Raw genomic sequence first — 71,123 nt, 5'->3', positions numbered from 1 at the left:
CTTCCCTTTCTCAAAAACTTCTTCTGCCGTGTTGCCCCATACAATGATGTCATCAATGTATTGCAGGTGTTCTGGAGCTTCACCTTTTTCCAGTGCAGCCTGGATCAGTCCATGGCAAATAGTGGGGCTGTGTTTCCACCCCTGGGGCAGTCGATTCCAGGTGTACTGGACGCCCCTCCAAGTGAAAGCAAACTGTGGCCTGCACTCCGCTGCCAAAGGAATGGAGAAAAATGCATTAGCAATGTCAATTGTGGCATACCACTTGGCTGCCTTTGATTCCAGTTCATATTGAAGCTCTAACATATCTGGCACAGCAGCGCTCAGCGGTGGCGTGACTTCATTCAGCCCACGATAATCTACTGTTAGTCTCCATTCCCCATTAGATTTCCGCACGGGCCATATGGGACTATTAAAGGGTGAGTGAGTCTTGCTGATCACTCCTTGGCTCTCCAATTGGCAAATCAGCTTATGGATGGGGATCAGGGAGTCTCGGTTGGTGCGATATTGCCGCCGGTGCACTGTCGTGGTAGCAATTGGCACGTGTTGTTCTTCAACCCTCAGCAACCCCACAACCGAAGGGTCTTGAGAGAGACCAGGCAGGGTAGACAGCTGTTCAATCTCCTCCGTCTCCAAGGCAGCTATACCAAAGGCCCAACGGTACCCTTTTGGGTCCTTGAAATACCCCCTCCTGAGATAATCTATGCCAAGGATGCACGGGGCCTCTGGGCCAGTTGCAATGGGGTGTTTATGCCACTCATTCCCGGTTAGACTCATTTCAGCTTCCAATACGGTTAGCTCTTGGGATCCCCCTGTCACACCAGAGATACAGATGGGTTCTGCCCCTTTATAACTTGATGGCATTAGGGTGCATTGTGCACCAGTGTCTACTAGAGCCTTATATTCCTGTGGGTCTGACGTGCCAGGCCATCGAATCCACACTGTCCAGTAGACTCGGTTGTCCCTCTCCTCCACCTGGCTGGAGGCAGGGCCCCTCTAATCCTGGTTAGAATATCCGTTACTCACTTTTCGCACACGTGAATCAGAAGTCCCTTCAAGAGGATCAGAAATGGGATCAGCCCATCTACTGCGTCTGGGGGACTGCTCACGGGAAACTGGAGCAGCAGCTTTCCAAGAAGAATCCTCTTTTCTGGTTGCTTTTTCTCGCAACTCCTGTACCCGTGCATCCAGGACTGAGGTAGGTTTTCCATCCCACTTCCTCATGTCCTCTCCATGGTCACGCAGGTAAAACCACAGGTTAGCCCGTCGTGTGTACTTTCTCTCTCCTCTCTCTTGGGCAGAGGAGTGCTTACTCCCAATAGCTGCGATGCGGGCCTGTACAGGTGGGGAGGAGGACATATCCACTTTGAATTGCTGGAACTCTCGGGACAATTCCTCTACAGACGAGACACAGGCCCGTAGGGAGGAAGAGAGACTTCCTTCGTATTGCCGGAGTTGGACAGCCAATTCATCCACCGTTTGTCCATTGCCTTCTTTCCAGGACATTACTGCCAATGAGTTGGCGTAGGTTGGTGGTGCACTTCGTAGAAACTTCCGCCACATGGGTTGTGTGCATTGGACTTCATCTGGATCTGTGGGTGACTGCGCATTTTCTGGATCATTATAAATCACCTCCAGCACGGCTAATTCCCTCAGGTACTGGATACCTCTCTCCATGGTGGTCCACTTGCCTTGGTGACATGTAACTTCATCCTTGAAGGGGTATCTTTCCTTTACACCTAACAGAAGTCGCCTCCAGAGGCTGAGGACTTGTGTTTTTCTCCCAATTGCCTTGTCGATGCCCCCTTCCCTAGACAGAGATCCCAACTGCTTGGCTTCCTTACCCTCTAATTCCACACTACTAGCCCCATTATCCCAGCATCGGAGCAGCCAGGTAACAATGTGCTCACCTGGGTGGCGGCTAAAATCTTTTCGCATGTCACGCAACTCACTCAGGGATAGAGATCGGGTAATTATTTCAGGTTCTGCCTCTTCCTCCTGTTCTCGCGATGACCCTGGTTCATCTTCATCTCTCACTAAGCGAACTGATTTCTTTGTGTGTTTCTTTTTCTGTACAGGGGCGACTGATACTGGCACAGGTTGGTTCTCTGGTTTAGCTGCAGTATCTGTCTCCGGGGTTGGGGTAGCCACGGTGCCTGTTGTCAGGGTAGGGGTAGCCACGGTGTCTGTTGTCGGGGTTTGGGTTGCCACGGTGCCTGTTGTCCTGTTTTCCATCTTTTCCCCCTTTTCCCCCTGAGGGTGCTGCCTAATATCAAGTAGTGTTTGGTAGATACTGGCCAAGGCCCAGCACAGTGCAGTGACTTGTACGTCTTTGGAATAGCCACAGCATTTTTCTTTCAAATATTCTACCACTTCATGAGGGTTCTGTAGTTGTTCAGGAGTGAACTTCCAAGCCACTGGAGGTGAGAAGTTCTCTAGATACCTGCCCATATCCTCCCACATGCCGTGCCACCCATGAATATCCAGCTTTGGGGCAGATCTCTGGGTGGTACTCTTAAAGAGCCTTTTTGTAGCCCTAAACAAGACCTGAAACATATTCAGGAGGCATAGCACTAACAGCACACTGGCTTGCGCATCCCAAGGATATTCAAAATTCTCAAAGGCTGTTGTAATTAGTCAGAAGGAGAGAAGGGAGGCAAACGGACGGGGGGAAGCATCCCCCCCTAACTTCCCCATGGACTGAGTGTAATTACCAATAAAATCTGATAGAAGGTGCCCGAAGTATGGAAATGATATCACTGCCTCATACAGATACCAGCTTAACCTCATGACCAGTGATGTAATCATTTCACAAGTCGACATTGCCCAGTACAGCAAAATGATAATCCCAACCACTCTCCCAGAGGTGAGAAACGTAACTACAGGCAATACATAGAGCACATAAGAACTTACAAAACGCCACCATGTAAACAAATGAATCAACATTGTGACTAACATCTATTTATCTAATATAAGAAATGCGTATAACAAATTTGTTTCAACACGCTCTGGCCAGATCTGTCGTTATCTCAACCCTTCCTGCCCCACGTTGGGCGCCAAAAAGGACTGTCGTGGTTTCAGCCCAGCCGGTAACAAAGGACCACGCAGCCGCTCGCTCACTCCTCCCGCCCCCCTCCGGTGGGATAGGGAGGAGACAGAGGAGAGAAAAGAAAAAAAACTGGAACCTCGAGGGTTGAGATAAGGGCAGTTTACTGGGACAACACAAAAAAAAAGGTTACAACAACAACAACGGTACTAATGAAAGAATATACAAAAAAAAAAAAAAGTGATGCACAGTGCAACTGCTCACCACCCGGAACCCGACGCTCCACCACCGAAAGTCGGGAGACCTCCCCCTGGCCCGCTCCCCATTTATATACTGAGCATGATGTCACATGGTATGGAATAGCTCCTTGGCTAGTTCAGGTCGGCTGCCCCGGCTATGCCCCCCCCACCTCCCAGGTTCCTGTAAAAATTAACTCTATCCCAGCTGAACCCAGGACACATATGTGGTTGCCACCCATGGAATTTCAGGGCATGGTGTAGTACCATTCCAGCTCCACCCCGTGGTCTCATGAGTTGGTTGGAGGATATAATTACATCTGGTGTTCCATACCAAACTAGCATTTACTGCACCTGGTGACCAACTATAAACAACATAAGTATAACCTCTTCCCCCGTCCTCTGAAACTCCAGCTATAATTGTTACATTGCTCCCATGTGAGCTCAAGGGCTCACGATATATTGATGTCATGCACAAAAATCGGTAAGGGGTCTTCAGCTGATTTGGGGATAGGCAAGCAAACCATTACAGAGGTCAGGTTCATCATTCGGGTGAATCCCACCATCATTTTGCCACAACACTGTCATCCAGATCTTCACCATCCACGCCTGCAACCATCATCACTACCAGTAGAAGCACTGGAATGGCTCGTTTCTTCATTGTCCTGTAAGAAAGCACAAAACTAGGCCTCGGTCTTAAAACCGGGTCACAGGGTTAGAAGTCCAGGATTATCCACTGGGCACTGATATGGTGAGTCTTTCCGCTCCCGTCTAAGGCTTTCCAGGCATATAAGCCTCTGGGTTTTGCTAAGGTCATAGGAATAATGCCAATGGAGGGCAGTTTCACCATGACAGGTTGGCCCATGTATGTCCTCAGTGGGAACTGGCGTCTCTGATCATCTGGTATAGAGTCATTGCCTGTTAATGGTCCTGTAGGACAAAATGCTTGAATTTTTGGACTTCCGTAATTTCCCCATCAGTTATTAACAGTAAAAATTGCCTGTGGTAATCGCATGTCCCAGTTATGTCATGAGACGTCAGCATGTCTTTTGATCAAGCCATTGGTTCGATCAACTATACCATTAGCTTGGGGGTAATATGGTGTGTGAAACACCCATTTGAGGCCTTCCCCTCGTGCCCAGTCTTGTACCACTGTGGCTGTGAAATGCGACCCATTATCACTTTGAATACATTCAGGAATAGGTAGAATACTAAACCATTCTTGCAAAGCCTGGACTGTCTGGTCTCCAGTAGCTGTGCCAACAGCCGTTGCCATAGACAATCCTGATACTACCTCCACTCCTACCCAAATATATTTCCTCCCGTGGGATGGTCTCAGAGGACCAATGTAATCAACCAGCCACGTACTCCAAAGAGCCTTGCCTTGTCTGATATGCTGGGCCAGGGCTTGATTTGGGTGATTAGCCTTAAGCCTTATTCGGCATTGCGGGCAAGCTGTGAGAATTGCTTCACAGGTTTTCATAGACACTGGCCAACCCCAAGATCGGCATTCATAATAGAGATCTGCTTTCCCTGAGTGACCTTGCTTGATATGCAACCATTTTGCTAGTCTATCCCAATCTTCCTTCTCACTGGTGACCATCCTGATTTGGGCCAGGTGATCCACCTGTTGATTCCATTTCACAGCTGGGGTTCTATCCTGAGCATGTCCCTTCACCCATCCCACCTTTAAAGGTTGGGACCTCCCTATTGCCAGGAGACATTGCCAGTCCTCTGTCCTCCACAATTTCACATGACCTACTTCCCACTTACTAGGCTCCTACTGACATATCCACTCTGTAGCGCCCTTAAAGGTTGCGCAAGAGTCAGTATAGATGATGGTAGCACCATTCTCTACAGCCAGTAATAAAGTCCGTAGTTCTCCTACTTGTGCACTACCTTCACCCTCTTCCTCAACTGTCTTCCCAGTACCAATTTCCAATGCCACTGCTTTATATTGCCATTTTGATCCCACTCAACGGGCAGATGCATCAGTGAACCACACTCCCTGCACATCTGAGCCTGCCACAAATTTGGGTGCCTCCTCAATCAGAGAAGGTTTCTAAGATTGACCCAACAAGGTTGGATCGGGGTTCACAGGTTGCTGTAGTTTGAAAACCTTAACCGGACCCTCCTTTAGTGGGAGCAGTTGGTTTATCCCTTCTAGGTATGCATACCATTTCCTAACTGTGGCCTTTTGGGCTACTCCCTCGGGAGGAGGCGACCCATTGAGGACTGAGTTTAAGAGAGGGAAAGGGCCCTGTACTATAACATCTTGTGATGTGCGCAGCTTTTCAGCCTCCTTAACCGCTCTAGTGAGGGAAAGGACCCCCTTTTTCCCAATCTGAGTATCGTTGTTCAGTCTCCTTAAATGAAGCGGAAGAGAATAATAAAGGCCTAGCTGGTCCTTGCGGTCCCTTTTGAAACACGCCACAGTATGAAGCATGTGCGGCAAATCTCCATTCCACCCTTAACGGGTCTCACGGGTGCAACGGGCCTAGTCTCTAATAAGCCTTAAGCTCATCTTTCAAAGTGTTAAGGGCTTCCGTATGTTGCAAAGTCCAATCCCATTTCCTATTCTTTTGGAGCAAGTCATAGAGAGGCCGGGCAATCACTGAGAACCCTGGTATATGTTTTCTCCAGTAGCCCAAAGTACCTAGCAGCTGCTGTAATTCCGTTTTATTGCCCGGAGTCTGTCCCTTTTCAATAGCTGATAGAGTGTCGTCGGGTACCGCAACAGCTCCAGCTATCCACCATGCCCCCCAGGAATTTAATTTCTTGTCCAGGACCTTGACATTTAGAAGATGGAATGTCTAGCCCATTCTTGACTAACAGATTCCAGATGGCCTCAGCCACCTGCCCTACCTGTTCCTTGTTATCCCCACCGACTAGGATATCATCTATATATTGATATATGTGAACACCTGATGGCACTTCCACAGCATCAAGAAGCTTGGCTAAAGCATTGAGGGCAATAGTGGGGGAATGCCTCTATCCCTGGGGAGGCCGATTAAAAGTGTATTGTGTCCCCTCCCAAGTGAAGGCGAGCTGGGGTTTGTCCTCTTCCCTTAGGGGAATCATAAAAAACATATCCTTGACATCTAAAGCAGCCATCCATGGGTGGGCCGCGGCCTGTATTGCCGTTACTATTGAGGTTATGCTCGGAACAGCAGCAGTTAATGGTGGGGTATTACTGTTCAATCTCCTATAATCAACTGTTAGTCGCCACCTCCCATCTGGTTTACGGACTGGCCAAACAGGAGAATTATAAGGGGAATGTATGCGACCTGTGTCCTGGTTTCGGCTGGGATGGAGTTGATTGTCTTCCTAGTAGCTGGTGCAGTGCTATGTTTTGAGTTCAGTATGAGAAGAATGTTGATAACACTGATGTTTTCAGTTGTTGCTAAGTAATGTTTAGTCTAAAGTCAAGGATTTTTCAGCTTCTCATGCCCAGCCAGCGAGAAGGCTGGAGGGGCACAAGAAGTTGGGAGAGGACACAGCCAGGGCAGCTGACCCAAAGTGGCCAACGGGGTATTCCATACCATGGGACGTCACATCTAGTATATAAACTGGGGGGGGTGGGGGCGGGGGATCGCCGCTCAGGGATTAACTGGGCGTCGATCGGCGGGTGGTGAGCAATTGCACTGTGCTTCATTTGTATATTCCAATCCTTTTATTATTACTGCTGTCATTGTATTAGTGTTATCATTATCGTTATTAGTTTCTTCTTTTCTGTTCTATTAAACCGTTCTTATCTCAACCCATGAGTTTTACTTCTTTTCCTGATTCTCTCCCCCATCCCACTGGGTGTGTGGGGGGGGAGTGAATGAGCGGCTGCGTGGTCCTTAGTTGCTGGCTGGAGTTAAACCACGACAACTTGTGATCTGTCTCTTCTCAAGATCGTTAATTACTTCCGAAATGCCCCGCTTGGCAGCGGCTGGCAGTGGGTATTGAGACACACGGGTTACCTTAGATTGCGGTAGTGCAGGAGCAACCTGCAACGTTTTCACATGGGTTGCCTCTGCCCCCAAAGCTCCACACCCTGCCATTGGGTAGGTACCACTGTTTGCCCGCCAGCACATCGAATCCCAGTATATTTCCCTCATAGGGGCTCAAAGCCACTTCCACAGCAGTCATTCTCTTTTCCCCAGGTAGCCAAAGTTGAGTTCGAGCTATGGGACATTTTTCTGCTGCTCCTGTCACTCCCATTATGTTTATAGTCTTTCTCGATGGTTTAATCCCTAGCTCATTAGCTTGTCGTTTGTTTAAAACACTAATTTGGGCTCCCGTATCAATTAAAAATTCTAAACTTATCCGTCTTGGACCCACAGGAATGTGTATACAAGGCTCCTTATCAGCAGACCGTTGGCAAGAATTCACCACGCGCATTGGGCGGCCTGAACCCCAGACCGCAACTTCTAGTTTTTAGCCCTTCCAACTCCCCTCGCAGTGCCGCGAAAGGGTTCAGTTTCTCTTCCCGAGGGGGCGGGGTTGCTGGCGCTTCCCTTTGGTCTCTAGTTTTCCCCTCCAGCAATTCCACCAGCTTCCGGATGTCGTCAGCGGCCTGCCCGTGCAGCACGGCTCGGGGTGCCCCCAGTGCCAATGCCTTCCGCCAGAGATCATTCCTTCCGGGATCGTCGTTCCGACCCGGCCGACCCCGGGAAGGAGGCTCAGGCTCCCGGGGGGGAGGCCGTTCGGGGCGGCGTTTACGACTGGCTTGCCGGACCTTCCTGTTACCCTCCGCGCCACCGCTCGGCTCCGCCCATCCCATCTCGCGCCCGTGAACTACTATGCTGTGCAGTACTTCCGCCCAGGTCATCCCGTGCGCGGGCGGGTTCTGCTGATTACGCTCAATGGCCCCCTGAATTCTTTCTCTGAGGGACTGGACGTGTATTTTTAAAGCATCCGGCAGCCCTCTAATAAGGGGTCTAAGGGGTGGCGGGGGTCCACCGGTACAGCCATCGCTATCCCTTGCTGCCCTCTGTCGTACATGGCCTGAACACAGGCCGCCTTTTGCACTTCCTCCGTTAACTCCAACAATCCCTTTACCCGGATAGTAACAGGTTCTCCTCTCTCCTTGGGGTCCACACCCCCAGCCCAATAGGCTACTCGGGACGTTATCGACTGATCACCCGCCGGTCCGTCACTCAAAAACACTCCCGGTCCCCAGAAACCCCTCGCTTTGTCATCACTCAATAGTATCCGATCTCCCCCAGTTAAAGAAACCCTCCACAAATACTCAGTTTCGGTTTCGCCCGGCTTGCGTGAAAACTTAGCTTGTAATTCACTGAGTTCGGGTCCCGTCCACCGTCCAAGGGGTCGTGCGGACAGTGGCTCGGGGGTTCCCACCGTGCGGACCCGTGTGCCTTTCTGTTTTAATAAGGGGTCGCGCGTCCCTTTCCTCCAATTCCTCTACCTCTTCAGAGCTGTTTTCATCAGAGTCTCCCCAAATGTCCCCATCCCAATCCTCAGGGTCCGTGCCCGTAATTAACTTTCAGATTTGGGTAACGCTGGGGGGCTTTTTTGCTTGCGCGAGCATAATTTCAATCTTTCGTTCTAATAGACGCGTCCGCTCCTTTTCTCGTTTCAATTCCGCCTTCAAACAACCTATTTCCCATTGCTTTTTAGAATTATCCTTTGCCAGCCTGTCAGAATCATTATTTTGGTTTTGCGCTTGAATCAAGCAGGCACCTAGGATGGCACACATACTGCCTTTGCCTTTGCCATCTCGACTATTTCCGCGGCATTGTTCTATTCTCTCCACGACCGCTGCTGGGTCGGACCACTTCTCCTTTGCCCATTCCATACCTGGGGGAGAAGGGCTACAGCCGTGCCTCCGTAATAATTCCTCTATTAACATCATCCTGCCGACTACTCCAATTTAATGTTACGGAGGCTCACACAATCAAATCCAACAGGTGTTAAAAATCAGATCTATTCTTCAGTAAAAAAGTTAGTTAGAACCACGATAACATTAGTGAACCACAGGCTCAATGATGTAAGGGGAATGAGTACTACACAGCCCACTTAAGAATTCTTAAGGTCTAAAACTGATGACTCAAAATGCGCATGTCGCTCACCTAAAAGATGAGGGCTCTCAACTTCGAGGAGTTACCTAGGGCGGCATCCCGACCCAAGGGGAGAGCCCCTGACTGCAGACCCGCTGCTCCGAGGAGGACTGACTCAAAATGCCCTCCGGCGGGGCCCCATTTTTACCCTTGTCGAATCTGATCTGTGGTTGTTTTATTCCCCATTGGCCAAAAGGTCAACACTTCCACGTACTGACGCGTGTCGGATTGGTCAGTTCGGCTTTCAACCTGCGGCCTCTAGGGTTTGGGGTGTTTTTCCTCTCCTCCCTGTCCAGAGAAGTTTCGTTTCCTGTCGGGGTGGGTGTACCTGCCACACTGGGATGGAGGTAACTTTCCCCATAGCAGCCCTCATAGAGGAGTGCCGGTGAACGGGGCGCGTTGCGTCAGTTCGCGCAGGTATTTCGCACAACCGCACCTTTTCCCAGCTCAAGAAGGCTACTCAAGCGGTGGACGTCGGCCCAGGGGGAGACCCAGGTATGGTTGCCACTCGGGTGAAAGCCATTGTCAGGAAAAATGTGGCGATGCAGACAGAGGTCCCATGTAAACATGCAGCTGTCCAGGTCTCTGGCTGCAGGGAGTGCCTGAGTCTATCACCGATGACGGAGGGCAGCAGGGACACTTCTTGTGTGAGGTGTGACCAGGTGGATGATCTGCTCAGCCTGGTGGCAGAGCTGAAGGAGGAAGTGGAAAGGTTGAGGAGTATCAGGGAGTGTGAGAGGGAGATAGATTGGTGGAGCCACACCCTACCATCCCTGAGGCAGAGGCAGCGGCAGCAGATGGAGGCTCCATAAGAAGCAGAGGTTCCCCTGCCCTCTTGCCACCAGGCAGGAGGGGACCTAAGAGATGGAGCGGAATGGATACAGGTCCCTGCTTGGGGAGGCAGGCGAGTCCCCTCCTGGTCTCCCTCACCTTCCCAGTTGTCCCTACACAACAGGTATGGGCCTCTGGAACTTGAGGACCAGGTCAATGAAGATCAGGGTGTAGGTGAAGCCCTATCTAGGGAGGTGCCTAGGCTCAGTCGGGCAGCCCCACGCATTCTCACATCCTCTGAAAAAAGAAAAAGGAGGGTAATTGTCATAGGCGACTCCCTTCTGAGGGGGACAGAGGGCCCAATATGCAGACCTGACCCATCCCACAGGGAAGTCTGCTGCCTCCCTGGGGCCCGGGTAAAAGACATTACCAGGGAACTCCCTGGTCTGGTTCGGACCTCTGATTATTACCCATTGTTGGTTGTGCAGGTTGGCAGTGATGAGATTGCAGGGAGAAATCCAAAGGCAATCAAAAGGGACTTCAGGGCACTGGGGCGATTAGTGGAAGGATCGGGAGCACAGGTAGTGTTTTCTTCAATCCCTTCAGTGGCAGGGAAATATACTGAAAGGAACAGGTAAAACACACCTGGTTAACACATGGCTCAGAGGCTGGTGCCATCGGTGGAATTTGGGGTTTTTTGATCATGGGGAGGTTTACACGGCACCGGGCTTGCTAGCAACAGATGGTATTCAGCTGTCTCAAAGGGGTAAAAGAATCCTCACTCGTGAGATGGCGGGGCTTATAGAGAGGGCTTTAAACTAGGTTTGAAGGGGGTAAGGGATAAAACTAGGTGCACCAGAGATGAGCCTGGGGGCAGCATGCCAATGTTAGGGGTGGATTCGATAGGCCAGCTCAAATGCATCTATGCCGATGCACGCAGCATGGGCAATAAACAGGAGGAGCTGGAAGCCATCGTGCAGCAGGATAGATATGACTTAGTCGCCATCACGGAAACATGGTGGGACGACTCCCGTGACTGGAGTGCTGCAATGGATGGCTACAAGCTCTTCAGAAGGGATAGGCGAGGTGGTGGGGTGGCTCTCTATGTTAGGGAATGTTTAGACTGTACAGAGCTACACGATTCTGATGACAAGGTGGAGTGCTTATGGGTAAGGATGAGAGGGAAAGCCAATAAGGCTGATATTGTGCTGGGAGTCTGTTATAGACTGCCCGACCAGGTTGAAGAGACGGATGAATCATTCTACAAGCGGCTGGCAGTAGTCTCAGAATCATGTGTCCTTGTTCTCGTGGGGGACTTCAACTTTCCAGACGTCTGCTGGAAATACAACACAGCAGAGAGGAAACAGTCTAGGAGGTTCCTGGAGTGTGTGGAAGATAACTTCCTGACACAGCTGGTAGGTGAGCCAACCAGGGGAGGAGCCTTGCTAGATCTGTTCTTTACGAACAGGGAAGGACTGGTGGGAGGTGTGATGGTCAGAGGCCGTCTCGGGCTTAGCGACCATGAAATGATAGAATTCTCAATTCTTGGTGAGGCAAGGAAGGTGGTCAGCAAAACCACCGCTATGGACTTCCGAAGGGCTAACTTTGGCCTCTTCGAGGCACTGGTTGAGAGAGTCCCTTGGGAGACGGTCCTGAAGGGCAAAGGGGTCCAGGAGGGATGGACATTCTTTAAGAAGGAAATCTTAATGGCTCAGGACCAGGCTATTCCCATGTGCCGCAAGTCGAACCGCCGAGGGAAATGACTGGCCTGGCTGAACGGGGAGCTTTTGCTAGGAGTCAAGAAAAAAAGGAGAGTTTATCATCTCTGGAAGAAAGGGCGGGCAACTTGGGAGGAGTACAGGGATCTTGTTAGATCATACAGAGAGGAAATTAGAAAGGCAAAAGCTCAGCGAGAACTCAATCTGGCCACTATTGTAAGGGACAACAAAAAATGTTTTTACAAATATGTTAACAGTAAAAAGAATCCCAAGAAGAATATCTATCCTTTAATGGATACAGAAGGGAACGTAGCCACCAGAGATGAGGAAAAGGCCGAGGTACTTAATGCCGCCTTTGCCTCAGTCTTTAATAGGGAGACCAGTTATCCTCAGGGTACTCAGCCTCCTGAGCTGGAAGGTGAGGATGAAGAGCAGAATATACCCCCCCTAATCCGGGAGGAAATAGTGAGTGACCTACTACGCCATCTGGACACTCACAAATCTATGGGACCCGATGGGATCCATCCAAGAGTACTGAGGGAACTGGCAGAGGTGCTTGCCAAGCCACTCTCCATCATCTATCAGCGTTCCTGGTCAACAGGGGAGGTCCCAGAGGACGGGAGGCTTGCCAATGTGACTCCCATTTACAAGAAGGGTCGGAGGGAGGATCCGGGGAACTACAGGCCTGTCAGCCTGACCTCAGTACCGGGGAAGATTATGGAACGGTTTGTCTTGAGAGCACTCACATGGCAAGTCCAGGACAAGCAGGGGATCAGGCCCAGTCAGCATGGGTTTACGAAAGGCAGGTCCTGCTTGACCAACCTGATCTCCTTCTATGACCAGGTGACCCGCCTAGTGGATGAGGGAAAGGCTGTGGATGTTATCTACCTTGACTTCAGCAAGGCCTTTGACACTGTCTCTCATGGCATACTCCTTGAGAAGCTGGCATCTCATGGCTTAGACAAGTGTACTCTTTGCTGGGTGAAAAACTGGCTGGATGGACGAGCCCAGAGGGCTGCGGTGAATGGGGTGAAATCCAGTTGGTGGCGGGTCACAAGTGGTGTTCCTCAGGGCTCGGTGTTGGGCCCCGTTCTGTTTAATATCTTTATCAATGATCTGGATGAGGGGATTGAGTGCACCCTCAGCAAGTTTGCAGACGACACCAAGTTGGGAGGCAGGGTCGATCTGCTTGAGGGTAGGGAGGCTCTACAGAAAGATCTGGACAGGCTGGATCGATGGGCTGAGGCCAATTGTATGAGGTTCAACAAGGCCAAGTGCCGGGTCCTGCACTTGGGTCACAGCAACCCCATGCAGCACTACAGGCTTGGGGAAGAGTGGCTGGAAAGCTGCCCAGCAGAGAAAGACCTGGGGGTGCTGGTTGACAGCCAGCTGAATATGAGCCAGCAGTGTGCCCAGGTGGCCAAGAAGGCCAATCGCATCCTAGCCTGTATCAGGAACAGTGTGGCCTGCAGGAGCAGGGAGGTGATTGTTCCCCTGTATTCGGCACTGGTGAGGCCGCACCTCGAGTACTGTGTTCAGTTTTGGGCCCCTCACTAGAGGAAAGACATTGAGTTGCTGGAGTGTGTCCAGAGAAGGGCAACCAAGCTGGTGAGGGGCCTGGAGCACAAGTCTTATGAGGAGCAGCTGAGGGAGCTGGGGCTGTTTAGTCTGGAGAAGAGGAGGCTGAGGGGAGACTGTTGCAATTGAAAAATGGACTCCGAAGCTGGTTGCAAATGAAGACCCTTTATTGAACAAAACAAGTCCTTATATCTGCTAGCTGTGTCCGACGCAGCAGCCAGCAATCATGGGCAGAAGCTTTCCAAAATTTTCCACTCAGCAGCAACTATCTTATCTCTACACTATTCTTGGCTCCGTGTCCTTCCAGCATGATTACTTCGCTGGGAACTTCACTGTTCCCATGGTTTTCTGCCAACCAGAGCAATAATATCATTGTTTCCACAGGTGGTCACTGAGTCAAGTGTTCCCACATCTCCCCCTTCTTTGTTTATAATTAACACAGCCTTACTTGATCTATCAATTAATTTTTGAACACATTGCAACATACAAGGCACACAAAATACATAAAAACACTACAAGACAAATTAAAAGTGTCTTAACTAATGATTTAAGAGCAGCTCTATTTTGTAAGGTTGCGTGTCTAATACCATCTACATCTAACAGTAAATCCGATAATGCTACACCAATCTGTATTCAGGGACCCCAGAATTTGTGATTCCTGGGGTGGCAATGAGGGTGAATGCCCGATCCGTGGAAACCAGGCATTCCCATCCGTTGAGTCCATGACCTGCTGCACAGGGGTCTCCATCAATAGGTTCTTAAACTTCGTTGATGCCAGCGGAACCCCCTATTAAACATGTGAAAAAGGGATTGCTTGGTGTTGCTGTACGGAGGCATAAGCAATCTTGTCCGGTCACATCAGCCAGGGTCATCCAGATGTTTTCTTTGGCTTGCGGCGGTATCCATGACTACATCCATCCGAGGACTGTGAGGAAGATGGACCATCTGTACATTCTTGTGCCGTCTTGCTCCGCGAGCTCAGCCCAGCAATCGGTAGGTGCCAGCTTTACATAGGCGTCCCCACAGAGGCAACGGTGGCCTTGCCGTACACCAGCCTGATGCTCTTCGGAAAATTCCGGTATTTATACATTTGCAGAGGAATGGGTTTTGGCACACGTGGCCAGCGGGTGCCAAAACCTAACTTGGTTGCAACATGGGGAGCCTATGACGCATGCGCTCGCTGGCCGGGCGCGCTGCACGAGCCATAGCCATCCTGTCTATTGGTTCATGGGCTTTGTGATGCGGTTGCAATGCACAGAGAATCTTGACCTGTCATGTTGGCCAAGGTGACCCACACGTTAGTTTTTGCCTGAGGTGGTATTCACATTGCCACACCATCTAGGATGTTCCAGATGATGATGGTCGTACAAATCGAGCGGGAGTCCATCGTGGGCCTGTATCTGTGGAAACACAAGCATAACCTCGCCCCCAGGTTATTAATGGAAATGGACCTTCCCATTGCCCTGTTTCTAGATTCTTAACTAAAACCATGGCCTTACCCCTAATTTCCGGCCGCTCCTGATATGTGGATAAAAAGTCTCTAAATCGATGGACCGCCTGCATCAGACCAGCGATTTAGAAAATTTAAAACATAAGTGGCTTTAGCTAACTTTTCTTGTGGAGAGAGATTCCCTACTCCCCCTTTTTGTTTTAATAACATCGCTTTTAGCAAACCATGAGCGCGTTCCACAATCGCTTGACCAGTGGGAGAATGAGGGATACCAGTGCTATGCCGAATACCCCATAGTTGCAAAAATTCTTGTGTTTTTTGTGATACATAAGCTGGACCGTTGTCCGTTTTTAGTTGCTGTGGAACACTCAAGGTTGCAAAAGCGAGTAAGAGATGCTTACACACATCATGGGATTTTTCACCTGTGTGGGCGGTGGCCACAAGTGCTCCTGAAAAAGTATCAATAGATACATGGACATATTTTAATCTACCAAATTCTGTAATGTGAGTAACATCAGTTTGCCAAATCTCTAAAGCTTGCAAGCCTCTCGGATTGAGTCCATATGATAAAGACGGAGTCGTCTGTTGGCAATCTGGACAAGCTGTCACAATTTGATGGGCTTGATTCAAAGTGAGTTGAAATGTTTTTTGCAATGCCTTTGCATTTTGGTGAAAAAAGGCGTGTGAAAACCATGCTTGCTCGAATGCATTAGGAAGGACGGCGAGTCCAGCTAACCAATCTGCCATCCTATTACCTTCTGTTAATGGTCCAGGCAGTGAAGTGTGCGATCGCACATGCATAATAAAATATTGGTTTTTTCTATGATTTAACGAGGCCAAAAGTGTTTGGAATAACACGAATAACGGTTTATGATCTATTTCTTTCAAATAAGAGGCTTCAAGACGGCTCACAACTCCTGCAACATAAGCAGAGTCAGTTACAATATTAATAGGACAGTCCCACTTCTGAAAGACCCTAACGACTGCAGATAGTTCAACAATTTGTGGTGACCCTTTTACTATCTCAATGTCTGATTGCCATTCGTTCTGATCATTTTTCCAAACTATAACAGCTCGACCCGTTCTTCCTGATCCATCTGTAAAAACTGTCAATGCATCTAAAGGAACAGAACTACATTTGGGAAGTTCCTGTACATTAAACTGTAACTGTAACAATTTGTGACTTGGCGGATGAATTGAAATGGTTCCAGAAAAACCTTCCAGTGCAGTTTGAAACAAAAAAGAGTTTTGGTACATCCATTGTAACATCTGCACAGAGACAGGCAATATGAGAATTGAAGGTTCCTGGCCACTCAAAGATAGCAGCTTGTGTCGTCCTTTCAAAATCAGAGACACAATCATTTCAATTTTTGTTGTTATTGTTTTGCTGAATTGATGCGACAAAAAAATCCATTCTATTATCAACAGAGGATCTCTTTGTTTTTCGTCCCATTGAAAAATGAGACCATATGGTTGAAAATCAGGATTTAAAATTATCAGTTGAAATGGACGATCAGGATCGCATCTCTGAGCCTGTCTCTCAGACATTGCTGTGGCCACCTTTTGAAGTGCTAACTTTGCCTGCTGAGTTAAAGTTCTTTTGGAATTCAATGCTGGATCTCCCTTTAAAAGCTGAAAGACAGGATGCAGCTCTTCATTTGTTATGCCTAATAACGGTCTGACCCAATTTATTGTTCCAAGTAATTTTTGCATATCATTTAATGTTTGAACCTCTGTGATAATTTTCAACTTTTGAGGTATTATGTGCTGATTAGTTATTCGCCACCCTAAATAATTCCAAGGTGTTGTTTTTTGAACCTTCTCTGGAGCTACCTCCAAATGATGAAGTTTAATATTGTCTAACACGACTGTCCTGGTTTCAGCTGGATGTTTTCAGACATTGCTATTTGCATCTCTGATTCTGTCCGTGTTGCTACAAGAATATCATCCATATAATGATAAATGAGAGCATTAGGCAATTTCTCTCGAGCAGGAGAAAGAGCCCTTGCTACAAACCATTGGCAAATGGCAGGGCTGTTTTTCATACCCTCTGGCAACACTGTCCAGTGATACCATTTATTCGGTTCAGAAGCATTAACAGAAGGAATAGAAAAAGCAAATTTGGGGGCATCACATGGATCTAGAGGAATCGTAAAAAAACAATCCTTCAAATCAATTACTGTTAAACACCAATCTTTTGGAATCATAGTGGGAGATGGGAGTTCTGGTTGTAAAGGACCCATGTCTTCTAATACTGCATTAATACGTCTCAAATCATGTAACAATCTCCACTTTCCACTCTTTTTCTGTATCACAAACACAGGCGAATTCCAAGGACTAGTCGTAGGTACAATATGCTTTGCCTTTAACTGTTCATCCACCAATGATTGTAAATGTTGCAGCTTTTCAAGTGTCAGGGGCCACTGATCCACCCATACTGGATTCTCAGTTTTCCATGTTAATTTCAGGGTGTGCTGCACCTCAGTGACCCCTGTGACAAATTTGACCCAATACTTAATCCCCATTGTGCAAGACAGTCCCGTCCCCATAAAGTTAGGGGAGTTGGGAGGATAAAAGGACGAATGGTAGCTCTTTTACCCTCAGGACCTATCACTTGCACCAAATACACACTTTGCAATGGAATGGTGTGACCTCCTATGCCTGTAATTGCCGTGAATACTTTGGAAATTGGCCAATGAGAGGGCCACACAGAGTGCGATATAACTGTCACATCCGCTCCGGTATCAATAATGCCAGACAACTCAATTGTTTGGCGAGGATTTCCCCATTCCAATCTACAACTGAGAGTCGGTCTGGAATTAGAGACCCGCTGAGCCCAAAAAATATGTGGAACCCCCGTAGAGCCAAATCCACCGGAGCCCCTTGTTTTTGCTGCTGCCAAGGATGGCTGAATGTTAAAAACAACCAATTGTGCAATACGAGAACCAGCCGGCACAAAACAAGGAGGCATAGGTGTCCACACCATAATTTTGATTTCCCCTTGATAATCAGCATCAATTACACCTGGCAACACAAAAAGCCCTTGCAACGTGGTAGATGACCGTCCTATTAACAACGCACTTTTGTTACCCCCTAACGGTCCCCACACCCCCGTGGCTACCACTTTTACTTCAGATGTTTCTAAGGTTACTGATTCTGCGGTGGCCAGATCCATTCTGGCGCTGCCGCTTGTTCTTGCATATAGACTTGAGACTGGGGTCCCGCTTGTTGAATGGGGGCTGCTTGTGTCTGCGCGTGGCCCCTCTTTGCGCTCCACTTCCCGTTTCCCTGAATTGGCTGTCCTTCCTTATTAAAATGAGATTTGCATTGATTAGCAAAATGTCGACCCTTTCTGCACTTGGGACACACTCCCGGACTTTTGGTGTGCCCTTGTTTTTCACCTTTATTTCTATTTGGACATTCACGGCGTACATGTCCCTTCTTCCCACGAGAAAAACATGTTTGGGAACTGACATGCATAGCTGCAAATGCCTCAGCCATGAGTTTGATAATAGAAAATTGCAGACCCTCCCATCGGGGCTGGCGATTGGCTTCATAGATGACTGGAAAAGCTCGCAGGTTTTGTAAAATGTCAGTGTCCCCTGCCATAGCAGCCTCTTGTTTAATTTTTCCCCAAATATCACAGGGATCAGGAGGATATAAGTCTGGTGCAGCTTCAGGATCAATAGGTCCGGGGTCGAAAGGATCATCATCCTCATGATTACCCTCTTCTGCCCCCCCAACCGCTCCTACCAACGGCAGAGCCGAAGGTTCCAATATCGGAGCGGAAACTCCGGGGACTGCAGGACCTGGAGCTTCTGCAGCAGCAGATCTCTGTTCCGGACCAGTCCCAACATGTTTCTTTAAGCATTCAAAAACAGTTCTCCAAGCCCCTAATAGGGATTGAGCAATTTTGTCATCTCGAGTTGCTGCATCCCAGAGTTTGACTCCTATCGTGACCCACTGTTCAGGATCAAAGATAGTTACGAAGTCAAGATCAGGGCACGTCGCCTTTGTCCATTTTAGCAGCATTTTCAAATTATGCTCAGTTATATGGGCTTGATATTTTTGCAGGAGCTGCTGCATCATACTATATACAGTTTTCTCTTCCCGGGACATTTCACTCCCCATTGTTCCCAGCTGCTCACCTGTCGTCCAGCGAGAGGTGATTTGGCTGCACAGTCTTCTGCTTCCTTTCAGCAGTTTGAGAAGTTCAGCTGGGCTTGCAACCGGTGCAGTCAAACCCACTGCGTCTTAGGCCCTAGGATCCTCAGGCTGTTCGGGCGCCATTTGTTGCAATTGAAAATGGACTCCGAAGCTGGTTGCAAACGAAGACCCTTTATTGAACAAAACAAGTCCTTATATCTGCTAGCTGTGTCTGACGCAGCAGCCAGCAATCATGGGCAGAAGCTTTCCAAAATTTTCCACTCAGCAGCAACTATCTTATCTCTACACTATTCTTGGCTCCGTGTCCTTCCAGCATGATTACTTCGCTGGGAACTTCACTGTTCCCGTGGTTTTCTGCCAACCAGAGCAATAATATCATTGTTTCCACAGGTGGTCACTGAGTCAAGTGTTCCCACAGGAGACCTTATAGCTCTCTACAACTACCTGAAAGGGGGGTTGTAGCAAGGTGGGTGCTGGTCTCTTCTGTCAGGTGGCTGGAGATAGGACGAGAGGAAATAGCCTCAAGTTGCGGCAAGGGAGATTTAGGTTAGATATTAGGAAAAAATTCTTTACTGAGAGGGTTGTCACACATTAGAATAGGCTGCCTAGGGAAGTGGTTGAGTCACCGTCCCTGGAGGTATTCAAAAAGCACGTAGACGGGGTACTCCATAACATGGTTTAGTGGACATGGAAAATGGTTGGACTCGATGGTCTTGAAGGTCTTTTCCAACCTAAATGATTCTATGATTCTTTGTAGTTGTAGCTAGAAGGGTGTTGATAACACACCAATGTTTTGGCTACTGCTGAGCAGTGCTCCCACAGCACGGAGGCTGTCTCTCCAACCACCCCCACCCCCAAAGTCCAGTAAGCTGGGGGTGGGCAAGAGGTTGGGAGGGGACAGAGCCAGGACAGCTGACCCAAACTGACACAAGAGATATTCCACTGTGCTATGGAAGCACCACAGCTGCCGTTCAGACCGACTCTTTTCTCCTACCATATCCTTCCTCACCAGAAAAGGGATATCAACGGGGCCTTAGCACACAGCCATTGATAAAGCGCTCCAACAGGAGTTGGATGCTTCCACCGCATTGCACTGTGCCGAAACCACCCTTGTACGGCATGCCTGTAGCGCCACATACAGTATTTTCTAAAGTTTTAGCAGCAGCCTACACTGGCTTTACGTACATTTGCGTACCGCTTCCAAAAAGCTAAGAGTTTGCTTCCTGCACGACGCAGGAGACTGCTAAGCGGTTCCAGCATCACGCTTCAAATGACTGGGCAAATCATTATCTGTCTATAGAACACTGTTAACAGACTGAAACGTTCCACATAATTACGCTCCAGGGAGACACCATTTTAACTTGCAGAACTATTTCCCTCAGTAAGACGCACAAGACAGAGGTGATATCCCCATGCTAAATCTTTATTGTGCAACTGCTGCTCAAAGCTTTTATTACCTTCCACAGACACACGTCACAAAAAATTAGACGTCAACAGCGGCTACTAGACTGACGGGCAACAGACGAAATCCATTCAGTGGCGATTTGTACACGTGCAGCAACTCTTGCGGTGCAAAAATCTTAGCCAGGCGGCCAGCCCAACTGACGGCCACCCAGAACATGTAGATGTACGTGACAGACTGCCCGCCCTCGGGCCCTTCATCCACAACCATCCGGAATCCATTGGTCAGGCCCAGGTGAGCAGCACGCTTCTTGCCAACAATCATGAAATGCCCAAGAAGCTGGAGAAGGAAGTACAAACCCATAAATAAGTAAAATAAAAAGCCACACACAAAGAGGGGAGAGGGCAGGAAGGGAAGGACTGAGAGCAGAGAACCACCCAGAGAAACCAGGTAGCCAATTCCTAGCAATTCAACCGTTGCGCTTCAAATTACCGTCTGTCCGCCCGCCTGCAACTGACATTTTCCAAGCAAAGCTACAAAGACCGATTATGCACACTGTGTGTGGGGGGGGGGGGGGGGAGGGAAGAGCCATGCAATTTTTTTTCAAGCTGGACAGTAACGGACTACAAAACGGCCACAGAAGCTAAGTTTGTCTCCGGGTTAAAGCCCCCATTATATCTTCAGGCAACATAAGCAATTGTGGTGGAAAATAAACCTTAGGGTGCCTTTTGCGTGGGTTTACAAAGTCTTTGAACTTGACTTTCACAGCCAAGAGTGAAGCATCCAGCACCTCTCAACCAGCTTTGCCCTTCCTCACCCCTGACCTGCCAAAAACCCCAAGCCCTCTTCTCCGTATTAGAGGAAGTACTACTACTCTTACTCTAAACCACGACGACAGGCATCAGACTGCGCTCCAAAACAACGCTGCATTTTGCACCAGAAGTACATACCCAGGGAGGAGCGTTGCTTTATATCGCTACTGTTAGTCAAAAAGCTCAACTCCATTACAAGCTAGAGGCAAAAGATTATAGCGCCAGAAAACCCACAATAGCCTACTGCGTGTGCCCTATCAAGAGGAAAAGGGGGGATGGGAGAGAGAGTCTAGTAAATTAGGAACTAATTACAGGTACAGTTTAGCCCACAGAAAGCTTCCGCAGTACTTACAGGTTCACCAGAATCTTCTGCGTCAGATAACCCGATAATTGGCTCCTTAGGCGTGACTAGGAAAAGCGTCGGAGCTTGGGGCGAAAGATCATGGAACGCAAGGCGCTGGAGGAAGAGTAAACAGTTAAAACGCAACTGGCTTCAGAGAAAGGCAATAGCTTAAGCAAATCAATACGCCCCACTGAACTCGTACAGAAGCAGATTGCCAGATACCCCAAACGCAAGCCGAAACGTTGATTTTTCTTACGCGATATTAATACTTTCTATACACAAAATACAACATATTTACAGAGCCCCCTCCAGAAGTGCACGCAAGATGATGGGGGCAAGGAGACGGGCCAGTACTTCAGATTAGCGACCTCCAGTATGTTTCAGTTTGGGCTGATCATTTCCTAAGCAGTTTTTCTATTCGATGTGGTCCACCACAGAGGCAGGAGACAAACGGCTTAACTGAACCAGCAAAGAGTTTGGTGAAGTGGAAGATCAGCGGCCATTCGTTTTCCATGCGACAGGGAGCTCAAGTATTGAACGAAAGCATAATCGCAGGAAGCCTGCAAGTGCCTAGTACGAGCCTGTCTTCTGTATTGCACATAAACCCTACCTTCAAAAGCAGAAGGCATCCCTAACTGTTAATCTTCAGCATTTTAATAACAAAATTATACGGGATACTAACTTAAAGTTAACATCGTGTAGGCAACGGCTGCATTTTTTTCCCCACAGTCTAAGCAGCTCACTCTGGTTCCTAGCACGTTGTGGTGCACCAGCATGCGCGAACCTCGCAAGCATGCTGTTATCACGGTCCCACTTCGCCACAGAAACAAGATCTGGGAAGCTTTTGCAGCCCGCAGGATGACCGGTTTCTAGCTTTTTGTTAAGAAAAATAAGAAAAGCTGTAATTCTTTGCTTTAATAATCCAGTTTGGGGGTTCAGAACCAAAGCCTAGCACAGCAGAGCTGTGAAATCTCTATAATGCTGTTACGAGGCACATCGAGACCTGCATTTCTCCTATGCAGAACTAACTCATTACGGTCGCTGCTCTGGTTTCAAGACTATCATCCCACACGAGGCAGGACCACTCCCATCCCTCGGCAGCAAACTTCGCGCGACTTGCAGTGCCAAAGGGATATCGGGCGGCAGACGTCTGCGGCTGCCACCAAGTGCGTTACCGTCAGAGGCCCTCCTCTACGCACGCGCACGACGCGGTGGGGCTGGGAACCGAGGCGAGCCGGGCAACACCGGCAACCCGGTACGCGCCGCAGCAGCCGGGGGCGGGGGGGGGTACCGAAGAAGCGCGATGTTTTAGGGATGGTGCAGTAGAGAGCGCCACAACCCAGAGAGGCCCCGTCCGTCCCCCGTCCCTCCAGCCACCCACCCACCCGCAGCAACGCCGCCACCCGCCCTGCCGCGCTCCCGGGCACCGCGCAACGGGTCCTCGGCTCAGGGTGCCTGCGAGCGCAGGGGGAGGGGGAGGGGGGGAAGGGAAGAGGAACCGCGCACAGAGCAAAGCCGCGGCTACCTCCTCGTCCTCGTAGATGACGTTGGCGGGGAAGCGCCTTGCCGGTGATCTTTCCGAAGACAGTAGTGGCGCCACCGGGCCGGGCGGCCCGCGCCCCAACAATCTCGCCAGCCACGACAACGCCCGTTGTCGCCCCCGCGCTTCCTCCACTCGGCCAGGCCCTCCGCGGCGCCCATTGGGCCGCCAGATCGCCGCCGGCCGATCCCGCGTCTCGATTGGCTGTCTCGTCTGTCGTTGCCGCTTGTCCCCGCCCCCTTGGCGGGTCCGCCCTCGTCGACCTGGCGCTTACCGGGGCTCAGGGAGTTTGCGTGCCCCCGGGGCGCGGAGGGATCCGACCGGGGCGCGGAGGGAGACGACGTCGGGCGACTCCGCGGAGGGATCTGTGCCGTGTAGTGCTCTGTGCCGTGTAGTGCTGCGACCCTGCGGGCGGGCAACGAGGTCTCAGAAGAGGCTGTTGTAGCTAGAAGTACTATTTCTTGTTATTTATTACCGCATCAAGTCCACCCCAAACGTGCTTGTGGCTTCTTGGTGCTGCTCCCTCCAGTCAAATGACTGCTTTTGCCAGGGCAGGGCAGGGCAGGGCAGGGCAGGCCTTAACTTTTCAGAACATTTCGCAGAACCGACAGAAGTTGCTCTAAATTGTTCCCTGAAAGCCCCGCTTCAGTTGCAGACGTTTCTAAGCTGCACGCCTCCTGGGAGAAAATAAAATACAAAGCCTGTGTTCAGCACTGGTGGCTTGAGGGCTGGAGGGCAGATCAAGATAGGATTTGCGCTAAGCTGGGTAGGAGGCTTTTAGAAAAATAGGCAGTGCCCCCAAAGCTGCCCAAGGGTGGCCTGTGGTGCCCTGCGCCCCCGGGGATAGTGAGCAATTTGATTGGTCTACACAACTGTATTGTAACATACATAAACCCTGCTTTCCTCTATATCGGGCTAAGGATATCCTTAGCCTTCTTTGCGGCAAGGGCACATTGTCGGCTCACGTTCAACTTGGTGTCCACCAGGAGCCCCCCACGTCCTTTTCTGCAAAGCTGCTTTCCAGCCAGTCGGCCTCCAGCATATACCGGTGCATGGGGTTGTTCCTCCCCAGGTGCAGGACTTGTGTACGTTCAGGTTCCTCAGGTGGTCTCGAACCGGATCGTTTCCTACGATGGGAGGGACTTTGTTCCCCCAGTCCCGGCCTTGAGGTTCAGGGACTTGAGAGATGTGGGAACAGTGGTTGCCAGCGAAAAGGGAGGAAAAAAGTCGTTGAGTACCTCAGCCTTCTCCATGTCGGTTGTCACTAGATCTCCCGTCTTCTTTATCGGAGGGGGGTGGGGGTGGCGTACGTTTTCTTTACTCTTCCTTTTCTGACCAACGCACCTGTAGAAGCCCTCCTTATGATACTTCACATCCCTTGCCAAATTCAGCTCCAGCTGTGCCTTAGCTTTCCTGATCCCATCCCTACACACCCGGGCAGCATCCCTATATTCTTCCCAGGATGCGTGTCCCCGCTTCCACTGCCTTTGCATTTCCTTCTTGCGCTTCAGCTCGACCAGAAGGTCCTTCCCCAGCCATGCTGGTCTCCTGCCTTCCTTGCCTGATTTCTTACGCATGGGGATCGAGAGCTCTTGTGCGCTAAGAAAAACGTCCTTAAAGAGCTGCCAGCTCCCTTCTGCTCCTTCTGCACAGTGGCTTCCAACTCCTCCTGTTTGTTACCCGTGCTGCATGCATTGGTATAGAGGCACTTCAGCTGGGCTGTCGACCGTGTCACCTTTTTGGAGGATCAAGCCCCAGTTCCTTTGCGGCATTTCTCAGGTGTTCCCCTGTTGGTTCCTAACGCATCAGCAGCCCCTGGCTCTTCTCTGTTGCTCAAAACTCCGTCCCCTTCCCCCGCTGAGTCTAGTTTAAAGCCCTCCTTGTAAGTCTGGCTAGCTTGTTGGCAAAGACCCTCTTGCCCCGCTTGGTCAGGTGAATCCCATCAGCTCCCAACAGACCCGGCTTCTCAAAGGTAGATCCACGATCATAGAAGCCAAAACCTTGAGCGTGGCACCAGCTACGCAGCCAGGCATTCACCTGTTCAATTCGTCTCCTCCTTCCTGGACCCCTTCCTCTGACTGGGAGGATAGAGGAGACCACCACCTGTGCTCCCGATCCTTTTAACATTGCTCCGAGGGACATATAGTTTCTTGGGAGGGTTCTAAGTTGCCTCGCCAGACCCTACGCGGAATAGTAGGAGCGGATGATAATCCGCAGGGTTCACCAGGCTCGGCAGCCTCTCAGTGATGCCATGAATGCGAGCTCCTGGTAGGCAGCAGGCTTCTCTAGAGAAATTGTCTGGACAGCAAATGGGTGCTTCGGTGCCTCTCAGTAGGGAATCTCCAATTACTAATACCTTGTGTGCTTTTCTGGCAGCGCTGGTTCTAATGCGGGTGGGTGGTTGGGTCAGCTTTGCATGGTTGGCTTGTCCTGGATCCTGTCCGTTACTCACATGTTCTTCAGTCTCCAACCCCAGAGCATCCTGTCTGTTATGTAGGGACACTTCAGGAGATGGGGAGGGTTCTTCCTTCTACCCCAAGCACAGACAAGCGTCCAGTCTCCTTCATCTCGTGAGTGCCTTGCATCAGTCAGCTCGAGGTTGGATTCAGGCTTACCTTCTGTGGCAGTACATCCCGCCCCCCCCATCCTGCCAGCAGGAAACAAATCTTCTCCAGGAAGGGAGAAGTGGAAGGAAACCCTGGAGGCTGCAGGTTGAAATTTGAACTGGCCAATCGAGATGCGCCCGGTACACCGAGGTGACCCTCCTAGCCAATAGAATTAAATGACCACAGGTCAGATTCGACGGGGGTATAAACGGGGTCCCGCCGGAGGACACGTGGGCAGTCCTCCTCGGAGCAGCGGGTCTGCAGTCGGGGACTCCCCCTTGGGCCGGGGCACCGCCCGAGGTAACTCCTGGAGGGTAAGAGCCCTCAGCTTTTAGGTGAGTGATACGCGCGTTTTGAGCCATCACTTTAAATCTTGGGAATTCTTAAGTCAGCCGTGTAGTATTAATTCTCTTTACATCATTGAGCCTGTGATTTTATAGAATGTTATCGGACTTCTAACTAACTTTTGCTGAAGAATAAATCTGAGTTTTAACACCTGTTGGATTTGGTTAGTCGTGCATCCGTAACACCTTCCTCTTGCGCATCCTTAAGGCAGGCTGTCGCTCAGCCCGGGACAGCGTACAATACCACGCATCGATCCCCTGCTCGCCTTCCCGGATACCGCGCTGCCTGTCGAGCTCCTCTTGTAGCATAGTTACTTGTCCAAGGGGATCTTCCAGCTGGGCACGCTTGCAGCTATGACATCCACCGCTGCCTTCGGGTGCTAGGGGGACTTCCAGGTACTGGAGCTCCATGCGGCCCGAGGTCTAGACAGCTATATCAGTCCTTGGGAGGTCTGTTTGTGGGGAGACGTCAGCACAGGTAGGCTGTAGCGCTTCCGTTTGGGTTGCAGCCGCAGCCTTGCAGTTGCGGCAGGTGGACACCATTTTCTTTCAGCAGGTCACCTTGAAGTCCCAGGACAGAAGAGAAAGGGTGGCAGGTACCGGCGGGGGGGGGAAGGGAGAGAAGGGGCCGCTGCAGTCCCACAGCCTTTTCCATGTCCTGTGTCACCAGGTCCCCCCGCCTCATTCAGCAGAGGGCCCACATTTTTCCATAGCCTTCCTTTTGTCACCTATGTACTTACAGAATCATAGAATCGTTTAGGTTGGAAAAGACCTTTAAGATCATCGAGTCCAACCTTCAACCATGCCCACTAAGTAGAAACCCTTATAGAAGCCCTTCTTGTTGTCTTTGACCTCCCTTGCCAGATTCAATTCCAGGTGGGAATTCCAGCTTTCCTAACCTCAGCCCTGCGTGCTTGGACAATGTCTCCGTATTCCTCCCAGGTTACCCGTCCTTGCTTCCACCCCCTGCAGGCTTCCTTTTTGTGCTGGAGTTTGGCCAGGAGCTCGTTGCTCATCCACGCAGGCCTCCTGGCATTTTTGCCCGACTTCCTGCTCGTTGGGATGGACCGCTCTTGAGCTTGGAGGAGGTGACCCTCCAGTATTAACCAGCTTTCTTGGGCCCCTCTTCCCTCCAGGGCCTTATCCCACGGGACACTTCCAAGCAGATCCCTGAAGAGGCTAGAGTCGGCTCTCCTCAAGTCCAGGGACGTGAGCTTGTGTTTTACCCTCCTCCCTCCTCTCGGGATCCTGAACTCCACCATCTCACGGTCGCTGCAGCCAAGGCCGCCTTTGACCTTCGCATCCCCAACGAGCCCCTCCTTGTCGGTCAGTAGGAGGTCCAGCAGAGCACCTCTCCTCCTTGGCTCCTCTATCACTTGGGTGAGGAAGTTGTCGTCAATGCACTCCAGGAACCTCCTAGATTGCTTATGCCCTGCTGTGTTGTCCCTCCAGCAGATATCGGGGTGGTTGAAGTCCCCCGTGAGGACCAGGTGTTACGGAGGCATGCACAATCAAATCCAACAGGTGTTAAAGCTCAGATTTATTCTTCAGCAAAAGTTAGTTAGAACTCCGGTAACATTTTATAAAACCACAGGCTCAATGATGTAAAGAGTATTAATACTACACAGCTGACTTAAGAATCCTTAAGATTTAAAAATGATGACTCAAAACGTGCATATCGCGCATATCACTCACCTAAAAGATGATGAGGGCTCTCTCCCTCGAGGAGTTACCTTGGGCGGTGCCCCGACCCAAGGGGGAGCCCCTGACTGCAGACCCGCTGCTCCGAGGAGGACTGATTCCAACATGTCCTCCGGCGGGACCCCATTTCTACCCCTGTCGAATCTGATCTGTGGTCATTTAATCGCTATTGGCTAAGAAGGTCACCTCTGTGTACCTGGCACGTCTCGATTGGCCAGTTCAAATTTCAACCTGCGGCCTCTAGGGTTTAGGGTTTTTTTTCCTCTTCTCCCTGCCTGGAGAAGTTTCGTTTCCGGCTTGGGAGGTGGGGGGAGTGTACTGCCACACCAGGGCCTGCGAACGCGAGGCTGCTCCCATCTTATCTGTCTGTAGAGGGCCTCATCCGCTTGTTCTTCCTGGTCGGGTGGCCTATAGCAGACACCCACTAGAATGCCACCCTTACCCATCTTCTCTTCAATCCTTGCCCATAAGCTCTCAGTCGGCTCATCAGCCCTCCCCAGGCAGGGCTCCATGCATTCCAGCTGTTGTCTCACATAAAAGGGCCACTGCCCCTCCTCGTCTTCCCAGCCCGTCCTTCCTAAAGAGCCCGTAGCCCTCCATTACAACACTCCAGTCACGGGAGCCATCCCACCACGTCTCAATGATCCCAACAAGATCGTAGCCCTGCAACTGCACACGCATCTCTGACTCCTCATGCTTATTCCCCATACTGCGTGCATTAGTGTACAGGCACTTCAGAGAGGCACCCCCAGCATGTTGACTCCCCAGAAGGGGTTTTGGGGATTTCTCCATAATGGTGCCTTGTAGGCACTTCCTTGCTTACATGCAAATGCTGGAGGTGACCCTGCTTAAGCCCCGTTTTGGTGATTTTGTGATCCCTTCCTGTCACATCAACCCCTGCGCTTTGCTCAGTGACCCTGTCCGTCGCTGCCTCGCAGGGCTGCTGGTTACTCTCTCCCTCCCCTCCTCATTCCTAGTTTAAAGCCCTCCTAATGAGGTCAGCTAGCCTACTGGCAAAAATACCTTTGCCCCGCTTAGTGAGGTGGATCCCCTCTCTCCCAAGCAGACGCTGACCCACAAACAGGGGCCCATGGTCATAGAACCCAAAACCCTGTCACCAGCACCAGCTCCGCAGCCAATTCTTGACCCGCATTATCAGTGCCCTCCTCCTCCCACCCTTTCCCCTCACCGGCAGGACTGAGGAGAACACCACCTGGGCCCCCATGCCCTTGACTATCGCCCTCAGAGCTCTGGGGTCATTGCTAGGGGAAACCTGGACAGTATCAAAAGCATCATCGGTGCCCAATTCTCAGCTTTGGGTCTCCTTTGCTACTGAAATTTCAGTTACGGAAGACGGATTGGTACCTGCGCTTCAGTCAAATCAACATTCAGTCCTAATCCTTCCCGACAAAAGGGTCAGGAACTACATCTCCAGCCTTACTTATTGTCCTTTTACCCTTCACATCCTCAAGGCATTGCCTTCTCTAAGGCTCTGTTTTAATCAAGTTTAGCAAGACCAAGCTCGCATCTACTCCATGACCTCTTCATAGCTGTTCCTGGGTTTCCAATGCGCACACACAAAGAGAATCCAACGGGCTCCGCACATTTTCATCCCTTTGCACGCAGGAGTTCCAGTTCTTTATCACTTTTATTACCAAGTGAGAAAGAAAATGGAGTCAAGATCCTTTTTCTCACAAGAACCTCTTATTGCTCAGAAAGAAGGCTTTTTCTCTTGAAATTCCCCCCCCCCGCCCACCCAAAGTGACTGGATCCCCAGATATTTCCCGACTTTCCTATCTCCAAAACGTCCTGTTCCTACCCCAGTCACTATCATTCTTTAAACCACCAACCCCCTTCAACTGCTACATGGAGGAATCTGCCTTTTAGGCTTTGCGATGGGTTGACGGGTTGACCTTGGCCGGCTGCCAGGGGCCCACCCAGCTGCTCTCTCACTGCCCCTCCTCAACAGGACAGGGAGAGAAAATAGGATGAAAAAGTTCCTTCAGGAAATATCCACCTGCCGGATCCACGGGCAGCAGGGAAATACCTGCCCCGGACAGCGTTTTGCCCTTTCTTAAATATGTTTCCACAGGGGCACCACCAGCTTCGCCGAGTTGCTCAGCTTTGGCCTGCGGTGAGCCCGGTGCCTAGCTGGCTGGAACCAGCTGTGTCCGGCACAGGGCAGACCCTGGCCTCTTCTCACAGAGGCCACCCCTGCAGGCCGCACCTGGAGCACTGTGTCCACTTCTGGTCCCCACAATTCAAAAAAAGACGCAGACAGACCGGAGAGAGTCCCAAGGAGGGCCACGAAGATGATGAAAGGGCTGGAGAACCTGCCCTATGAGGAAAGACTGAAGGAGTTTGGTCTTTTCTCCCTTGGAGAAGAGAAGGCTCAGGGGGGACCTCATCACAGTATTCCAGTACTTAAAGGGTGGCTACAAAGAGGAGGGAGGCTCTCTCTTCACAAGGAGCCACATGGGGAAGACAAGGGGCAATGGGTACAAGTTGCCCCAGGAGAGAGATTTCATCTCGATACAAGACAGACTGACTATTGACTTTTTTTTTTTTTTTTTTTTTTTTACAGTGAGAACAATCATCCACTGGAACAGCCTCCCCAGGGATGTGGTAGAGTCCCCATCGCTAGAGGTTTTCAAGGTGCGATTGGACAGGGTGCTAGATAATCTCATCTAGGCTCCCTTTCCCACGGAAGGATGGAGCAGATGATCTTTCAAGGTCCTTTCCCACCTGGGCTGCTCTAGGATTCTACGATTCTTCAGTGGATCACTGTTTAATAATAACCCTTTGCTCGCTCTGGTTTGGAGCAAAGTATCGGCAACGTTGCCTGCGAGGCGAGACATGAATTCCACCAGGCGCCACAGGCTTCTAAAACCTATGGTAATCGCCCAGTCTCTCTGAATGTATAAGACTGTCGTGGTTTCAGCCCAGCCGGTAACAAAGCACCACGCAGCCGCTCGCTCGCTCGCTCCCCCCACCCCGGCCACGTTGGGATTCTTACCGAAATCCGGAATAAAAGTCCTTAACACCAATGTGAAGTTAAGAAGCAGGCACTTCGTTTATTGCAGCGCTGGGGACACGGGGGATCGCTCCTCCAAAGGCGTGTCCAACTTAGTATCAAAATCCATCAGTTTTTATAGACTTTTTCTGTCAGGTCATTGTTACATAAGCTCTTTACATAAAAATGCATACTATGCTCGCTCTTAAATTTAACCTGTATAATGATTGGTCCTTTGATTATATAACCTTATCAATATTCTTATTTAAAAACAATCATTGGTCAGTTACACTTAGCTCTACTGATTGGAATCTTCGATACTCAAATCAAGATGGGAAGGGTAAGCAGCAAACTGGTGTCCATGACGGTTCCCTTAGTTTCTTGAAACAAAACATAGAAAGACCAGTAACTTCCTGGTGAGGTTTCTATGGTTAGCTATTTCAAACTTCAACAATATTAAGGTTCCTATAGTCACACATAACACAGTTCCTAAAGTTTCTATGGCTACATTTCAAACTTAACAATCCTATACATTATGCTTCACAATTTTACTTCTTAATCAAACCTAACTCTTCTATGTGATTAAATTTTGATTTCTTTACCAGAATATTTGCAACAGGATGAGGAGAAAATATAAAGGCAGGCTCGTGGGTGGAGATAAGGACTGGGAGGGATCACTCACCACTTACGGTCACGGGCAAAAGACAGGCTCAACTTGGGGAAGAAACAAAATCAATTTAATTTACTACAAATCAAATCAAAACAAGGATATTAGGAAGTAAAACCAAACCTTAGAACACCTTCCCCCCACCCCTCCCTCTTTCCCGGCTCAACTCCACTCCCGGTTCTCTCTACCTCCTCCCCCCGGCGGCGCAGGGGAACAGGGGATGGGGGTTGGGGTCAGCTCGCCACACATTGTCTCTGCCGCTCCTTCCTCCTACAGGGGGAGGACTCCTCACTCGTCCCCTGCTCCACCGTGGGGTCCCTCCCACAGGAGACAGTCCTTCACGAACGTCTCCAACGTGAGTCCTTTCCGCGGGCTGCAGTTCTTCCCGAACTTCCCTGGTGTGGGTCCTTTCCGCGGGCGGATCTTCAGTCACACACTGCTCCAGCGCGGGCTTTCCCATGGAGTCACGGCCATCTTCGGGGGCCTCCGCTCCACCGTTCACCTCCATGGGCTGCAGGGGGACAGCCTGCCATCTCACCACGGGCTGCAGGGGCATCAACCTCCTCAGGCGGCCCTCCTCCCCCTCCTTCTTCACTGACCTCGGTATCTGCATGGGTGTTCCTCTCGCATTCCAATCCCCCTACTCCCTGCAGGTTCCCCTTCTTAAATACGTTATCCCAGAGGCACTACTGATGTACTTGAGAAATGATATACTTAAGGAGTGATGTACTTAAGACGACCACAAAGGTCTTGTGAAATAAGATACCCTTTGTATACACAAGGCATGCCGTGCTAACGACTGTGCCCCTGAAGAAGAACTAAAAGACTGATAAGAAGGGAACATCCTACCCCAGGAGGCGCCTAAAAGTTGAAAAATTGCTAATAGCCATGAAGTCAGCAAAAAATCTTTGATAACTGGAGGAAAGGTAAAGGCGGCAGGGGGAGATCACGACCACCGACTCAATTCAAGACCAAAAGACTTACCCCCCCCACTCTCCTTGAGCATGCGCTGTAGAATAAAAGAACACTGTACCTTTAATTCGAAGCGGGGAAACTTTAACCCAATAGAAACTGTACTAGATAAGCGACTACCAGTAATAGTTTTGGGGAAGAACTTTGGAAATTGAATATGTATAACTGAACCGTATAAATTGCTTGCCCGTTTAGGCATGAGGTGTGCTAGCTATGTGGATTACCACCTAGCCCCCATCTTTGCGCAAACATGAATTGGAATAAAATACCTCTGCTCTGTGTGTATATTGGCGTTTCACACACTGAGTAAACGACCCCACTTGTGGGACAACATTTTTGGCGACCCAGATGGGACTGTGCTGACAGCCTTGCTCGGATCGTCTTGCCGCACCCTATGGGGAGAAGGGAACCGAGCGGACTCCAGCGTGCACCGACCTGTTGATCGGGGACTGCATTGGCTCCTCTCCTGCGGTCAGGCGGTAAGCGACACAACGATGCAATGCTATTGGAAAAGAGGTATTTTCTGATAGATAAATAAGGGAAGAGGGAAAAGTCTTTTGGGGAGTAGCAAGCATTTGGGGACATTTTGTCCCGTTTGGGCTCTGTGTGAGACGCAGCAGGAAAGATACGCAGCAGGAAAGATACGCAGCAGGAGCATAATTTCGTTCCTACATGTTTTTGTAACGAAGGGAGACGTCCCTCATTTGGTGTATGGAATGCTGGTTCAGAATCGGTACCGATATGGGCAATGCTACTTCCCAGGAGACTCCCCTTTGTTCTCCCTTAGGATGCATCTTGAAAAATTGGAAAAAGTTTGGAGGGGATCCCCTAAAGAAAGATAAACTAAAAGCTTATTGTGCACAATGGTGGCTGATGTATGAATTGGAGGATGGAGAAAATGGCCAGAGAATGGATCGCTGAATTATAATACTATTTTACAATTGATGTTGTTTTGTAGAAGGATAATAAATGGGGTGAAGTTGCGTATGTTGATTTGTTTTTCGTTTTAAGATGCGATCATGAAAACTGTAAAAATGTAGATTGTTGATGGATGATGCTGATTGAATGTATTAGCAGAAAGTATTAATGGAAAGGGAAAGAAAAAGAATGTAAAAGGAAGTGTGTTAAGGATGGTGGGGAGGCTGGAGATGTGCAGATGTTGGTTCCAGAGGGGAATCTGGTAAATGTAGAATGAAGGGATGAGAAAAGGAGATCACAGGATAGTAGTGATTATCATTTCTATTATTGTAGTATGCATTGCCGTTAGTTGTGTTAAAAGAATGATTGTAAAATCTACCAATACATCAGTCAATGATGACATACCTGTGGTTGAATTGTGACTCAGGTCACGGGGTGGATTGTATGGATTCTCTGGCTCATAGTTCACAAACAAGTTTCACCATGTCTAGTGCACACAGGCGACTCATGGGGGTTACAAAGGTGACCCAGCCTTGGATTGCCTTGAGGCCCTGTCTCTCTGCAGAGATGACTCACAGGGAGCTGTGTAGACAGCTTAGCCCTGGGTTTTCTGATAAGCCCTAAACTAAACAGGGCGGTGACTGAAGAACCAAAACCTGAATTGAGCCTTGAAATCCTTTAACAAATAGTATTCCCCGAGTCTCAATCCAACCACTATTCAGTTGCCTGAGGAAGAAGGAAAAAAATAAATTAAAAAAAAAATATGGGAAAGGTAAAGGTATCCTGTGCACTATTTTTGGAGCATGTCTAACTTGTGCACAGGAGGAGGCACTGAAATCGGAGACGGCAAACATAATGGGTGCAGCCGATCTCATTGAAGCTACAAAATTCAGTGCATTAGAAGCTGAAGTTGAAGTGACCAAAACTGCTTTAGAGGCAGAAGAGAAGTGCAGCCTTGAGTGTTCATAATGGACAATTGGAGGTTGAAAAGATGCTTTTGAAAGATGAATTAAATTCTGAAAGGGAGAAGAACAGAAAATTGCTAGAAAAATTAAATCTGTTGTTATGAAGACCAGCCCACTTCCAGCTCAAGAGCAGGGAGTGAGAATTTTAGCCCAATCTCAGGGAGAACGAGGGGACAGCTTCCCATTATACAAGCTCCCTTTAGACAGGAAATAGGGGTGGAGGGACAGCCAGTATTTGTACATGTCCCATTCACTACCTCAGGTCTATTGAATTGGAAGCAATCAGTGGGGTCCTATCCAGAAAATGCAGACGGAATGCCCACAGAAAGAAAAATTATTTGCTGAATCCTCAGGAAAAGGGGGGCCAGAATCAAATACTAACTTAATTATGCTAGGGACATCTGATACTGAGTAAAGGGGACTGTGGAGAATATTGAGATTTCCCCAGCCGATGCCCTGGTTCCCGTAAAGCTGGCGAACAAAGTTATAAATTTCCTGATAGATAGTGGGGCAACCCATTCGGTAGTAACTAGCTGTAAGGAGCCTTTAAGTAAAATGTATATGCCAATTGTTGGGGTCACGGGAAAGCGAGCTTTTAGGCCATTTTTAAAAAAAACCTATGGAACATACAATTGGAAATACTACTTTGGCTCATGAATTTCTATATATGCCAGAATGCCCCCCCTCCCATTTTTTGGGTCAAGATCTATTGTGTAAACTGAAAGCACAGCTAACATTTTTTGATAAGTCTATTCAGCTACACGTGCCTGAAGAGAGAGCATGGAGAGCTCAGTTGTGTCTATTGACTGAAAAGAAACAAGAAGAGACCAGAATCCCAGAGGAAATTTTGGATGCTGTTGTTGCAAATATTCTGGTAAAGAAATAAAAATTTAATCACATAAAAGAGTTTGGTTTGATTAAGAAGTAGAAAATTGTGAAGCATAGGTATGGGAGTGTTAAGTTTGAAATGTAGTCATAGGAACTTAGGAACTTTAGAAAATGTACTATGTGTAACTATAAGAATTCAAGTATTATCTAAAATCAGTTAACCACAGAAACTTTGACAAAGATTTGTTGATTTGTAGTGTTTTGTTTTAGGAAACTAGGGAAACCGTTATGGACACCAGTTTGCTGCTTGGAAACCCCTTACCCTTCCCACCTCGATCTAATTATTGAGGATTCCAATCAGTAGAGTTAAGTGAGATTAACCAATGATTGTTTTGACATAAGAATATTAATAAGATGGTGTGACTGAAGGACCAATTATTAGAAAGGTTACATTTAAGAATAGACATAGTATGCATTTTTATGTAAACTAATATAGATGATGGTGAGAATCGTACTGCGCAGAATCACCTAAGAGAGGTCAAGAAGCGGACAAGTGAGGAAGACTATGGAAGACCACCAGAGGGCTTCGGAAGACCACCAGAGACCTTCACTGCGCCTGCATGAAGAGACATTTACATATGCTAATGATTTATCAGAAAGTTAATGATTATGTATAACATTTTCTAGAAATTTAGTGAATATGTATAACAGGTGTGTATTTAACCTGCACAGTTAGACTAGACAGGTGCACACGATAGGTGGAGTGATCCCCCGTGTGCCCAGCGCTGCAATAAAGGAGTGCCTGCTTCTTAACTTCTCATTGCTGTTAAGGAGTTTTATTCTGGATTTTGGCAACACTGTAATACTTCTGGTATGGGCCTCCAAGAAACCCGGATGAGCCAAGAACGCTGCTCCGGCAAAAGTCGAATTAAACCCAGGAGCCCAACCGGTAAGAAAGAAACAATCGAGGGGATTTTTCGGAATGGCCGGATGGTGCCAGCTATGGATTCCTAATTTTGGACTGATTGCTAAACAGTTATACACTGCTCTAAAAAGACCTGAGGGAATCTTGGAATGGACAGCAGAATGCTGTACAAGTTTTGATGGAATTAAAAGAAAGTTGATGGAAGCTCCCGCTTTGGGACTACCAAATTTAAGAAAACCCTTTGAATTATATGTACATGAGAGACAGCAGGTGGCTCTGGGAATATTAACACAGAAATTGGGGAATGAAAAGAGACCAGTGGGATACTTTTCCAAAAAATTGGATGAGATCAGCAAAGGTTGGCCTGCCTGCTTGAGGGCAGTAGCGGTGACTATAACCTTGATTGAGGAGTCTCGAAAACTGGCACTAGGCCAACCAATTACCATGTTTGTACCTCATGCTGTATCATCCCTCCTTGACAATAAGGGGCATCACTGGATTTCCCCAAGTAGATTAGCAAAATATCAAGCTGTGTTACTGGAACAAGATGATGTCACACTTTCTTTGATCTCCACTTTGAATCCTGCCACCTTGCTCCCAATCTCGGTATCTGATGAATTACAACATGATTGTCTAACCACTATTGAACAAGTGTATTCCAGCAGACCAGACCTACAGGATGAACCCCTGCCTGATGCAGAAGTAGAGCTCTTCACTGATGGCAGCAGATATATGCTGGAAGGAAAACAGAGAGCTGAATACGCAGTGGTAACAAATGCCCAACCGCTAGAGACTAAAGGCACTGCTTAGCAACACATCCTCTCAAAAGGCTGAATTAATAGCATTGACGCGAGCTCTAGAATTAAGTCACGGAAAAAGAGTTAATATATATACAGATTCTAAATATGCATTTGGGGTGGTACACGCACATGGGGCAATTTGGAAGGAAAGAGGACTGTTAAACTCACAAGGAACTCCAATAAAATATGGGACCAAAGTTATGAGACTGCTGCAAGCGATTCTCTTACCAAAGAAGGTTGCAATAATGCATTGCAAAGCCCACCAAAAAGGAAACAGTGAAATTATAAAAGGAAATTGGAAGGCTGATTGTCTTGCTAAAAAGACAGCTCTAAAGGAGCCAAAATTTGAAGGAACTTTAATTCCAGGGCCTCGTTTAGAATTACCACCACCAAAATATACTGAGAAGGAAGATTAATTAGCAGAACAAATAGACTGCTCCAAAAATGGACAAGGTTGGTGGATAACACCGTTAAAGCCATTATTGATTCATGAAACAATGATGGAAACTTTGCGCAAGAGATTACATCAGGAGACGCATACAGGAGCAGACGCATTGAGAATAACTGCAAAAAGAAATTTTTTTGGACCAAAGATGCAAAGGGTAGCAGACATGGTAGTAAAAAAAAGTGTACCATCTGCTGTGCTAATAATCCAAAATTGAGAAAAAGGTTACAGGAGGAATTGTGAAACAAGGAATAACTCCTGGGGAATACTGGCAAATAGATTTTTCAGAGCTACCTAGGTATAACCGATATAAATATTTATTGGTATTGGTAGATACCTTTTCTGGCTGGCCAGAGGCTTTCCCTTGCCATACCAACAAAGCTAGAGAGGTAATTAGAATCTTATTGAAGGAAATAATACCCTGATTTGGTATTCCAGAAGGAATCTCCTCTGATAATGGGCCCCATTTTATTGCAGAAGTGGTGCAAGGGGTTTCTAAATTTTTACAGATTAAGTGGGAATTACACACCCCTTGGAGGCCACAATCAAGTGGGAAGGTAGAAAGAATGAACCAAACTCTTAAAAGGCAACTTGCTAAAGTGTGTCAAGAAACACACCTTAAATGGATAGAAATTTTACCTATAGCTCTTTTACGAATTCGAATAACTCCTAGGGTCAAACAGAAAGTAAGCCCTTTTGAGATTGTGTATGGGAAAGCATATCCCACAAATTTTTCTAACATCACAGGAGACCAAATGCATATAAAAGAGCAGGCTGATGTTAAAGAGTATTTGATTTCTCTTTCGCAGACTTTATCTTCACTGCACAGGTATCTAAATCAGAAGGTCTCTCTCCCGTTGGATACACCAGTTCATCCATTCCAACCAGGGGACATCGTTTACGTACAGACCTGGAAGGATGAACCTCTAAAGGAAAGGTGGAAAGGACCTTACACTGTGTTGTTGAAAACCTATACTGCAGTCAAAGTAGAAGGAATTGACTCCTGGATTCATTACATGCGAGTGAAAAGAGCACCAGAACCAGATCAGGAAAAGTGGACAGCCACACAGACTGGGAAACTCAAATTTCGACTGATCAGAGACCGTGGAACTTCAAGAGAATGAAGAACCTGATTATTATAATATCCCATTTGGTACTAGCACTAGGTCAAGAGAATTTGGTTTTACAGCTTATCCAGTCCTTTGGGCGAATCCAGAATGTTAGCAGTGTAACCGCTTGTCTCCCTCCACCTGAGTTGGCAGACAATCCTTTAAATTGGGGAATATTAACTTTAGACTTGGAAAAAAGTTTTGAACAACAATGGAAATAGGGTGGTAAAAAAAATATTACATGGAATAGGATTCTCCCTTAATGGATGGCTGGCAAACCTAATTCAAACTTTGATCACTGTTGTAATTTTTACAATCGTACTTTGTGTTGTTTTAAGTTGTATTAAGAGACTGGTTTTGCAAGCCACGACTACTTCATATGTAATGATGATAAAATGAAGTACTGAGACTTATGACACTCATATGAAGAGATCTCATAGTCTCAAAGGGGGGAAATGATGTACTTAAGGAGTGATGTACTTAAGACGACCACAAAGGTCTTGTGAAATAAGATACCCTTTGTATACACAAGGCATGCCGTGCTAAAGACTGTGCCCCTGAAGAAGAACTAAAAGACTGATAAGAAGGGAACATCCTACCCCAGGAGGCGCCTAAAAGTTGAAAAATTGCTAATAGCCATGAAGTCAGCAAAAAATCTTTGATAACTGGAGGAAAGGTAAAGGCGGCAGGGGGAGATCACGACCACCGACTCAATTCAAGACCAAAAGACTTACCCCCCCCACTCTCCTTGAGCATGCGCTGTAGAATAAAACACTGTACCTTTAATTCGAAGCGGGGAAACTTTAACCCAATAGAAACTGTACTAGATAAGCGACTACCAGTAATAGTTTTGGGGAAGAACTTTGGAAATTGAATATGTATAACTGAACCGTATAAATTGCTTGCCCGTTTAGGCATGAGGTGTGCTAGCTATGTGGATTACCACCTAGCCCCCATCTTTGCGCAAACATGAATTGGAATAAAATACCTCTGCTCTGTGTGTATATTGGCGTTTCACACACCGAGTAAACGCCCCCACTTGTGGGACAACACTACCGCCGTCACTGATTGGGTCAGCCTGGGCCGGAGGTGGGTCCGACTTGGAGCCGGGGGAGCTTCTAGCAGCTTCCCACAGGAGCCACCCCTGCGGCCCCCACCCCTGCGGCCCCCTCCCCCGCGACCAAAAAAACCCCACGCCACACAAACCCATAACAAAGCCATACCTAGCTTCTTCAAAATTCCCCCGCCCCCAGAAGCGGGAACACCTTCCAGATACCTTAGGGAGTTGACGCAGACAGAACAATAGATGTTACCTAGCTCAATCATTCAGTAAGCAAACACTGCACCAGTGCAGTTTCAAGGAAACATCATATGTCAGTTTCCATCTACTTCAGGTAAACCGTTTCCATCTCCTCCCCGGGAAGACTAAATAAAGGTGAAGTCCTCGGGTCACTTACACGCCTGTGTCACCAAACTTCACCTGATCGCTTGGGGATGAAGACGCCTTCCAGTGGGCGTCTCAGATGCCTCAGTAACATAGGGTTCAAGGGCAACAAAGGATCGCCCTGCTTTCCCATGCCCATCTCCCTTTTCTAATGGCTGCTAAAGAAAGATGAAGTTTGCCATCTCCCTGTGATGTAGTTTTGGTTTGGGTCTGGCTGGGATGGAGGTAACTTTCCCCATAGCAGCCCTCATAGTGCTGTGCTTTGTAGTTGTAGCTAGAAGGGTGTTGATAATGTTGCAAATATTCTGGTAAAGAAATCAAAATTTAATCACATAGAAGAGTTAGGTTTGATTAAGAAGTAAAATTGTGAAGCATAATGTATAGGATTGTTAAGTTTGAAATGTAGCCATAGAAACTTTAGGAACTGTGTTATGTGTGACTGTAGGAACCTTAATATTGTTGAAGTTTGAAATAGCTAACCATAGAAACCTCACCAGGAAGTTACTGGTCTTTCTATGTTTTGTTTCAAGAAACTAAGGGAACCGTCATGGACACCAGTTTGCTGCTTGGAAACCTCCTTACCCTTCCCATCTTGATTTGAGTATCGAAGATTCCAATCAGTAGAGCTAAGTGTAACTGACCAATGATTGTTTTTAAGTAAGAATATTGATAAGGTTATATAATCAAAGGACCATTCATTATACAGGTTAAATTTAAGAGCGAGCATAGTATGCATTTTTATGTAAAGAGCTTATGTAACAATGACCTGACAAAAAAAGTCTATAAAAACTGATGGATTTTGATACTAAGTTGGACACACCTTTGGAGGAGCGATCCCCCATGTCCCCAGCGCTGCAATAAACGAAGTGCCTGCTTCTTAACTTCACATTGGTGTTAAGGAGTTTTATTCCAGATTTTGGTAACAATAACACACTAATGTTTTGGCTACTGCTGAGCAGTGCTCCCACAGCTGACACATCCCTTCTAGGTATGCATACCATTTCCTAACTGTGGCCTTTTGGGCTACTCCCTTGGGAGGAGGCGACCCATTGAGGACTGAGTTTAAGAGAGGGAAAGGGCCCTGTACTATAACATCTTGTGATGTGCGCAGCTTTTCAGCCTCCTTAACCGCTCTAGTGAGGGAAAGGACCCCCTTTTTCCCAATCTGAGTATCGTTGTTCAGTCTCCTTAAATGAAGCGGAAGAGAATAATAAAGGCCTAGCTGGTCCTTGCGGTCCCTTTTGAAACACGCCACAGTACGAAGCATGTGCGGCAAATCTCCATTCCACCCTTAACGGGTCTCGCGGGTGCAACGGGCCTAGTCTCTGATAAGCCTTAAGCTCATCTTTCAAAGTGTTAAGGGCTTCCGTATGTTGCAAAGTCCAATCCCATTTCCTATTCTTTTGGAGCAAGTCATAGAGAGGCCGGGCAATCACTGAGAACCCTGGTATATGTTTTCTCCAGTAGCCTGAAGTACCTAGCAGCTGCTGTAATTCCGTTTTATTGCCCGGAGTCTGTCCCTTTTCAATAGCTGATAGAGTGTCGTCGGGTACCGCAACAGCTCCAGCTATCCACCATGCCCCCCAGGAATTTAATTTCTTGTCCAGGACCTTGACATTTAGAAGATGGAATGTCTAGCCCATTCTTGACTAACAGATTCCAGATGGCCTCAGCCACCTGCCCTACCTGTTCCTTGTTATCCCCACCGACTAGGATATCATCTATATATTGATATATGTGAACACCTGATGGCACTTCCACAGCATCAAGAAGCTTGGCTAAAGCATTGAGGGCAATAGTGGGGGAATGCCTCTATCCCTGGGGAGGCCGATTAAAAGTGTATTGTGTCCCCTCCCAAGTGAAGGCGAACTGGGGTTTGTCCTCTTCCCTTAGGGGAATCATAAAAAACATATCCTTGACATCTAAAGCAGCCATCCATGGGTGGGCCGCGGCCTGTATTGCCGTTACTATTGAGGTTATGCTTGGAACAGCAGCAGTTAATGGTGGGGTATTACTGTTCAATCTCCTATAATCAACTGTTAGTCGCCACCTCCCATCTGGTTTACGGACTGGCCAAACAGGAGAATTATAAGGGGAATGTATGCGACCTGTGTCCTGGTTTCGGCTGGGATGGAGTTGATTGTCTTCCTAGTAGCTGGTGCAGTGCTATGTTTTGAGTTCAGTATGAGAAGAATGTTGATAACACTGATGTTTTCAGTTGTTGCTAAGTAATGTTTAGTCTAAAGTCAAGGATTTTTCAGCTTCTCATGCCCAGCCAGCGAGAAGGCTGGAGGGGCACAAGAAGTTGGGAGGGGACACAGCCAGGGCAGCTGACCCAAAGTGGCCAACGGGGTATTCCATACCATGGGACGTCACATCTAGTATATAAACTGGGGGGGGTGGGGGCGGGGGATCACCGCTCAGGGATTAACTGGGCGTCGATCGGCGGGTGGTGAGCAATTGCACTGTGCTTCATTTGTATATTCCAATCCTTTTATTATTACTGCTGTCATTGTATTAGTGTTATCATTATCATTATTAGTTTCTTCTTTTCTGTTCAATTAAACCATTCTTATCTCAACCCATGAGTTTTACTTCTTTTCCCGATTCTCTCCCCCATCCCACTGGGTGTGGGGGGGGAGTGAATGAGCGGCTGCATGGTGCTTAGTTGCTGGCTGGAGTTAAACCACGACAACTTGTGATCTGTCTCTTCTCAAGATCGTTAATTACTTCCGAAATACCCCGCTTGGCAGCGGCTGGCAGTGGGTATTGAGACACACGGGTTACCTTAGATTGCGGTAGTGCAGGAGCAACCTGCAACGTTTTCACATGGGTTGCCTCTGCCCCCAAAGCTCCACACTCTGCCATTGGGTAGGTACCACTGTTTGCCCGCCAGCACATCGAATCCCAGTATATTTCCCTCATAGGGGCTCAAAGCCACTTCCACAGCAGTCATTCTCTTTTCCCCAGGTAGCCAAAGTTGAGTTCGAGCTATGGGACATTTTTCTGCTGCTCCTGTCACTCCCATTATGTTTATAGTCTTTCTCGATGGTTTAATCCCTAGCTCATTAGCTTGTCGTTTGTTTAAAACACTAATTTGGGCTCCCGTATCAATTAAAAATTCTAAACTTATCCGTCTTGGACCCACAGGAATGTGTATACAAGGCTCCTTATCAGCAGACCGTTGGCAAGAATTCACCACGCGCATTGGGCGGCCTGAACCCCAGACCGCAACTTCTAGTTTTTAGCCCTTCCAACTCCCCTCGCAGTGCCGCGAAAGGGTTCAGTTTCTCTTCCCGAGGGGGCGGGGTTGCTGGCGCTTCCCTTTGGTCTCTAGTTTTCCCCTCCAGCAATTCCACCAGCTTCCGGATGTCGTCAGCGGCCTGCCCGTGCAGCACGGCTCGGGGTGCCCCCAGTGCCAATGCCTTCCGCCAGAGATCATTCCTTCCGGGATCGTCGTTCCGACCCGGCCGACCCCGGGAAGGAGGCTCAGGCTCCCGGGGGGGAGGCCGTTCGGGGCGGCGTTTACGACTGGCTTGCCGGACCTTCCTGTTACCCTCCGCGCCACCGCTCGGCCCCGCCCATCCCATCTCGCACCCGTGAACTACTATGCTGTGCAGTACTTCCGCCCAGGTCATCCCGTGCGCGGGCGGGTTCTGCTGATTACGCTCAATGGCCCCCTGAATTCTTTCTCTGAGGGACTGGACGTGTATTTTTAAAGCATCCGGCAGCCCTCTAATAAGGGGTCTAAGGGGTGGCGGGGGTCCACCGGTACAGCCATCGCTATCCCTTGCTGCCCTCTGTCGTACATGGCCTGAACACAGGCCGCCTTTTGCACTTCCTCCGTTAACTCCAACAATCCCTTTACCCGGATAGTAACAGGTTCTCCTCTCTCCTTGGGGTCCACACCCCCAGCCCAATAGGCTACTCGGGACGTTATCGACTGATCACCCGCCGGTCCGTCACTCAAAAACACTCCCGGTCCCCAGAAACCCCTCGCTTTGTCATCACTCAATAGTATCCGATCTCCCCCAGTTAAAGAAACCCTCCACAAATACTCAGTTTCGGTTTCGCCCGGCTTGCGTGAAAACTTAGCTTGTAATTCACTGAGTTCGGGTCCCGTCCACCGTCCAAGGGGTCGTGCGGACAGTGGCTCGGGGGTTCCCACCGTGCGGACCCGTGTGCCTTTCTGTTTTAATAAGGGGTCGCGCGTCCCTTTCCTCCAATTCCTCTACCTCTTCAGAGCTGTTTTCATCAGAGTCTCCCCAAATGTCCCCATCCCAATCCTCAGGGTCCGTGCCCGTAATTAACTTTCAGATTTGGGTAACGCTGGGGGGCTTTTTTGCTTGCGCGAGCATAATTTCAATCTTTCGTTCTAATAGACGCGTCCGCTCCTTTTCTCGTTTCAATTCCGCCTTCAAACAACCTATTTCCCATTGCTTTTTAGAATTATCCTTTGCCAGCCTGTCAGAATCATTATTTTGGTTTTGCGCTTGAATCAAGCAGGCGCCTAGGATGGCACACATACTGCCTTTGCCATCTCGACTATTTCCGCGGCATTGTTCTATTCTCTCCACGACCGCTGCTGGGTCGGACCACTTCTCCTTTGCCCATTCCATACCTGGGGGAGAAGGGCTACAGCCGTGCCTCCGTAATAATTCCTCTATTAACATCATCCTGCCGACTACTCCAATTTAATGTTACGGAGGCTCACACAATCAAATCCAACAGGTGTTAAAAATCAGATCTATTCTTCAGTAAAAAAGTTAGTTAGAACCACGATAACATTAGTGAACCACAGGCTCAATGATGTAAGGGGAATTAGTACTACACAGCCCACTTAAGAATTCTTAAGGTCTAAAAATGATGACTCAAAATGCGCATGTCGCTCACCTAAAAGATGAGGGCTCTCAACTTCGAGGAGTTACCTAGGGCGGCATCCCGACCCAAGGGGAGAGCCCCTGACTGCAGACCCGCTGCTCCGAGGAGGACTGACTCAAAATGCCCTCCGGCGGGGCCCCATTTTTACCCTTGTCGAATCTGATCTGTGGTTGTTTTATTCCCCATTGGCCAAAAGGTCAACACTTCCACGTACTGACGCGTGTCGGATTGGTCAGTTCGGCTTTCAACCTGCGGCCTCTAGGGTTTGGGGTTTTTTTCCTCTCCTCCCTGTCCAGAGAAGTTTCGTTTCCTGTCGGGGTGGGTGTACCTGCCACACTGGGATGGAGGTAACTTTCCCCATAGCAGCCCTCATAGTGCTGTGCTTTGTAGTTGTAGCTAGAAGGGTGTTGATAACACACCAATGTTTTGGCTACTGCTGAGCAGTGCTCCCACAGCACGGAGGCTGTCTCTCCAACCACCCCCACCCCCAAAGTCCAGTAAGCTGGGGGTGGGCAAGAGGTTGGGAGGGGACAGAGCCAGGACAGCTGACCCAAACTGACACAAGAGATATTCCACTGTGCTATGGAAGCACCACAGCTGCCGTTCAGACCGACTCTTTTCTCCTACCATATCCCTCCTCACCAGAAAAGGGATATCAACGGGGCCTTAGCACACAGCCATTGATAAAGCGCTCCAACAGGAGTTGGATGCTTCCACCGCATTGCACTGTGCCGAAACCACCCTTGTACGGCATGCCTGTAGCGCCACATACAGTATTTTCTAAAGTTTTAGCAGCAGCCTACACTGGCTTTACGTACATTTGCGTACCGCTTCCAAAAAGCTAAGAGTTTGCTTCCTGCACGACGCAGGAGACTGCTAAGCGGTTCCAGCATCACGCTTCAAATGACTGGGCAAATCATTATCTGTCTATAGAACACTGTTAACAGACTGAAACGTTCCACATAATTACGCTCCAGGGAGACACCATTTTAACTTGCAGAACTATTTCCCTCAGTAAGACGCACAAGACAGAGGTGATATCCCCATGCTAAATCTTTATTGTGCAACTGCTGCTCAAAGCTTTTATTACCTTCCACAGACACACGTCACAAAAAATTAGACGTCAACAGCGGCTACTAGACTGACGGGCAACAGACGAAATCCATTCAGTGGCGATTTGTACACGTGCAGCAACTCTTGCGGTGCAAAAATCTTAGCCAGGCGGCCAGCCCAACTGACGGCCACCCAGAACATGTAGATGTACGTGACAGACTGCCCGCCCTCGGGCCCTTCATCCACAACCATCCGGAATCCATTGGTCAGGCCCAGGTGAGCAGCACGCTTCTTGCCAACAATCATGAAATGCCCAAGAAGCTGGAGAAGGAAGTACAAACCCATAAATAAGTAAAATAAAAAGCCACACACAAAGAGGGGAGAGGGCAGGAAGGGAAGGACTGAGAGCAGAGAACCACCCAGAGAAACCAGGTAGCCAATTCCTAGCAATTCAACCGTTGCGCTTCAAATTACCGTCTGTCCGCCCGCCTGCAACTGACATTTTCCAAGCAAAGCTACAAAGACCGATTATGCACACTGTGTGTGTGTGTGGGGGGGGGAGGGAAGAGCCATGCAATTTTTTTTCAAGCTGGACAGTAACGGACTACAAAACGGCCACAGAAGCTAAGTTTGTCTCCGGGTTAAAGCCCCCATTATATCTTCAGGCAACATAAGCAATTGTGGTGGAAAATAAACCTTAGGGTGCCTTTTGCGTGGGTTTACAAAGTCTTTGAACTTGACTTTCACAGCCAAGAGTGAAGCATCCAGCACCTCTCAACCAGCTTTGCCCTTCCTCACCCCTGACCTGCCAAAAACCCCAAGCCCTCTTCTCCGTATTAGAGGAAGTACTACTACTCTTACTCTAAACCACGACGACAGGCATCAGACTGCGCTCCAAAACAACGCTGCATTTTGCACCAGAAGTACATACCCAGGGAGGAGCGTTGCTTTATATCGCTACTGTTAGTCAAAAAGCTCAACTCCATTACAAGCTAGAGGCAAAAGATTATAGCGCCAGAAAACCCACAATAGCCTACTGCGTGTGCCCTATCAAGAGGAAAAGGGGGGATGGGAGAGAGAGTCTAGTAAATTAGGAACTAATTACAGGTACAGTTTAGCCCACAGAAAGCTTCCGCAGTACTTACAGGTTCACCAGAATCTTCTGCGTCAGATAACCCGATAATTGGCTCCTTAGGCGTGACTAGGAAAAGCGTCGGAGCTTGGGGCGAAAGATCATGGAACGCAAGGCGCTGGAGGAAGAGTAAACAGTTAAAACGCAACTGGCTTCAGAGAAAGGCAATAGCTTAAGCAAATCAATACGCCCCACTGAACTCGTACAGAAGCAGATTGCCAGATACCCCAAACGCAAGCCGAAACGTTGATTTTTCTTACGCGATATTAATAATTTCTATACACAAAATACAACATATTTACAGAGCCCCCTCCAGAAGTGCACGCAAGATGATGGGGGCAAGGAGACGGGCCAGTACTTCAGATTAGCGACCTCCAGTATGTTTCAGTTTGGGCTGATCATTTCCTAAGCAGTTTTTCTATTCGATGTGGTCCACCACAGAGGCAGGAGACAAACGGCTTAACTGAACCAGCAAAGAGTTTGGTGAAGTGGAAGATCAGCGGCCATTCGTTTTCCATGCGACAGGGAGCTCAAGTATTGAACGAAAGCATAATCGCAGGAAGCCTGCAAGTGCCTAGTACGAGCCTGTCTTCTGTATTGCACATAAACCCTACCTTCAAAAGCAGAAGGCATCCCTAACTGTTAATCTTCAGCATTTTAATAACAAAATTATACGGGATACTAACTTAAAGTTAACATCGTGTAGGCAACGGCTGCATTTTTTTCCCCACAGTCTAAGCAGCTCACTCTGGTTCCTAGCACGTTGTGGTGCACCAGCATGCGCGAACCTCGCAAGCATGCTGTTATCACGGTCCCACTTCGCCACAGAAACAAGATCTGGGAAGCTTTTGCAGCCCGCAGGATGACCGGTTTCTAGCTTTTTGTTAAGAAAAATAAGAAAAGCTGTAATTCTTTGCTTTAATAATCCAGTTTGGGGGTTCAGAACCAAAGCCTAGCACAGCAGAGCTGTGAAATCTCTATAATGCTGTTACGAGGCACATCGAGACCTGCATTTCTCCTATGCAGAACTAACTCATTACGGTCGCTGCTCTGGTTTCAAGACTATCATCCCACACGAGGCAGGACCACTCCCATCCCTCGGCAGCAAACTTCGCGCGACTTGCAGTGCCAAAGGGATATCGGGCGGCAGACGTCTGCGGCTGCCACCAAGTGCGTTACCGTCAGAGGCCCTCCTCTACGCACGCGCACGACGCGGTGGGGCTGGGAACCGAGGCGAGCCGGGCAACACCGGCAACCCGGTACGCGCCGCAGCAGCCGGGGGCGGGGGGGGGGTACCGAAGAAGCGCGATGTTTTAGGGATGGTGCAGTAGAGAGCGCCACAACCCAGAGAGGCCCCGTCCGTCCCCCGTCCCTCCAGCCACCCACCCACCCGCAGCAACGCCGCCACCCGCCCTGCCGCGCTCCCGGGCACCGCGCAACGGGTCCTCGGCTCAGGGTGCCTGCGAGCGCAGGGGGAGGGGGAGGGGGGGAAGGGAAGAGGAACCGCGCACAGAGCAAAGCCGCGGCTACCTCCTCGTCCTCGTAGATGACGTTGGCGGGGAAGCGCCTTGCCGGTGATCTTTCCGAAGACAGTAGTGGCGCCACCGGGCCGGGCGGCCCGCGCCCCAACAATCTCGCCAGCCACGACAACGCCCGTTGTCGCCCCCGCGCTTCCTCCACTCGGCCAGGCCCTCCGCGGCGCCCATTGGGCCGCCAGATCGCCGCCGGCCGATCCCGCGTCTCGATTGGCTGTCTCGTCTGTCGTTGCCGCTTGTCCCCGCCCCCTTGGCGGGTCCGCCCTCGTCGACCTGGCGCTTACCGGGGCTCAGGGAGTTTGCGTGCCCCCGGGGCGCGGAGGGATCCGACCGGGGCGCGGAGGGAGACGACGTCGGGCGACTCCGCGGAGGGATCTGTGCCGTGTAGTGCTCTGTGCCGTGTAGTGCTGCGACCCTGCGGGCGGGCAACGAGGTCTCAGAAGAGGCTGTTGTAGCTAGAAGTACTATTTCTTGTTATTTATTACCGCATCAAGTCCACCCCAAACGTGCTTGTGGCTTCTTGGTGCTGCTCCCTCCAGTCAAATGACTGCTTTTGCCAGGGCAGGGCAGGGCAGGGCAGGCCTTAACTTTTCAGAACATTTCGCAGAACCGACAGAAGTTGCTCTAAATTGTTCCCTGAAAGCCCCGCTTCAGTTGCAGACGTTTCTAAGCTGCACGCCTCCTGGGAGAAAATAAAATACAAAGCCTGTGTTCAGCACTGGTGGCTTGAGGGCTGGAGGGCAGATCAAGATAGGATTTGCGCTAAGCTGGGTAGGAGGCTTTTAGAAAAATAGGCAGTGCCCCCAAAGCTGCCCAAGGGTGGCCTGTGGTGCCCTGCGCCCCCGGGGATAGTGAGCAATTTGATTGGTCTACACAACTGTATTGTAACATACATAAACCCTGCTTTCCTCTATATCGGGCTAAGGATATCCTTAGCCTTCTTTGCGGCAAGGGCACATTGTCGGCTCACGTTCAACTTGGTGTCCACCAGGAGCCCCCCACGTCCTTTTCTGCAAAGCTGCTTTCCAGCCAGTCGGCCTCCAGCATATACCGGTGCATGGGGTTGTTCCTCCCCAGGTGCAGGACTTGTGTACGTTCAGGTTCCTCAGGTGGTCTCGAACCGGATCGTTTCCTACGATGGGAGGGACTTTGTTCCCCCAGTCCCGGCCTTGAGGTTCAGGGACTTGAGAGATGTGGGAACAGTGGTTGCCAGCGAAAAGGGAGGAAAAAAGTCGTTGAGTACCTCAGCCTTCTCCATGTCGGTTGTCACTAGATCTCCCGTCTTCTTTATCGGAGGGGGGTGGGGGTGGCGTACGTTTTCTTTACTCTTCCTTTTCTGACCAACGCACCTGTAGAAGCCCTCCTTATGATTCTTCACATCCCTTGCCAAATTCAGCTCCAGCTGTGCCTTAGCTTTCCTGATCCCATCCCTACACACCCGGGCAGCATCCCTATATTCTTCCCAGGATGCGTGTCCCCGCTTCCACTGCCTTTGCATTTCCTTCTTGCGCTTCAGCTCGACCAGAAGGTCCTTCCCCAGCCATGCTGGTCTCCTGCCTTCCTTGCCTGATTTCTTACGCATGGGGATCGAGAGCTCTTGTGCGCTAAGAAAAACGTCCTTAAAGAGCTGCCAGCTCCCTTCTGCTCCTTCTGCACAGTGGCTTCCAACTCCTCCTGTTTGTTACCCGTGCTGCATGCATTGGTATAGAGGCACTTCAGCTGGGCTGTCGACCGTGTCACCTTTTTGGAGGATCAATCCCCAGTTCCTTTGCAGCATTTCTCAGGTGTTCCCCTGTTGGTTCCTAACGCATCAGCAGCCCCTGGCTCTTCTCTGTTGCTCAAAACTCCGTCCCCTTCCCCCGCTGAGTCTAGTTTAAAGCCCTCCTTGTAAGTCTGGCCAGCTTGTTGGCAAAGACCCTCTTGCCCCGCTTGGTCAGGTGAATCCCATCAGCTCCCAACAGACCCGGCTTCTCAAAGGTAGATCCACGATCATAGAAGCCAAAACCTTGAGCGTGGCACCAGCTATGCAGCCAGGCATTCACCTGTTCAATTCGTCTCCTCCTTCCTGGACCCCTTCCTCTGACTGGGAGGATAGAGGAGACCACCACCTGTGCTCCCGATCCTTTTAACATTGCTCCGAGGGACGTATAGTCTCTTGGGAGGGTTCTAAGTTGCCTCGCCAGACCCTACACGGAATAGTAGGAGCGGATGATAATCTGCAGGGTTCACCAGGCTCGGCAGCCTCTCAGTGACGCCACGAATGCGAGCTCCTGGTAGGCAGCAGGCTTCTCTAGGGAAATTGATTGGACAGCAAATGGGTGCTTCGGTGCCTCTCAGTAGGGAATCTCCAATTACTAATACCTTGCGTGCTTTTCTGGCGGCGCTGGTTCTAATGCGGGTGGGTGGTTGGGTCAGCTTTGCATGGTTGGCTTGTCCTGGATCCTGTCCGTTACTCACATGTTCTTCAGTCTCCAACCCCAGAGCATCCTGTCTGTTATGTAGGGACACTTCAGGAGATGGGGAGGGTTCTTCCTTCTACCCCAAGCACAGACAAGCATCCAGTCTCCTTCATCTCGTGAGTGCCTTGCATCAGTCAGCTCGAGGTTGGATTCAGGCTTACCTTCCTCTTGCGCAGCCTTAAGGCAGGCTGTCGCTCAGCCCGGGACAGCGTACAATACCACGCATCGATCCCCTGCTCGCATTCCCGGATACCGTGCTGCCTGTCGAGCTCCTCTTGTAGCATAGTTACTTGTCCAAGGAGATCTTCCAGCTGGGCACGCTTGCAGCTATGACATCCACCGCTGCCTTCGGGTGCTAGGGGGACTTCCAGGTACTGGAGCTCCATGCGGCCCGAGGTCTAGACAGCTATATCAGTCCTTGGGAGGTCTGTTTGTGGGGAGACGTCAGCACAGGTAGGCTGTAGCGCTTCCGTTTGGGTTGCAGCCGCAGCCTTGCAGTTGCGGCAGGTGGACACCATTTTCTTTCAGCAGGTCACCTCGAAGTCCCAGGACAGAAGAGAAAGGGTGGCAGGTACCGGCGGGGGGGGGGAAGGGAGAGAAGGGGCCGCTGCAGTCCCACAGCCTTTTCCATGTCCTGTGTCACCAGGTCCCCCCGCCTCATTCAGCAGAGGGCCCACATTTTTCCATAGCCTTCCTTTTGTCACCTATGTACTTACAGAATCATAGAATCGTTTAGGTTGGAAAAGACCTTTAAGATCATCGAGTCCAACCTTCAACCATGCCCACTAAGTAGAAGCCCTTATAGAAGCCCTTCTTGTTGTCTTTGACCTCCCTTGCCAGATTCAATTCCAGGTGGGAATTCCAGCTTTCCTAACCTCAGCCCTGCGTGCTCGGACAATGTCTCCGTATTCCTCCCAGGTTACCCGTCCTTGCTTCCACCCCCTGCAGGCTTCCTTTTTGTGCTGGAGTTTGGCCAGGAGCTCGTTGCTCATCCACGCAGGCCTCCTGGCATTTTTGCCCGACTTCCTGCTCGTTGGGATGGACCGCTCTTGAGCTTGGAGGAGGTGACCCTCCAGTATTAACCAGCTTTCTTGGGCCCCTCTTCCCTCCAGGGCCTTATCCCATGGGACGCTTCCAAGCAGATCCCTGAAGAGGCTAGAGTCGGCTCTCCTCAAGTCCAGGGACGTGAGCTTGTGTTTTACCCTCCTCCCTCCTCTCGGGATCCTGAACTCCACCATCTCACGGTCGCTGCAGCCAAGGCCGCCTTTGACCTTCGCATCCCCAACGAGCCCCTCCTTGTCGGTCAGTAGGAGGTCCAGCAGAGCACCTCTCCTCGTTGGCTCCTCTATCACTTGGGTGAGGAAGTTGTCGTCAATGCACTCCAGGAACCTCCTAGATTGCTTATGCCCTGCTGTGTTGTCCCTCCAGCAGATATCGGGGTGGTTGAAGTCCCCCGTGAGGACCAGGTGTTACGGAGGCATGCACAATCAAATCCAACAGGTGTTAAAGCTCAGATTTATTCTTCAGCAAAAGTTAGTTAGAACTCCGGTAACATTTTATAAAACCACAGGCTCAATGATGTAAAGAGTATTAATACTTCACAGCTGACTTAAGAATCCTTAAGATTTAAAAATGATGACTCAAAACGCGCATATCACTCACCTAAAAGATGATGAGGGCTCTCTCCCTCGAGGAATTACCTCGGGCGGTGCCCTGACCCAAGGGGGAGCCCCTGACTGCAGACCCGCTGCTCCGAGGAGGACTGATTCCAACATGTCCTCCGGCGGGACCCCATTTCTACCCCTGTCGAATCTGATCTGTGGTCATTTAATCGCTATTGGCTAAGAAGGTCACCTCTGTGTACCTGGCACGTCTCGATTGGCCAGTTCAAATTTCAACCTGCGGCCTCTAGGGTTTAGGGTTTTTTTTCCTCTTCTCCCTGCCTGGAGAAGTTTCGTTTCCGGCTTGGGAGGTGGGGGGAGTGTACTGCCACACCAGGGCCTGCGAACGCGAGGCTGCTCCCATCTTATCTGTCTGTAGAGGGCCTCATCCGCTTGTTCTTCCTGGTCGGGTGGCCTATAGCAGACACCCACTAGAATGCCACCCTTACCCATCTTCTCTTCAATCCTTGCCCATAAGCTCTCAGTCGGCTCATCAGCCCTCCCCAGGCAGGGCTCCATGCATTCCAGCTGTTGTCTCACATAAAAGGGCCACTGCCCCTCCTCGTCTTCCCAGCCCGTCCTTCCTAAAGAGCCCGTAGCCCTCCATTACAACACTCCAGTCACGGGAGCCATCCCACCACGTCTCAATGATCCCAACAAGATCGTAGCCCTGCAACTGCACACGCATCTCTGACTCCTCATGCTTATTCCCCATACTGCGTGCATTAGTGTACAGGCACTTCAGAGAGGCACCCCCAGCATGTTGACTCCCCAGAAGGGGTTTTGGGGATTTCTCCATAATGGTGCCTTGTAGGCACTTCCTTGCTTACATGCAAATGCTGGAGGTGACCCTGCTTAAGCCCCGTTTTGGTGATTTTGTGATCCCTTCCTGTCACATCAACCCCTGCGCTTTGCTCAGTGACCCTGTCCGTCGCTGCCTCGCAGGGCTGCTGGTTACTCTCTCCCTCCCCTCCTCATTCCTAGTTTAAAGCCCTCCTAATGAGGTCAGCTAGCCTACTGGCAAAAATACCTTTGCCCCGCTTAGTGAGGTGGATCCCCTCTCTCCCAAGCAGACGCTGACCCACAAACAGGGGCCCATGGTCATAGAACCCAAAACCCTGTCACCAGCACCAGCTCCGCAGCCAATTCTTGACCCGCATTATCAGTGCCCTCCTCCTCCCACCCTTTCCCCTCACCGGCAGGACTGAGGAGAACACCACCTGGGCCCCCATGCCCTTGACTATCGCCCTCAGAGCTCTGGGGTCATTGCTAGGGGAAACCTGGACAGTATCAAAAGCATCATCGGTGCCCAATTCTCAGCTTTGGGTCTCCTTTGCTACTGAAATTTCAGTTACGGAAGACGGATTGGTACCTGCGCTTCAGTCAAATCAACATTCAGTCCTAATCCTTCCCGACAAAAGGGTCAGGAACTACATCTCCAGCCTTACTTATTGTCCTTTTACCCTTCACATCCTCAAGGCATTGCCTTCTCTAAGGCTCTGTTTTAATCAAGTTTAGCAAGACCAAGCTCGCATCTACTCCATGACCTCTTCATAGCTGTTCCTGGGTTTCCAATGCGCACACACAAAGAGAATCCAACGGGCTCCGCACATTTTCATCCCTTTGCACGCAGGAGTTCCAGTTCTTTATCACTTTTATTACCAAGTGAGAAAGAAAATGGAGTCAAGATCCTTTTTCTCACAAGAACCTCTTATTGCTCAGAAAGAAGGCTTTTTCTCTTGAAATTCCCCCCCCCGCCCACCCAAAGTGACTGGATCCCCAGATATTTCCCGACTTTCCTATCTCCAAAACGTCCTGTTCCTACCCCAGTCACTATCATTCTTTAAACCACCAACCCCCTTCAACTGCTACATGGAGGAATCTGCCTTTTAGGCTTTGCGATGGGTTGACGGGTTGACCTTGGCCGGCTGCCAGGGGCCCACCCAGCTGCTCTCTCACTGCCCCTCCTCAACAGGACAGGGAGAGAAAATAGGATGAAAAAGTTCCTTCAGGAAATATCCACCTGCCGGATCCACGGGCAGCAGGGAAATACCTGCCCCGGACAGCGTTTTGCCCTTTCTTAAATATGTTTCCACAGGGGCACCACCAGCTTCGCCGAGTTGCTCAGCTTTGGCCTGCGGTGAGCCCGGTGCCTAGCTGGCTGGAACCAGCTGTGTCCGGCACAGGGCAGACCCTGGCCTCTTCTCACAGAGGCCACCCCTGCAGGCCGCACCTGGAGCACTGTGTCCACTTCTGGTCCCCACAATTCAAAAAAAGACGCAGACAGACCGGAGAGAGTCCCAAGGAGGGCCACGAAGATGATCAAAGGGCTGGAGAACCTGCCCTATGAGGAAAGACTGAAGGAGTTTGGTCTTTTCTCCCTTGGAGAAGAGAAGGCTCAGGGGGGACCTCATCACAGTATTCCAGTACTTAAAGGGTGGCTACAAAGAGGAGGGACGCTCTCTCTTCACAAGGAGCCACATGGGGAAGACAAGGGGCAATGGGTACAAGTTGCCCCAGGAGAGAGATTTCATCTCGATACAAGACAGACTGACTATTGACTTTTTTTTTTTTTTTTTTTTTTTACAGTGAGAACAATCATCCACTGGAACAGCCTCCCCAGGGATGTGGTAGAGTCCCCATCGCTAGAGGTTTTCAAGGTGCGATTGGACAGGGTGCTAGATAATCTCATCTAGGCTCCCTTTCCCACGGAAGGATGGAGCAGATGATCTTTCAAGGTCCTTTCCCACCTGGGCTGCTCTAGGATTCTACGATTCTTCAGTGGATCACTGTTTAATAATAACCCTTTGCTCGCTCTGGTTTGGAGCAAAGTATCGGCAACGTTGCCTGCGAGGCGAGACGTGAATTCCACCAGGCGCCACAGGCTTCTAAAACCTATGGTAATCGCCCAGTCTCTCTGAATGTATAAGACTGTCGTGGTTTCAGCCCAGCCGGTAACAAAGCACCACGCAGCCGCTCGCTCGCTCGCTCCCCCCACCCCGGCCACGTTGGGATTCTTACCGAAATCCGGAATAAAAGTCCTTAACACCAATGTGAAGTTAAGAAGCAGGCACTTCGTTTATTGCAGCGCTGGGGACACGGGGGATCGCTCCTCCAAAGGCGTGTCCAACTTAGTATCAAAATCCATCAGTTTTTATAGACTTTTTCTGTCAGGTCATTGTTACATAAGCTCTTTACATAAAAATGCATACTATGCTCGCTCTTAAATTTAACCTGTATAATGATTGGTCCTTTGATTATATAACCTTATCAATATTCTTATTTAAAAACAATCATTGGTCAGTTACACTTAGCTCTACTGATTGGAATCTTCGATACTCAAATCAAGATGGGAAGGGTAAGGGGGTTTCCAAGCAGCAAACTGGTGTCCATGACGGTTCCCTTAGTTTCTTGAAACAAAACATAGAAAGACCAGTAACTTCCTGGTGAGGTTTCTATGGTTAGCTATTTCAAACTTCAACAATATTAAGGTTCCTATAGTCACACATAACACAGTTCCTAAAGTTTCTATGGCTACATTTCAAACTTAACAATCCTATACATTATGCTTCACAATTTTACTTCTTAATCAAACCTAACTCTTCTATGTGATTAAATTTTGATTTCTTTACCAGAATATTTGCAACAGGATGGAGGAGAAAATATAAAGGCAGGCTCGTGGGTGGAGATAAGGACTGGGAGGGATCACTCACCACTTACGGTCACGGGCAAAAGACAGGCTCAACTTGGGGAAGAAACAAAATCAATTTAATTTACTACAAATCAAATCAAAACAAGGATATTAGGAAGTAAAACCAAACCTTAGAACACCTTCCCCCCACCCCTCCCTCTTTCCCGGCTCAACTCCACTCCCGGTTCTCTCTACCTCCTCCCCCCGGCGGCGCAGGGGAACAGGGGATGGGGGTTGGGGTCAGCTCGCCACACATTGTCTCTGCCGCTCCTTCCTCCTACAGGGGGAGGACTCCTCACTCGTCCCCTGCTCCACCGTGGGGTCTGTGAGAAATGCACTCACGCTGAATTTCCTGAATTTTACAAGTTTATTATAGAACAAAGGCAAACAGCGCTGGGCGCATGGTCAAAACCAGAGGCGCACCGGTTATACCCAAACTTGCCTTTTTATACACTGTGTTTGTGGTATTTCAAAGGGGTTATTTTAATATTTCAGGTATCTATTAACATAACTCCACCCAAGACCACCCCCCCTTGCGCGGTCTCTTGTGGTTCAGAGGGGCCTTCGGGGATCTGCAAGGGATGAAGTCAGTAGTCTTCCTCTGGCTGCACTTTTCACCCTGTCGTTTTCCTCTAGTCACACTTTTTAATATTTTCACATTAAACTCCTGGTTTTCCTTTGTTCTTCTCGTATCTTTCATGTCAAATAATCTTTGACCCCCAAAATGCTGTTCTCATGCTAACAAATCACTCCTTATCTTCTTACTTGTGTTCTCAATTTTACTTGTCCTTGAGTCCATATGTCTGTTTTTCTATGTTTTCACAAATCTATCTACACGTCCTTTAATTACTTGAGTTACAGGATGTCTTATCTCATCAAAAGAAACTACATATTCTGCTTGTGCCCATTTATTACCTACAAACTATAAAATACAATTGATGCCTGGAATATATTAACTCCATATTTCCCGTGTTAAGGCCTAATTTAGTGGCAGTGAGGCAAACATCCTTTCGGGATGTAACTTATGCAGTAGTTAGGCAAATTTCTGTGTTCTCGTTTTGCGAAAGCCAATATACATTTCACAATTCCCCCTCTGTTTCCCTCATCATTTGGCTTGAGCTATACTCTCTCTTAATCCTTTTTATTCTTTCATTCCTTTCGAAAATCAACTTCGCCTCCTCCATTGGGTCTTCTCCTTTATACACCCTTTTTAGGACCATTATTCTTTCAGCATTATTTTGACTTGCCCTTTTAGGATCCATGGGTATGCTAACAATTTGCATTCCTTGCACTATACTAGTAATTAGTCGTATTAAGCAAGGTATAAGACATGGTAGGAAGAAAAGACCTGCTACAGCACACAGAAGGAAGAACCCCACCTTCTTCCACCACGCAACACCCAGTAATCCATCCCACCAGCTACTATCAAGCATAGACTTCCATTTTTGTACTTGCACATGAGCTATTTTCCTGATGTCTTTAGCTAGGTCTTTTACCGCTTCCCCATTATCATCTATTTGCAGGCAACAATCTGATGAATTGAATTTTCCACACACTCCCCCTTCTTCGGCCAATAAATAATCTAGGGCTAGCCGATTTTGATATACTGCGGCTCTAGTTTGTGACTGTTGTTTCGTTATCAATTCCAGTGCCGTAGCCGTTTTATTGGTAATCACCTCTACCACTGCCTGCAACCTAATTATACGATTTAACATATAGATTGGGGTCCTATAACCCCAACTACCATCCTGAGCCCATGTGGCTGGTCCGTAAGTTTCTATGATTCTCTCTGGTGGCCAGTCATCCTCTCCTCACCTTTGTGTTCCTCCAATGAAATCTCTTTTGTTCCTTCGTAAATTATCATATATCGGAACCCCTAATTCTCCCCCTCGTTGTAATGGGAGTAGAAAGAACCCTGGCTGTAAAATTCCCAACGTACAACTCCCTTTCCAATCCTTCGATAACTCCGTATAGGCCCGTTTACCACAAATCCAGAACAATCCATCTGGGGCTTTCCATTCCATATCAGTATTGTTGATGTTATCCCAATACCTTTTAATTTCGTCTATCCCCTCAAAGGGATTACCTTTGCCCTGGGTTTTATTGCACCAGAAAAGTTCTGTCATATTATCAAACGTACAATTGGAGTTGTTTGGTCCGGACCAATAGCCGTCTGGAGCCTCGGGCCACCACCATTCACTAGATCCATTGGTTGCCTTCATTCTTTTACAAGGTGACGTGCCTACTCGAGTCCTAAATTTTCCTTTCCCTGTTCTCCAAATACACTCATCTCCAGTCACGGTGGAACTTAATATCCACCCTTCAGGTCTGTGATCCCGGGAAACCTTTGTACGGTTCCATCTTAGGATGTCTTGAACCCTTAGACTACTCCCTTTCCATGGCCATTCTTCTGTCATTAGGGCTCCGCCACATATCCAGCAGTTAGTCACATTTAATTCCTTACTTATTCTTTCTACAAGGTCTATAAACAAATTCTGTCCTAACCTAGGGAGCTGTAAATCATCTTCCAACAAGTTCCTTATACTTTTGTACAAATCGCTGTAGCTTTGGGGTTTAATCTGAGGTTGAGTGATCGACTTTACACATTTTTTTACTATTTCTTCTTTTTTCATATCTTGTACACCCCCGCCATCAGACATGTCCCAGTGACCTGCTTTGGTGAAACAAATCCACTGCTCCCCTCTCGGGCAGCTCACCCCATTTTTAATTCCCCCTTTTCCTAAGTTTTCCGCTACCCAAAGTTCAAGATTCCCAATTTTGCAAGTTTCCAATTTTGGAATCTCATAGCAAACCTTATTAATATGTGTATGGTACGCAAGATTGGTTAATGTTTTTCCCCCCAATTTGATTGATTGAGTGCATTTGTGGCAAGAGTTCGCAGCATTGCCCCTAACGGTTAGGAGTAGTAGTAGTAGCAGGGGTCCAGTATAACATATACTTCCACTTCCTATGCCCGACGGGAGTGCAGCCCGTGGCCGGATCACTGTGGCAAGTATAGAGGTTAATCTGGTCTTGCCCCCTACATTAGGTGCCCTTGGTTTGACAATTTCCATGCAAATCTCTTTGCGCAACATGCCAAGGTTTTATACCATTCGCTATCAAAGACTTCCCAATTTTCTGGAATCAATAATTTCCACCCACAAAACAGTTGCACAATTTGTGCACTGTCCAATCGAGTAGGGCCTAAATATTTGTCATCACTGTGACATCTCCTACAGTGGGGTTGTCTATTATATGACACGCAAGACCATTTTTGATTACACCTTAAACATTCAAACATTCACATAAAACCCATCTCACATGCCCGGATCCAGGGTGCTTAATATAGGGAATTCTGTAGCTTAAGGAAGGTAACAAAAGGTCGCTTTCTTTATCCAAATCACATGCTAATGCTAGGGTCCTGTTCCCAGGTGTTACTTGATACACCCCCGAACCACCAGTTTGTGGGGGGATTGCTGCTTCTCTCCTAGGGGCAGACCTTGGTTTCTCTGGGTTTTGAGGTGCCCCCCCCTCGGATCTGGGGAAAGGACTCTTCCTGGGCTGGGGACAAGATTGTCAGAAGGAGGTCTATTCATAAAGGTTGTTTACTCAGCTTCAGCTTCAGATCTCCTGGGGTTGATGTTAAGGTCCATTCAATCGGAGGCTCCACTGGTCCTTTTATCCTGGTGGCATGCGTCCATCCACGTTCAGCAGTACGAACGGCTGTCTCTGTAGTCAGCAGGACCTGAAACGGACCCTCCCATTGAGGGGTCAGAGTTTGTTCTTTCCATGTCTTTATCAGCACCCAGTCCCCAGGCTTACAAGTATGGATCTGAAAATCCAAGGGCACTGTTTGGGATAACATTCCTTGAGCTTTTAAATGTTGTAAGGCTTTTCCAATCGTCTGTACATATTTTCTAACTTGTTGCTCCCCTCCCTCGTAACTGATTGTTTCCCCCGTTCCCATCATGTAAGGTAGTCCAAACATCATTTCATAAGGAGAGACTCCTATATCAGACCTTGGCTGGGTTCTAATCCTTAATAGTGCTAGTGGTAAGCACTTGACCCATGACATCTGAGTTTCAATCATTAGTTTGGTTAGAGTTCTTTTGAGGGTTTGGTTCATTCTTTCTACTCATCCCGAACTTTGCGGGTACCATGGGGTATGTAACTCCCACCGTATCCCTAGACTTGCCATGAGCTGTTGGACAATTCGTGAAGTGGGTTCCCCGATCTGAATCAATTCGATTTATTAATCCATATCGGGGTATTATTTCTTCCAATAACATTTTCGATACCACATTGGCGGTTGCTCGGGCAATAGGCATAGCTTCTACCCAATGGGTCAAGTGGTCCACTAATACTAAAAGGTACCTCCATCGATGTACTGGAGGTAGTTCCGTAAAGTCTATTTGTATCGCCTGGAATGGTCGCAGTGATAAACTACGTCCTCCCCCTGGAACCTGTCTCATTATTTTCTTATTTACCTTTTGACAGGTAATACATCTATTTGTCACCTGCCTTGCTATTTCAAAAATTCCTACACACCCATATTTTCTCAAGAATTGATCACACAAGGCTTGGGTTCCCCAGTGAGCATTCTGATGTATCTTCTCAAGGATACATCTAGCTAAGGGTTTTGACAACATCTGCCTTCCATCTTTCAATTTCCATATCCCTTTCTCATCTTTTTCTCCCCCAATCTTTAGTAGGTCTTGTTCTTCCTTTTCAGTAAACTGAGGTACCCCATCCTCATATGGAGGGGTAAGGATAAGTAATACCTTTTCGTCTCCCGCCTCTGCGGCTTCTTTGGCTTCACTGTCTGCTAGATTATTTCCCCTTATTACAAATGACACTCCTTTTTGATGTCCTCTCACGTGTACTACCGCTATTTCCTCAGGACACTTTAAGGCCTCCAATACCTCTTTAATTAATTCTTCATGTACCAAATTCTTCCCTTTCGAGTTTAATAACCCTCGTTCTTCCCATATTTTCCCGAACGTATGTACTACACCAAATGCATACTTGGAATCTGTAAATATGGTTCCCTTTTTCCCTTCTAAAAGTCGTAAGGCTCGATTCAATGCATATAATTCACAGGATTGGGCTGACCAATGTGAGGGTATTTTCCCTTTCTCTATTGTCTGCATTTTTGAGCCATCGACCACTGCATATCCAGATATGCATTTGCCCTGTATGCATCTAGAGGATCCATCTATAAAATACTTTTCTCCTTCCTCTAATTCTTGTTCCATCAGATCCTCCCGTACTTTGGTCTGATAATGTATGACTTCTAAACAGTCATGTGCAAGAGGCTCCATAGGGTCCCCATACAAGAATTGGGCTGGATTTAAACTAGTACTGGTAGTAATAACTAGTTCAGGACTATTAATTAATATAGCTTCATACTTCAAAATTCGGAAGTCAGTCAGCCATTTCTCTGCCTTCTGGTTCAATATATTCCTAACAGCATGAGGAGTATAAACTATCAGTTTACCCCCGAAGGTTAGCTTTCGACTCTCTTCAACCAACATTGCTGTGGCTGCTATGGCTTGAATGCATATTGGCCATCCTTTGCTTACTGGATCTAATAATTTGGATAAGTAGGCCACGGGTTTTTTAGAACCCCCCCACTCTTGGGTTAGGACTCCATAAGCCACCCCCTTTTCCACATTCACAAATAGTTGAAAGGGTTGCATCAATGATGGTAAATTTAAGACAGGGGCCTTACTCAGTTTTTCTTTAATCTGTTCCAGTCTTTGGTCATCTTTTTCAGTCCATATTGTCTGGTCCCCTGCTGTTAATTTTTCATACAAAAATTTTACCATTTTGCTATACCCATCAATCCATAACCTACAATATCCCAATAAGCCTAACAACTTTCTCACTTTTCTTTTTGAAGTTGGGGGAGGGATAGAGAGAATGCCTTTTATTCTGTCAGGATCCAATTTTCTGGTCCCTTGACTTAGCCAATGTCCCAGGTATTTAACCTCTTGCTTTACAAATTGCAGCTTCTTTTTTGAAACCCTTAACCCTTGTTCACCCAAAAAATTCAGGAGGGCAACGGTAGTTGTCCTTACTTCCTCTTGGGTTTCTCCAGAAATTAACAAATCATCCACATATTGGATAATTGATGTTCCTTCATTATTAGGAAAAAATTGCAATAATTTCTCTAAGGCTTGCCCAAACAGGTTGGGGGACTCCGTAAACCCCTGTGGTAGTTTTGTCCACCTCAGTTGCTGTTTACGGCGGGTCTCAGGGTCTTCCCATTCGAAGGCAAATATATCTCTGCTTTCCTCGGCTAACGGGCAAGCCCAAAAGGCGTCCTTTAAATCAATTACACTATACCATTGGTGAGTTGGTGGGATATGGCTAAGTAGGGTGTAGGGATTGGATACCACGGGGAATCGGGTCAGGGTCCTTTTATTGACTTCTCTTAGGTCCTGGACCAGTCGGTAACTTCCGTCTCCTTTCCTTACCGGTAAGATAGGAGTATTATGAGGAGACATGCATGGTTCTAAAGTCCTACTCCGAATTAGTCCATCTATGACTGGTTTTAATCCTTCTCTCCCTTCCTTGGAAATAGGGTACTGACGAACCCTAATGGGGTATTCTGGGTGTTCTATGTTAACTGTTATGGGGTCAATATTTAATCCCCCTCTGTTGTCTTCGGTGGCCCAGACTTCGGGTTTAATTTGTGCCTCATCTTCCGGGGTTAACTGCAGTATTCTTACTTTCATTCGTCCTTCCTCTGGCACCACCCCTATCCCCAGTTGAAGTTGTAAGTCTCGTCCTAGCAAATTACATCCAGCCCCCGGAACTATTAATAAATCCCCTACCCCTATACGGGTCTTACTTTCCACCATTACATTTCTAATTACTGGTGCCTTAAATCCCTCCCCTTTTGCCCCCAATACTTTTATAGTTTCGCTACTTTCTTTGCACCCTTTTGGGATTCGGGTAACACAGGTGCGCTCTGCCCCTGTGTCCACTAAAAAGTCTAACGTTTCCTCCTGGGGTCCTACCTTTAATTTTATCAAGGGCTCAAACCGATGTTCATTCCCCAGGAAGAAGAGCCCCTGACACCCCTAGTCCTGTTGTTCCTCCACAAAGGTCCTCAGATCTCTTGCCCTTTTAGGACATTCTCGTTTAAAATGTCCTGATTTTCCACAATAAAAGCACTCAAGCTCCCTATTTGGCCCCTTCTGTCCGCTTGCTCGTCGGGGTTGTGAGCCGGGCGGCCCAACTCGGCCTGGTCTCAGGGCACTTGGTCCCTGGTTCTTGTTTTTCTTAGCACCCTCAGGACGTCCCACAGAATTAGACTCTCGCATAGTCGCTGCCATAATCCTAGCCTTCGCCTTTGCCTTTTCAGCATCCCTCCGTACATATACCTTTTGTGCCTCTCGCAGCAACTCCTGCAGCCCTCGATCCTGCCAATCCTCTAACTTTTCTAGCTTCTTTCTGATATCTGGCCACGCATGTGTCACAAAATTTACCCTTAGCAGGGTTTGTCCTGCAGGGCTCATCGGATCTATGCCTGAGTACTGCTGCATATTCCTCCGGAGCCTTTCCAGCCAATCAGTGGGCGTTTCATCTTTTCCCTGCTGATTATCAAAAGCTTTATTTACATTCTGTCCCCTAGGTGCCGCTTCTTTAATACCCTTAATTATTAGGTTTCGATAATCATTCAGGTGCTGTCTTCCAACCCCCTCGTTATGGTTCCAATTAGGGGCGGCTATCGGCATCTTTTGTTCCCCTGAGGGTCCCTGCTGGTTCTCCCTTTCCCATATTTTTATTCCTGCTACTCGGATCATCTGTCTTTCTTCTAAAGAAAATAAAATTCCCATAATAGACTGCATTTCTTCCCAGGTGTATATATTTGGACCTAAAAATTGGTCAAATTGTTCTGCCAAACCCAGGGGGTCGTCTAAGAGACCTTTCATCTCTTTCTTAAAATTTCGCACTTCCGTGGAGGTTAGTGGGGCATTGACAAATCCAATACCCCCTTGCGCCCCCCCCAAAGGAACTTCTCGTAATGGAAATAGGGTCACATCCTTTTTAGGGGGTCCCTCTTCCGAATCACTAACCTCACCTATTACCATTATGTTGGCAGTTCGTCTCCTGGCTTGCGTAGGTGTAGTGTGGGGGACCCTTCTTCCCCTCCCACCCCGGGATCTTCCCTCATCACTTGCCCCCATATTCTCTGGGGAGGCATCATCTGCCTCTTCTCCCTCCTGTGAAGATGCCCCTGGGACTGGGTTATATGGAGGAGGTAAATGGTCTAATGGGTCCCATCGTTTAGAGTGGTCTACCTCCTGTTGTTCTTTAAGTTTTAGTATATTAACCCCGGTTGGCCATATTTCCCCTTTCCAGCATGAGGCATATTCACTTTCTTCTGGATCAAGGGGCTCCTTACTATTTACATAAACGTTTAAAGCCTGGCATATCCACCCCTCAAAGGACCCGTATAGGGGCCAAAACAAATTATCGGGTCTAATCTTCTCTTTAGTCCACTTGATCATACAGTAATGTATCATTTTTATTTTGTCTTTCCCCTTAGTACAGGGACTATTATCCCAGTTAGATAATTTAATCCCCAGAGGACTGTCTGGGGGTATATCCATAGGTACCTTTTTGCTCCCTTCCTTCCCGGGACCTGTCTGTTTACTCGACCCCTGTCCCATGTTCCCGAGGTCCACTCTCTCCAGTCCACTCGCTTCGCCCCTTCACCGGCCAAGTCCCTCGCGGGAGATTGGAAACGCGGTTATAAGGGCTCCGCTCTCACTTCGTAGGTCCGGAGACTATCCGGCCCACGTCTCAGTCACACACTCACCGACCTCAATCCTGCCCGACCGAATAATACTTACAGTCCTTTTCTTACTCGGGTCTTCGTGCACAAGAATTACGGGCAACCGCGGTGATAGGGAGCTCCGTCCTTGCCTTTACCCTATAATATGGCTGAAAAATTTCACCTGTATTCTGAGGGGCTTCCGAGGGTCCTCTCCCGAGCCGCTGAAATCAACGGGGCGCCCCTCGTTCGTGGTCCTCCGGAGCCCCTGCAGACAAGGTGATGACGTCGGGGTCACCAATTTGTGAGAAATGCACTCACGCTGAATTTCCTGAATTTTACAAGTTTATTATAGAACAAAGGCAAACAGCGCTGGGCGCATGGTCAAAACCAGAGGCACACCGGTTATACCCAAACTTGCCTTTTTATACACTGTGTTTGTGGTATTTCAAAGGGGTTATTTTAATATTTCAGGTATCTATTAACATAACTCCACCCCAGACCACCCCCCCTTGTGCGCGTCTCTTGTGGTTCAGAGGGGCCTTCGGGGATCTGCAAGGGATGAAGTCAGTAGTCTTCCTCTGGCGGCCTTCGGAGATCTGCAAGGGATGAAGTCAGTAGTCTTCCTCTGGCTGCACTTTTCACCCTGTCGTTTTCCTCTAGTCACACTTTTTAATATTTTCACATTAAACTCCTGGTTTTCCTTTGTTCTTCTCGTATCTTTCATGTCAAATAATCTTTGACCCCCAAAATGCTGTTCTCATGCTAACAAATCACTCCTTATCTTCTTACTTGTGTTCTCAATTTTACTTGTCCTTGAGTCCATATGTCTGTTTTTCTATGTTTTCACAAATCTATCTACACGTCCTTTAATTACTTGAGTTACAGGATGTCTTATCTCATCAAAAGAAACTACATATTCTGCTTGTGCCCATTTATTACCTACAAACTATAAAATACAATTGATGCCTGGAATATATTAACTCCATATTTCCCGTGTTAAGGCCTAATTTAGTGGCAGTGAGGCAAACATCCTTTCGGGATGTAACTTATGCAGTAGTTAGGCAAATTTCTGTGTTCTCGTTTTGCGAAAGCCAATATACATTTCACAGGGTCCCTCCCACAGGAGACAGTCCTTCACGAACGTCTCCAATGTGAGTCCTTTCCGCGGGCTGCAGTTCTTCCCGAACTTCCCTGGTGTGGGTCCTTTCCGCGGGTGGATCTTCAGTCACACACTGCTCCAGCGCGGGCTTTCCCATGGAGTCACGGCCATCTTCGGGGGCCTCCGCTCCACCGTTCACCTCCATGGGCTGCAGGGGGACAGCCTGCCATCTCACCACGGGCTGCAGGGGCATCAACCTCCTCAGGCGGCCCTCCTCCCCCTCCTTCTTCACTGACCTCGGTATCTGCATGGGTGTTCCTCTCGCATTCCAATCCCCCTACTCCCTGCAGGTTCCCCTTCTTAAATACGTTATCCCAGAGGCACTACTGATGTACTTGAGAAATGATATACTTAAGGAGTGATGTACTTAAGACGACCACAAAGGTCTTGTGAAATAAGATACCCTTTGTATACACAAGGCATGCCGTGCTAACGACTGTGCCCCTGAAGAAGAACTAAAAGACTGATAAGAAGGGAACATCCTACCCCAGGAGGCGCCTAAAAGTTGAAAAATTGCTAATAGCCATGAAGTCAGCAAAAAATCTTTGATAACTGGAGGAAAGGTAAAGGCGGCAGAGGGAGATCACGACCACCGACTCAATTCAAGACCAAAAGACTTACCCCCCCACTCTCCTTGAGCATGCGCTGTAGAATAAAAGAACACTGTACCTTTAATTCGAAGCGGGGAAACTTTAACCCAATAGAAACTGTACTAGATAAGTGACTACCAGTAATAGTTTTGGGGAAGAACTTTGGAAATTGAATATGTATAACTGAACCGTATAAATTGCTTGCCCGTTTAGGCATGAGGTGTGCTAGCTATGTGGATTACCACCTAGCCCCCATCTTTGCGCAAACATGAATTGGAATAAAATACCTCTGCTCTGTGTGTATATTGGCATTTCACACACCGAGTAAACGCCCCCACTTGTGGGACAACACTACCGCCGTCACTGATTGGGTCAGCCTGGGCCGGAGGTGGGTCCGACTTGGAGCCGGGGGAGCTTCTAGCAGCTTCCCACAGGAGCCACCCCTGCGGCCCCCACCCCTGCGACCAAAAAAACCCCACGCCACACAAACCCATAACAAAGCCATACCTAGCTTCTTCAAAATTCCCCCGCCCCCAGAAGCGGGAACACCTTCCAGATACCTTAGGGAGTTGACGCAGACAGAACAATAGATGTTACCTAGCTCAATCATTCAGTAAGCAAACACTGCACCAGTGCAGTTTCAAGGAAACATCATATGTCAGTTTCCATCTACTTCAGGTAAACCGTTTCCATCTCCTCCCCGGGAAGACTAAATAAAGGTGAAGTCCTCGGGTCACTTACACGCCTGTGTCACCAAACTTCACCCGATCGCTTGGGGATATAGAAGAGATGAAGACGCCTTCCAGTGGGCGTCTCAGATGCCTCAGTAACATAGGGTTCAAGGGCAACAAAGGATTGCCCTGCTTTCCCATGCCCATCTCCCTTTTCTAATGGCTGCTAAAGAAAGATGAAGTTTGCCGTCTCCCTGTGATGTAGTTTTGGTTTGGGTCTGGCTGAGATGGAGGTAACTTTCCCCATAGCAGCCCTCATAGTGCTGTGTAGTTGTAGCTAGAAGGGTGTTGATAACACACCAATGTTTTGGCTACTGCTGAGCAGTGCTCCCACAGCTGACACATCCCTTCTAGGTATGCATACCATTTCCTAACTGTGGCCTTTTGGGCTACTCCCTTGGGAGGAGGCGACCCATTGAGGACTGAGTTTAAGAGAGGGAAAGGGCCCTGTACTATAACATCTTGTGATGTGCGCAGCTTTTCAGCCTCCTTAACCGCTCTAGTGAGGGAAAGGACCCCCTTTTTCCCAATCTGAGTATCGTTGTTCAGTCTCCTTAAATGAAGCGGAAGAGAATAATAAAGGCCTAGCTGGTCCTTGCGGTCCCTTTTGAAACACGCCACAGTACGAAGCATGTGCGGCAAATCCCCATTCCACCCTTAACGGGTCTCGCGGGTGCAACGGGCCTAGTCTCTGATAAGCCTTAAGCTCATCTTTCAAAGTGTTAAGGGCTTCCGTATGTTGCAAAGTCCAATCCCATTTCCTATTCTTTTGGAGCAAGTCATAGAGAGGCCGGGCAATCACTGAGAACCCTGGTATATGTTTTCTCCAGTAGCCCAAAGTACCTAGCAGCTGCTGTAATTCTGTTTTATTGCCCGGAGTCTGTCCCTTTTCAATAGCTGATAGAGTGTCGTCGGGTACCGCAACAGCTCCAGCTATCCACCATGCCCCCCAGGAATTTAATTTCTTGTCCAGGACCTTGACATTTAGAAGATGGAATGTCTAGCCCATTCTTGACTAACAGATTCCAGATGGCCTCAGCCACCTGCCCTACCTGTTCCTTGTTATCCCCACCGACTAGGATATCATCTATATATTGATATATGTGAACACCTGATGGCACTTCCACAGCATCAAGAAGCTTGGCTAAAGCATTGAGGGCAATAGTGGGGGAATGCCTCTATCCCTGGGGAGGCCGATTAAAAGTGTATTGTGTCCCCTCCCAAGTGAAGGCGAACTGGGGTTTGTCCTCTTCCCTTAGGGGAATCATAAAAAACATATCCTTGACATCTAAAGCAGCCATCCATGGGTGGGCCGCGGCCTGTATTGCCGTTACTATTGAGGTTATGCTCGGAACAGCAGCAGTTAATGGTGGGGTATTACTGTTCAATCTCCTATAATCAATTGTTAGTCGCCACCTTCCATCTGGTTTACGGACTGGCCAAACAGGAGAATTATAAGGGGAATGTATGCGACCTGTGTCCTGGTTTCGGCTGGGATGGAGTTGATTGTCTTCCTAGTAGCTGGTGCAGTGCTATGTTTTGAGTTCAGTATGAGAAGAATGTTGATAACACTGATGTTTTCAGTTGTTGCTAAGTAATGTTTAGTCTAAAGTCAAGGATTTTTCAGCTTCTCATGCCCAGCCAGCGAGAAGGCTGGAGGGGCACAAGAAGTTGGGAGGGGACACAGCCAGGGCAGCTGACCCAAAGTGGCCAACGGGGTATTCCATACCATGGGACGTCACATCTAGTATATAAACTGGGGGGGGTGGGGGCGGGGGATCACCGCTCAGGGATTAACTGGGCGTCGATCGGCGGGTGGTGAGCAATTGCACTGTGCTTCATTTGTATATTCCAATCCTTTTATTATTACTGCTGTCACTGTATTAGTGTTATCATTATCATTATTAGTTTCTTCTTTTCTGTTCTATTAAACCATTCTTATCTCAACCCACGAGTTTTACTTCTTTTCCCGATTCTCTCCCCCATCCCACTGGGTGTGTGGGGGGGGAGTGTGTGAGCGGCTGCGTGGTGCTTAGTTGCTGGCTGGAGTTAAACCATGACAACTTGTGGTCTGTCTCTTCTCAAGATCGTTAATTACTTCCGAAATACCCCGCTTGGCAGCGGCTGGCAGTGGGTATTGAGACACACGGGTTACCTTAGATTGCGGTAGTGCAGGAGCAACCTGCAACGTTTTCACATGGGTTGCCCCTGCCCCTCTGCCCCCAAAGCTCCACACTCTGCCATTGGGTAGGTACCACTGTTTGCCCGCCAGCACATCGAATCCCAGTATATTTCCCTCATAGGGGCTCAAAGCCACTTCCACAGCAGTCATTCTCTTTTCCCCAGGTAGCCAAAGTTGAGTTCGAGCTATGGGACATTTTTCTGCTGCTCCTGTCACTCCCATTATGTTTATAGTCTTTCTTGATGGTTTAATCCCTAGCTCATTAGCTTGTCGTTTGTTTAAAACACTAATTTGGGCTCCCGTATCAATTAAAAATTCTAAACTTATCCGTCTTGGACCCACAGGAATGTGTATACAAGGCTCCTTATCAGCAGACCGTTGGCAAGAATTCACCACGCGCATTGGGCGGCCTGAACCCCAGACCGCAACTTCTAGTTTTTAGCCCTTCCAACTCCCCTCGCAGTGCCGCGAAAGGGTTCAGTTTCTCTTCCCGAGGGGGCGGGGTTGCTGGCGCTTCCCTTTGGTCTCTAGTTTTCCCCTCCAGCAATTCCACCAGCTTCCGGATGTCGTCAGCGGCCTGCCCGTGCAGCACGGCTCGGGGTGCCCCCAGTGCCAATGCCTTCCGCCAGAGATCATTCCTTCCGGGATCGTCGTTCCGACCCGGCCGACCCCGGGAAGGAGGCTCAGGCTCCCGGGGGGGAGGCCGTTCGGGGCGGCGTTTACGACTGGCTTGCCGGACCTTCCTGTTACCCTCCGCGCCACCGCTCGGCTCCGCCCATCCCATCTCGCGCCCGTGAACTACTATGCTGTGCAGTACTTCCGCCCAGGTCATCCCGTGCGCGGGCGGGTTCTGCTGATTACGCTCAATGGCCCCCTGAATTCTTTCTCTGAGGGACTGGACGTGTATTTTTAAAGCATCCGGCAGCCCTCTAATAAGGGGTCTAAGGGGTGGCGGGGGTCCACCGGTACAGCCATCGCTATCCCTTGCTGCCCTCTGTCGTACATGGCCTGAACACAGGCCGCCTTTTGCACTTCCTCCGTTAACTCCAACAATCCCTTTACCCGGATAGTAACAGGTTCTCCTCTCTCCTTGGGGTCCACACCCCCAGCCCAATAGGCTACTCGGGACGTTATCGACTGATCACCCGCCGGTCCGTCACTCAAAAACACTCCCGGTCCCCAGAAACCCCTCGCTTTGTCATCACTCAATAGTATCCGATCTCCCCCAGTTAAAGAAACCCTCCACAAATACTCAGTTTCGGTTTCGCCCGGCTTGCGTGAAAACTTAGCTTGTAATTCACTGAGTTCGGGTCCCGTCCACCGTCCAAGGGGTCGTGCGGACAGTGGCTCGGGGGTTCCCACCGTGCGGACCCGTGTGCCTTTCTGTTTTAAT

General features: G+C 48.8%; 2 protein-coding genes across 2 annotated transcripts; both read right to left on the bottom strand.

The window, feature by feature from the left end:
• Nucleotides 1–20,433: 20,433 nt before the first annotated feature.
• Nucleotides 20,434–25,255, bottom strand: LOC128136047 (uncharacterized). The gene is made up of 4 exons (XM_052775139.1): nt 25,087–25,255; nt 23,114–23,391; nt 21,598–21,702; nt 20,434–20,772 (listed from the first exon to the last, which is right to left on the bottom strand). Exons 1-4 carry the CDS (start codon nt 25,253–25,255, stop codon nt 20,515–20,517), a joined length of 810 nt encoding a protein of 269 aa, XP_052631099.1. The 3' UTR covers nt 20,434–20,514.
• A 20,526-nt stretch (nt 25,256–45,781) lies between these two features.
• On the bottom strand, nt 45,782–51,311 carry LOC128136046 (uncharacterized). The gene is made up of 5 exons (XM_052775138.1): nt 51,087–51,311; nt 50,430–50,652; nt 48,462–48,739; nt 46,945–47,049; nt 45,782–46,120 (listed from the first exon to the last, which is right to left on the bottom strand). Exons 1-5 carry the CDS (start codon nt 51,309–51,311, stop codon nt 45,863–45,865), a joined length of 1,089 nt encoding a protein of 362 aa, XP_052631098.1. The 3' UTR covers nt 45,782–45,862.
• Between the last annotated feature and the right edge of the window lie 19,812 nt (nt 51,312–71,123).

Source organism: Harpia harpyja, chromosome W, assembly GCF_026419915.1.
Source record: "Harpia harpyja isolate bHarHar1 chromosome W, bHarHar1 primary haplotype, whole genome shotgun sequence".
NCBI classification, from domain to species: Eukaryota; Metazoa; Chordata; class Aves; order Accipitriformes; family Accipitridae; genus Harpia; species Harpia harpyja.
Note: the sequence above shows the minus strand (reverse complement) of the source record. Positions and strands in the feature narration are given on the sequence as shown.

What these genes read in the sequence shown, in the direction of transcription:
- LOC128136047 (XM_052775139.1), bottom strand. Translation starts at nt 25,255, where the DNA reads ATGTTAAAAGGATCGGGAGCACAGGTGGTGGTCTCCTCTATCCTCCCA. An exon ending in ATCTACCTTTGAGAAGCCGG is followed by an intron (nt 23,392 to 25,086) that starts GTCTGTTGGGAG and finishes GGTAAGCGCCAG; the next exon opens with GTCGACGAGGGCGGACCCGC. An exon ending in CAGAAGATTCTGGTGAACCT is followed by an intron (nt 20,773 to 21,597) that starts GTAAGTACTGCG and finishes TTCCTTCTCCAG; the next exon opens with CTTCTTGGGCATTTCATGAT.
- LOC128136046 (XM_052775138.1), bottom strand. Translation starts at nt 51,311, where the DNA reads ATGGAGCTCCAGTACCTGGAAGTCCCCCTAGCACCCGAAGGCAGCGGT. An exon ending in TAAGGCTGCGCAAGAGGAAG is followed by an intron (nt 50,653 to 51,086) that starts GTAAGCCTGAAT and finishes TATTCCGTGTAG; the next exon opens with GGTCTGGCGAGGCAACTTAG. An exon ending in ATCTACCTTTGAGAAGCCGG is followed by an intron (nt 48,740 to 50,429) that starts GTCTGTTGGGAG and finishes GGTAAGCGCCAG; the next exon opens with GTCGACGAGGGCGGACCCGC.